This window comes from Pinus tabuliformis, chromosome 2_2 (assembly GCF_031772625.1).
Source record: "Pinus tabuliformis cultivar Carrire ecotype Pingquan chromosome 2_2, CPIR1, whole genome shotgun sequence".
Classification (NCBI taxonomy): Eukaryota; Viridiplantae; Streptophyta; class Pinopsida; order Pinales; family Pinaceae; genus Pinus; species Pinus tabuliformis.
Genome location: NC_142300.1, coordinates 899,703,077 through 899,775,165, shown reverse-complemented (window position 1 = coordinate 899,775,165; position 72,089 = coordinate 899,703,077).

The following is a 72,089-nucleotide window of genomic DNA, read 5'->3' as shown; positions in this document are numbered from 1 at the left end:
CAACTCCCCAATGAATTTCTCGTCTCCCATCCATCCTTCTTGGGTGAATTCTTCCGAAACACAAGATATTCTCGCTTCTTGTTGTTGTCAATCCTTGTCGTCTTGTAGGATACTACCTCCTCAAGCTATAAATTTGGATGAATAAAAGTCAATCTTGGTCCACACAATGGATTTTCTCTCTTAGGATCATGTATGTCTACCAAGCATGGTTTCTGAATTGAGATATGAATTTCATCAAGAAACTCACCCAATGTTTGTATGGAATAGGAAATATTGCAATAGTCCTCCCTGTAGTCTGACATCTGGTTTGTCATACTAATAAATGATGCAATTTTGTACATAGTCCTCCACACCACATCTCATATGCTCCCAGAAGTAACCTCTCTCCAATAATTCTAGTGTTCTATGTTGCCCTAGGTGGCTAACCCAAGGCTAGTCATGACGCTCCTTCAAGAGATCCTTTTGGAGTCCACTCGACCTGGGAACATATATACGATTACAAAATAATAAGAGACCATCACAAATGTAGAATCTCTTGGTATTCCCTTCCTTTACCTACTTCATAATGTTCTTCTCTATAGAGTCTATCTCCAACCATACACGAATATTCCTTTACAACTCTTCTATCATTTGAATCTGACCCTGTCCTAGCACAGGCAGGTTCTCTTATTCCTCAATCACAACCGACTTTTCCTTTATAATCAAGGCATCTTCTGTAACACTGAGATTCCATGGCGTATACTCAACGCTCATGTAAAAATATACTACAAATTCCTGACAATGTGCCTACTTCACTGGCAATCTGGGTTGAGATGTAAATCAACTTACTATAATGTCATCTTCCTTGACCATAAATGATCTCTCAATCAAATAATTCCTCCACACATGAAGATAGTGGATGACTGATGCTATCTCCTTCTCATGAGTGGGATATCTCTCGTCCCTATTTTGTAACTTCTCGTTGTCGTAGGCTATTGGGTGTCCATCTTACATCATGACACTAAGGAAAAATTTAAGTATGGAAATTTATTGTGCCAAGAGGTGCTCTACAACCTAGTATAAGGGGAGATGTGTAGGCGTAAATGTTTGTAAAACTTAACATTTAACATAAACATTTATATGTTGGCTCAATAAAAAAAAAAAAAGATAATGTAAAGTATAGGGGAGATGTGTACACGTAAATGTTTGTAAACATTTAAAGTTTACATAAGAAGTTAAAAGTAATTAAAATAATAAAATTCAATTTGTTATATTGTAATTTTGTTTTTATAAATAAAATTATGAACAATTTTTTAGATAAAAGAAAACCATAATATATATATCATTTAAAAATATATCACATATAAATAGTATCTATAAATATAGATTTATTTTACCATATAAATTAAAACAAGTGTTGCAGGGTAGCTTAGTCCCTATCATTAAAGTTAGAAATTAATTGGTCAATGCTAAATTAATAGTGGTCAACATGCAAATTGAATCCTATAGTATTTCTTTGGAAGGAGCTAATAAATTGAGATATGAAGTGGATAATTTAATTGATTGTTGAGGCACAAGGACTTGCACAAATTTTGGTGGGTGGTAACTATTGAAGAATCTAGGGCATCTAGGTTAGGATGAGATTCTTCTTATGCTGATAACTATTTGTGAGGTACTTTTTACTTTTTCTTACTAGCAAAGTATTCTCTTATTATTATTAGTGTGTGTTCTCTTACTTCATCAAACAGTTACCAAAAACAAAAGAGACAATAACACAAGATGTTGGATCTCAGTCAGGGGAAAACCTCCCTCTCTCCTAGAGAGGAAACCCCTTCTGCAAATTTCTCTTTTTGAAGCTTCAATTGACAAATTCCAAACCCTAGACCCTTCACAAGTAGATCCTCCATGAAAAAGACACAATCCCTCTTTCTCGTGTCCTTTAACTGATGCCTCCTTCTATATTGCACCCTGACCTCTTCCTTCACTCTTCTTTCGACAACTGATGGCACTTTATGTAGAAACCCTAGGTCTCCTTAGAGACCTTTATTTTGGTATATTCATTTCCTTATCAAACTCTCTTGGTAATCTTCCTTCTCCTTGATACTTAGACTAGAGAATGAGGCTTTTCTTGGGGTATATCTTCAAGTTAGAGGTTGATCCTCTTAACCTTATTGTAGCTCTAATTTCTTCGCACGAGTGGCTGATCTAGGGCTTGAAATAGACACTTTTACTTGCTCCCTTTCTTCACTTTAGGTGGGACCTACTTTTCTTGAAATGGAGGCTTATTAGGAGCCTCTTCTTAGCCCAATCAATATTTATGATGTTGTTGCACTTATGAATTTGATGTGACCATAGAAATACCCTTCTTCCTTCATGTTGTTACAGAATTTGGACCTAAAACAGCCATTCAAAAACTCGAATTCATATCTCTCCTTCTTCGCTAGCCTAGAAGAACCTTCTTTCTCATCTACGAATATCCTTCTTGAATCTCTTTCTCGATTATTTTAGAGATCAGTTGATGATCATTTTGTGAGGTTGAACTACCTAATATATAGGAGCTTTCCCTCCTATTTGATCTGACATGAATATGAGACTTGTATTTGATTTGGAGGATCACTTTTGACATATTTCTTTGACTCTAGTACATAGATTCACATAGTGTAACATGCCCACGTGGGTCTTCAACAATTACATTGACTCTTTGACTTTCCTAGAAGCACTTAATCATGTTCTTGACCTATCAAATGGGCAAGAAACCCATTCTTGATAATTACAAAAACAATAATTCTTTTATTTTACAAGTACAAAGATCAGCATTACATTTATGAATACCAAACCTAGTTAAACTTTCTTTGACACTCCCTCTTAACTAGGGAGGTATTCATACATCACTTTACAATGTGTTTGGACATTTTCAATCTGAAGAATTCACATAAGAGAAATTGGATTATAAATCCATCTATTATAGCATCATAGTAACCAGCATTGTTTCCACGTCAAGGCCTTGACTAACAACTCTATCTCTCATTAGATTAGACCACAATGTTTGTGAGACCAATGACTATAGACACCTTCATCATTGTCTCTCAAGGTACATACCCACCCGAGTGTTCACTGAGTATGACCTTCTAGGACTGTTCTTGTCTTGGGTTCTCACCCATCAAAGAATATTGATCCTCTTTCCTACTCTTATCTTGGATTCCCTACACATTGTTATGCAACCAACTCAGAAAATAGAGGAAAAGATAGATCAAGGACTTCAAAATCATCCTCTTCGAGGGGGAAACCTCCTTTACATTACACAAAAGAATAATTCTTGGATGATCAAAATGACAAGGCCTCCTTTCTATATATAGGAGTCTAAGGGGTCACAATATAATCAAAGTCGACATAACAATAAGATTCTAAGGGCACAACAATAAAAATAGTGGGCTTCTAAGGGGCACAATAATAATAATAATATGGGGACTATGATGAGCACAATAATACAATAAGGGGGTTCCACTTATAACAATAAGGGGCTACACTAGTAGTATAGGGACCTAACATGCCCATCTGCTTCAAAAAGATGTTTTCCTTAACGCTTGAGTAGTTTTGGATGCTTCTGTATAAAATTCTCATCCTCCCATGTGGAATTTTCAATAGGTAATCTCTTCCACTTGATGAGATATTCTAAAATTGATTGATTTTGTAGTTGTCAATGTTGGGTTGTGTTATATTCTTTCCACGACTAGCCCATGTAGTTAACCGATGGGTTAGAGGGGGGCGGAGCCCCACTTCATTGCACTGATTGCATAGTGGGGAGGTCATAGGGGATTTGAGGGGTGCAGGTAACCCCCCTCTATGGGGTCCACGGCATGGCCCCAAAAAATTTTGTTTTTTGGACCCTATATTAGGTTGGCTGGACCTACCTACGATTTTGTGCATATTTTTCGCACATGCTTTTGGACGCGATGGTTTTCAATCCACGGTTTTGGATGTGATGGTTTTTAGTCCATGGTATTGGATGCTTCAGCATGTATAAATATGTATTGTAACATTGAGAGGAAAATAATGAAAAATCAAGCTAGTAGTACTGGTTTTGGGATCTGTGTTTTAGAATTTGTATGCAGGTAATTTCTGTACAGGGTTAAAACCTACATTTGGTATCAGAGTTGTTTTTGGCTTCAAGGGGATGCCTTTATTGCTGAGGGGTTTCGCTCGAGCCTGTGGTAGACCCTGTTCAGTGGGAGATCTGCGAGATCGATTCTGGTGGTGAAAGAAGATGACGAGCAGTGGAAAGATAGAGATCGAGAAATTTAATGGTCAGAGTTTTGAGTTGTGGAAACTCAAGATGGAGGATCTGTTGGTGGATAAAGATCAGTGGATCATTGTAGATCCGGGTACTAAACCAATGGGAGTGTTTGATGAAGAGTGGAAGAAGTTGGATCGGAAGGCAAAGAGCATAATACGATTGTGTGTCTCAGATTCAGTATTGCTGAATGTATCAGGGGAAGCTACAGTGAAGGATTTGTTGGACAAGTTAGGGACTTTGTACCAATCTAAGTCTCTGGTGAATAAATTGTTCCTGTCGAAAAATATGTATAACCTGAGGATGAAAGATGGAGACTCGGTGACAAAGCATCTAAACGCATTTAATACTGTGGTAAGTCAGTTATTATCTATTGATATTAAAATTTCATATGAAGATAAGTGCATCAGTTTGTTGTGTTCTCTAGCAGATTCGTGGGATAGTCTGGTTATTGCAATAGGTAGCAATACAACTGCCTTGCAGTTTGATGAAATAGTCTCATCCTTGTTGATGGAGGAGATGAGATGGAAAAATATGAAGAGCTAGAATGGTGATGCCTTGTCTATACGAGGATGATCCCAGAACAAAAACAAAAATAATTCATCGAGTGGGAGATCTAAATCTCTAGGAAAACCTGTAAATGTGGTGTGCTGGAAATGCGGAAAGGAAGGTCACTACAAAAGGGACTGTAAATCTAAGGCTCCTAATAAAGGAAAGGGATCTGATGATGCTTCTTCTGTAGAGGTGAAAACCACCTCAGATGAAGGTGGGAATGTGTACTTGGTTTATTCAAGTACACATGTAGATCATGAGGCATGGTTGATTGACTCAGGTGCATCCTTTCACTTCACTCCCCATAGATAGTGGTTCTGTGAGTATGAGAAATATGATGGTGGTGATGTCCTCTTAGGGGATGACAGGAAGGCTAGAATAATTGGTAAAAGTAAAGTTGAAGTTGCAAGGTGGAAGGGTTAGAACACTTCTAGGTGTTCTGCATATTCCTGCATTGGCCAGAAATATGATTTCTGTAAGCAAGCTGGATGATGCAGATGTAAAAATAGTGTTCGAGAAAGATACCTACAAGATGGTTCAAGGAGCACTGGTATTGATGCGGGGAGTTCATATTGGAACTCTGTACAAGCTGCAAGGTAGCACTATTGTTGATGGGTGCAACAATTCTGTGGTTCCTGAAAGTGGAGCAAAAAATCTAGTGGTCGCTAGAGAGAAGATCATGTTGTGGCATCAAAGGCTTGGACATACTGGAGAGAAGGGCCTTCAAATACTTCATGGTAAAGGTATGGTAGAATGTATGAGTAATAGCTCTTTTGATTTTGAGTTCTGTGAAAATTATGTATAAGGGAAGTAGAATCGGGTGAGTTTCCCATTTGGTGGTAAGAGGGCGAAACAGATATTAGAACTTGTGCACAGTGATGTGTTTGGACCTGTGAAGGTCCCATCACTGGGTAAGTCTATGTACTATGTATCATTTATAGATGACTTATCCAGGAATACATGGATATATTTCCTTAAGAAGAAATCTGAAGTCTTTGACAGGTTTAAAAAATTTAAGGCTCAGGTGGAAAACCAGACAGAGAAGAAGATAAAGGTGTTGAGGACAAATAACGGTGGAGATTTTTGCAGTAAGGAATTTGAAGAATTCTGTAAGAAGTGTGGTATAGCACGGTAGAATACTACTCCATACACACCTGAGAAAAATGGAGTTGCAAAAAGAATGAACAAGACATTGATGGAAAGGGCAAGAAGCATGCTTAGTGCTCTTGGGTTAGGATAGGAATTCTGGGCAGAGGCGGTGGAGACAGCATGTTACCTAGTCAATAGATCACCTTCATCAGCGTTGGAGGATAAGAATCCACAAGAGGTATGGACTGGTAAGAAACCCTCTCTTTCACATCTGAGGGTATTTGGATGTGATGTATATGTACATGTTCCAAAGGAGAAACGAACCAAGTTGGATAGTAAATTTTAAAAGTGCATCTTTATTGGGTAAAAGGATGGTTTAAAGGGTTATAAGCTTTGGAACCTAGTAACAAGGAAGGTCGTGTATAACCGAGATGTGGTGTTTAGAGAGGTAAAAGATGTTATTAAACATGAAGTCCAACCAAAGGAACCTGAGAAGATAGAGTTTGAGCTTAAGGAGGAAGAATCAGACTCTACAACAGAGGATGAATTGGAAGATGAAGAGCCATAAACTCTGGGTGTGAGAAGATCAGTTCGAGAAAGAAGGCAACCAGAAAGGTATAGTCCATCTACTTTCTGTTCAAATTTTGCTTTATCTATTACTGACGATCATCCCATAACTATGAAGGAAGCAGTAGATTTAGAGGATGGAAAACTCTGGAAAGAGGCCATGGTTGATGAAATGGCATCTTTGCACAAAAATGAGGCTTGGGATCTAGTGGAGTTGCCGGCTGGAAGGAAACCCATTGGCAACAAATGGGTGTTCAAGAAGAAGACAAATGTAGAAGGAAAGGTGGATAAATACAAAACTCGGGTGGTAGCAAAAGGTTATTCCTAGGTGCCGGGAATTGATTTTGGTGATATTTTTTCTCCTGTTGCCAAGGTAACTTCTATTAGATTACTTTTATCTGTCGTTGCCTCTTTTGATTTTGAGGTAGAACAAATGGATGTGAAGACAACATTTCTTCACGGGGATCTGGAAGAGGAAATCTACATGAAGAAACATGAAGGCTTTGTGGTGAAGGGTAAGAGAGAACTGGTATGCAAGTTAAAGAAGTCTCTGTATCGGTTAAAATAATCACCAAGTACATGGTATCAGAAATTTGATACATTTATACGGGGACTAGGCTTCACCAGAAGCAAAGAAGATCACTACGTGTATTTTAAATTAATTGGTGACCATGTTATTTATCTGGTCTTGTATGTGGATGATATGTTGCTGGTTGGAAATGACAAAGAAATTATCCAGGATTTGAAGATCCAATTGTCATCCAAATTCAACATGAAAGATCTTGGTGTTGTAAACTATATTTTGGGCATGGAAATTAAAATAGATCAGGCAAAGAGGAAGCTCTGGGTAAACTAGAGGAAGTATGTCAAGACAATACTACAACGGTTTAATATGCAAGATAGTAAACCAGTGAAGGTTCCTCTTCCTGTAGGTGTGAAGTTATCTATTGAACAGTGTCCCAAGACACAACCAGGGAAGGAGCACTGGACAATAGTGAAGCGAGTTTTCAGGGATTTTCCTAGCACTAATGATTATGGTTTGTGCTACCAAGGAAGACGAGGATTGGACAGAGTATTCGATATTCGTGGCTTTGTTGATGCAGACTGGGCTAGAGATCTGGATCAGAGAAGATCTACAAGTGGGTATGTGTTTAACCTATTTGGAGGTGCAGTTAGTTGGATGAGTAAGAAACAATCTGTAGTGGCACTATCAAATACAGATGCAGAATACATGGTAGCCACTCATGCGAGCAAGGAAGCAGTTTGGTTGCAGAGATTGTGTTCAAGTATGGGGTTACTACAGGGAGTTTTAAGGATAGACTGTGACAGCCAAAGTGAAATTTTCTTGGCAAAGAACCCTACATATCATTCAAAGACAAAGCACATTGATGTTTAGTATCACTTTGTGAGGGATATGATAGAAGACAAAAAGGTGTTGCTGGTAAAGGTGGACACTTTAAAGAATACTGCAGATACATTGACAAAATATGTGAGCTCTGAGAAGTTCTCTTGGTGTAGAGAAACAATCGGCATTGCAGGGCTAGATAAATGACTAAGCTCTCTTGTGGGCCCCTGTGGAAAGAAAACAACAAGTGGGAGAATGTTGGGTTGTGTTATACTCTTTCCACGACTAGCCCACATAGTTAACCGGGGGCTTAGAGGGGGGGCAGAGCCCCCCCTTCGTTGCGTCGATTACATAGCAGGGGGGTCACAGGGGGTTTGAGGGGTGCATGTAACCCCCCTCTATGGGGTCCGAGGCAGCGACCCAAAAAATTTTGTTTTTTGGACCTTATATTAGGTTGGGTGGACCTACCTATGGTTTTGTGAATATTTTTCCTACATGGTTTTGGACGCGATAGTTTTCGGTCCATGGTTTTGGAAGCAATGGTTTTCAGTCCATGTTATTGGATGCTTCGACATGTATAAATATGTATTGTAACATTGAAAGGAAGATAATGAAAAATCAAGCTAGTAGTCCCGATTTTGGGATCCAGGGGAAATCTCTGTGTATATGTGTTTTATGTGTTATGCTCTCAGATTGTTTATTTTTTGTGTTTTAAAATTTGTATGTAGGTAATTTCTGTACAAGGTTAAAACCTACAGTCGATTTCTTGTTTCTGTGACTGTTTTGTAGTAATTTATAGGGTAAGTTCCTCAAACAGAACACCAAAGGACACCACTCACAAACAGATCACAGATCAATACACCAGTATTGTTGACATGGTTAAAACCCTCAAAGAGGGAAACAGTCCACGACCTGAGCCAAAGTGGCCACTTCATGCAATTTATTAATAAAAGAATGAAAATTTACATAAGCTTCTCTCATGAACAGTTACCCTACAAATGACCCTCCATGCTCTTTAAATAGAGATCATGGACCAATTGGGTGCTAAGCCATGGATCAAGTGTTGGTAATACCAAGGAGAGAATGAACCGTTGGATCACTACATATCATGACCATCGGATTGTAAGTTACAAGAGTACATAGTAAACAAATACACTTTACCTAACTCTACACTAGACCAAGTTATACTTAACTATTTCCTATGTGTGGGAACATCCTAACATCCCCCCTCAAGAACAACTTGGGATAGGATTGAAGGATGTACAAATATGACACAATAGGAGAAGGAAGGAGGCATTAGAGCCTATCCCCCCTTAGTGACAACTTCCTGAAATCCAACCATAAATCAAAGTTTAGTAAAGTTCGCCTCTGTGAGAGCCTTTGTAAAGATGTTTGCAACTTGATCATCTGTTGAAAAATATTGCACTTCAAGAACATGGTCATGAATGAGCTTTCTGATGAAGTGCATGTGCAGTTCAATGTGTTTGCTATGCTGATGTTGGATTGGATCTTTGCATAGTTGAATGGCACTTTAATTATCACACCAAAGTGTAGTCGGATGCTGCTGTTGAAAGCCAAATTTTGACAGGATCTGACGAAGCCACAGGGCTTCCTTACTAGCTTCTATGGCACCACGATACTTTTCTTCTACTGAAGAAAGGGAAATGGCACTTTGTTTCTTGCAAGCCCATGTAATAGGTCCTGAACCAAGAGCGAACACATAACCTGTAGTAGACTTCTGATCATCAGGGTTACTAGCCCAATCAGAATCAGTGAAACCAACCAATAGAGGAGATGCTTCTGCACTGTAATGAATCCAAAACTAGACTATACCTCGAACATAATGAAGTATTATTTTAGCTACTTTCCAATGACTTTCATGTGGGTTTTGCATAAACCAAGAAATAAGGCCAATAGCAAAGGAAAGGTTAAGACGAGTATGGGTCAGATACAAAAGTTTTCCTACAAGTTGACGGTATAAGGTAGCATCAACTTCAGGGGAAGTACAAGTGACTGAAATTTTGGCTCTAGACTGAAAGGGAGAAGGGGCTGGCTTACAGTCTTCCATGTGAAAATGGCGTAGAATATCATAGGTATACTTGGACTGGGAAAGGGAAATACCTTCCTTGGATTGCAAGACTTGAAGACCAAGAAAATAATGCAAGTGTCCTAAGTCTGTCATTTCAAACTTTTTAAGGCTGGAATTCACATGGTTTATAAGGTTGGGATCACTACCAGTGAGGATAAGATCATCAACATAAAGAACAAGAATGATAAGAGACTTGCCCACTTTCTTGGTGTAGACAGTATTGTCAGAATGACACCTAGAAAAGCCAGTTTCTAAAAGAAAGCTATCCATTTTGGCATACCAAGACCAAGGAGCTTGTCTAAGACCATAAAGGGATATTTTAAGCCGACATACAAGGCTGGAATTTGTTTGTATAAAGCCAATAGGTTGTTCCATATAGATTTCTTTATGCAAGTCCCCAGGCAAGAAGGAATATTTAACATCCATCTGATGGACTTCCCATTTGAAAGAGGCAGCAAGGGAAATAACAAGGCGAATATAGTTCATTTTAGTAACAAGGGAGAAGGTTTCAGTATAGCCAATGCCTTCAACTTGTGAAAAACCCTTAGGAACAAGACGAGCTTTATGTTTATCAACTTTCCCATCTGGTACATACTTGGTTCTATAAACCCATTTGCATCTAACAAGCTTTCATCCCTTTGGTAGAGGAGCAAGATACCATGTATCATTTGCCAATAATGAATGATATTCTTCATTCATAGCTGCATCCCAATATTTATGGCTTGAAGCTTCTGCAAAGGTGTAAAGATCATAATTCGCTGAAGCCTTAGCCAGTAAAGAAGAGGCTCTATTGAACTAAGAATGTGTACGTCGCTGATCTTTCGGATCACCGACAAGAGCGCCTGTTGCATCCCGAGTAGCACGAACCCATTTTGGAAGCTGAGGAGCTGAAGAATGATCGTGAGAAGGTGGGGGAGGATTTTCATCCTCACTTTCATCATCTGAAGAAGAAATATTTTCAAAAGTAGAAGAGATAGAGAGAGGTGGCACATCCGTCGAACTAGGCTCGTAGGCCGATATATTTTCAGCAAACTTTACATCTCTTCTAATGATAACATTTTTGGACTTAAGTGCAATAAGTCTATATCCTTTGACATCTTCAGAATATCCAAAAACAATACATTTTTCACTCTTAGGTTCTAAAGATTTATGTTTCTCATCTGGAATATGGGCCCATGATTCACTTCCAAAAACACGAAAGTGACTTACATCTGGTTCAATTGAGCTCCATGCTTCTTCTGGAGTGATATTCTTTAAAACCTTAGTAGGAGTGTGATTTATTATGTAATTTGCACAGTTAATTGCTTTTGCCCAAAAATTAAGACTAAGTCCTTTATATTGAAGCATACAATTAGCCATTTCCTTTAAGGTGCGATTCTTCCTTTCAGCTACACCATTTTGTTGTGGAGTATATGGAACAGTATGTTTCATTTGAATTCCATTCTCAGTGAAAAAGTTGATGAATTTGTTGTTAACCTATTCTCTGCCATTATCAAATCTTAGCTTAAGAATTTGATGTCCAGATTGTTTTTCAATAAAGGCCTTAAAGACCAAAAACATGTTAAATACTTCACTCTTGAGTTTTAATAAGTATACCCAAGTGCGTCTAGAGAAATCATCAATGAAAGTTAATAAATACTTGTAGCCAGAGAATGAAACAACTAGAAGTGGACCACATAAATCACTATGCACAAGCTGTAAAGGGGCTGAGGCATGCCAAGAGGCACATTTTTCAAAACTATCTCGATGATGTTTTCCGAGTACACATCTGGAACAAACACCATCTCTACAAGATACCATTGGAAGACCTATCACCATATTTTATTTACATAGATTCTGAAGGGAGAGATATTTTAAGCGACCAAATCCCTCATGCCAAAGTTTTCTCACTTCATCACTATGAGCAACAAATACTGAGGGAAGATTTGATGACCCAAAGTTGTTAAACTTATACAATCTTGTAGAATCATCAGCAATGCCAGTAGCTAAAATCTGTCTAGGATCTCTTAGGTCCTTAATTACAACATCGTGAGGTAAAAATTCAACGATTTTACCTTCACCAAAATGAGTTATCTGATATACAGATAGAAGGTTGCAGGATAAGGTTGGAACACATAATACATCATTAAATTGACCATTGTCTATATGAATAGTTCTAGTTCCGAGAACACTAAGAGATCTATCATCACTAACATAAATATTTTTGGTGTTACAATCATTTAAAGAAGAAAACATGGCTTTGTTTTTGGCCATGTGATAAGAAGCTCCAGAATCAATGAGACACTCATGAGAATTAGAAGAAGAAGATACATTTAGTGCATATCTAGACCGAGATGTTTGACAACCACATGCAGAAAGTGCTATTCCTGAAGATCAAGTTGAAGTTGAAGATTGCTCCAAATGGATGTTATGCTTCTTCATTGCTGCTTCGAAGGCTTCCATCTTCTTAAAGCATTTGGATTCTAAGTGGCCATCTCGATTACAAAAGTGGCAATGTCTATCAGTCTTCTTCCCTTTGTTTTTATTTGCCTTATCATTTTGTTGAAATGATTTTTTATTTTGAAGATGAAATTGCTTACGACCCTTGTTTGGTTTAGGACCATTCTTTTTAGGATACAACTTCTTAGGATTCTTTGAATTTGGTTGCTGCTGGGTGGCTAAGGCTTTCTTAGAAGAGTTTCCAAGATTAAGAAGACCAAGGTGTAAGATTTTTTCTTGTTCTCTTATTAAAGAATCACAAAAGGAATCAAAGGAAGTGGACTTGTAGTCTTGTCCTTGAGAAATGAAGGCTTCTCTTGTAGAATGGAAGGTGGAAACAAACACAGAGTAGGATGGTCCCAACTTAGTAAGAATGGAATAGATAAGGTTACCATCTTCTTTCTTAACCTTAACACCTTCCAAGAGAAGTCTAAGGGTCTTGAACTTGGACATAAAATCTTCAATGGAAGAAAAATTATTTGGGTCCAATGTAAGCAACTCATTTTCGAGTTGATGGGCTCTAGTTCATTTTTAATTCCAAAAACTTTAGTGATCTATTTCATTGCTTCATTAGGAGTATCAAGTTCTGCGATATGGAATCTAAGGTCTGGAGAAATAGACATCCATATCAACCCACGTGCTTGATCTTGCCTATTTTCCCATTTGGATGACTTATCTTCATCTTTCGGTTTGGTTTCTTGGCCTGAGGCTATTCTGTAAAGATCTTTACTTCTAAGTAAATCCACAATGTAGGACCACCATTGGAAGTAGTTAGTGCTATCAAGAATAACTTGGCATGGACTTTCCATTTTAATAGAAACTGAAGCTATAGATGCTGAAACTAAGTGTTCCAATGGAAAGACCTCGAAATATTAGGTTGGTTAAAAAAAATGGCTTCCAGATGAAGAAGTTATGGTTTTTTTAAGAAAAGTTGATGAAGGTGTCGACGAAGTGCGGGAATGTGCGGAAATGAATGATAATGTTATATTAAAAAAAATCTGTCCCCTTTCCAAACTTAATCTAATTAGCTCAACAAAAGGAAGACTTGAACTCAAGACCTCTACTCTCATAAAGTAGCTTTGGACCAAGTGAGCTAGATTAAAAGGTTAGTAATAATTGGAAAAGAGGAAGGGTTTTTTTTTTTTAGTCATTGAAGCTTTGGGCTGTGTGCTTACTTGAGAAAGCTCTTCTTTCCCTACAAAACATAAAACACAGAACCCAACATGGACATACAAAAAAAAAAAAAACCTTACGGCTTGAAGTTAGCTTTAGCCGGAAACTAAATATTTTCCTCAATGTTTCTGATTTTCCAAGATCACACTAAGGCACGGCGGAAAAGAGCATACGCATGAGAAAAATCCTTCCTTTATGTTTCTAATTTGCCCAGATCACACAGACTCATGGGGCAAAAGAGAATACGTAGAAATGAAAGGTATAGATTCGGTAATAAAAGAAACAAAGAGATAAATAAACCGAAATATACAGAGAGAAAATAACTACAAACTGCAAATAAACACTGTATACCTCCAGATCTTAAAAATGACATAGCTAGGGCTACCAGAAACCTTTTCGTATGAAACGAAAGGGGTTCCTCACTAGAATAGATGCTCCTAACACAATGTAGTAGTCCTCTCGGCCTGAAAGTAGTTAGAAACAATAGATCTAGGAAACGATAGTCGAATGTAGTTCTACCGGCTTCAGATTTGGATCACCAACCGATGTGGCCCTCAAATAGCTCTGATACCATGTAGGAATTTATAGGGTAAGTTCCTCAGACTGAACACCAAAGGACACCACTCACAAACAGATCATAGATCAATACACCAGTATTGTTGATGTGGTTAAAACCCTCAAAAAGGGAAATAGTCCACAGCCTGAGCCAACGCGACCACTTCAGGCAATTTATTAATAAAAGAATGAAAATTTACATAATCTTCTCTCATGAATGGTTACGCTACAAATGACCCTCCATGCTCTTTAAATAGAGGTCATGGACCAATCGAGTGTTAAGCCATGGATCGAGTGTCGGTAATACCGAAGAGAGAATGAACCAATGGATCACTACATATCGTGACTGTTAGATTGTAAGTTACAAAAGTACATAGTAAAGAAACACACTTTACCTAACTCTACACTAGACCAAGTTATACTTAACTATTTTCTATGTGTCGGAATATCCTAACATGTTTTAGGTTCCAATATGATTTTTCCTTCCTCGTCAAGTTCTAGCAATATTGTTTGAACTCGGAGCTTGTCTCCTATAACCTTGTTTAAGCATGACACATGGAAAACTAGGTGCACTCATGAAGATGCAGGAAGCCCCAATTTGTATGCCATAGTACTATTATTTTGTAACACCTTGTATCCCGCTTATTGTATTGTTGTTCCCATGGAGTATCGATGTTGGCAGCCAATGCTCTTTGTATTATTATTGTATTATTCTCCTAGGTATTGTAGTTGATCTTTCATCTTCAATACCTTCATGAAGTAGGGAGTTATTCCTTCTTCCTTGGATATCTTAATATTATATAATTCATTACACAATGATATCACTTCTCTAGCTATACTGAATGAGAATAGCTCCAACAATTTATCATAGATTTCTTTAGATGTTTCAAGCTTGGAAACATAATGAATGAGAGGGTCCTTGATGGATTCTACCATAATCCTTTGAGCCCTTGTTCCATCATTATTATACTTTGCTAGGGATTGAGTTTGATCCTTTGCAGGAACAGTGACGTTCCCTTTTATGTAGTCCATAATTTCATTTTCTTTTAGAAGTAGATCAGTCCTCTTTTTCCATGCAAGGAAATTAGCAATGCCAACCAATTTGTTGCTTTCTTTGCAAAAACAAATTTGATATGTTCAGAAGGGGACATAAAAATACTTACTTGAGAGATTTTTTGTGAAGATATCTTGTTGATTCCTCAAAGATTTGATGATTTGACTTCCTAGATCTGGATTTCTTTAAGATATTTCCTTCAAGGTGCCTTATGAAAGATTTTCTTACTTCTCACTGTGTAGATATGGAGATATTCAATGATGAGCCTAGATCTTGGGTGCCTTTCTTTGAAGTTGAAGGATCTTTGTTAAGTTATGGCATGTTCTATGCTTAGAGAAGTTTACTTCTTTTTCTTATCATTATCCATAGATTAGCAATCATATGTACATTAAGTAAAGTGCAGATAGAACATGAAATGATCGACAAGAAACAAGCCAAGACAAGAGACACGAGATGTGGTGGCTAGCTAGGGACAAACCCCAATATGGGGAAACCCTTTGATCAAATCTTCCTTTATCTTCAATAATTCAGCAGAGAGAAATAGTACATAAATTTGATTTACATCAGTAGCAGCAAACCCCAGATCAGCCCTAAACTAGGGCAGCAAACCCTAGATTGAACTTGTCAAGTCTCCACCAGTGAGTTGTTCACTGTGCACTAGTCCGAGACTTCGTCGTGCACCAGTCCAAGATTCGTCACACACCAGTCCAGTATTTCTCCGCGCACCAGTCCAAGATTTCGCCGCACACCAGTCCAAGATTTCGCCATGCACCAGTCCAAGATTTCACTGTGCACCAATCCAAGATTTCATCATGCACCAGTGCAAGATTTCACCGTGCACTAGTGCAAGATTTCACCATGCACCAGTCCAAGATTTCACCGCGCACCAGTCCAAGATTTCACTGTGCACCAGTCCAAGATTTTGCTGCGCACCAGTCCAAGATTTTTCCGTGCACCAGTAAAAGATTTCGTCGCGCACTAGTGCAAGATTTCGCCGCACACCAGTGCAAGATTTCGCCGCACACTAGTGCAAGATTTCGCCACACACCACTGCAAGATTTCACCACACACCAGTCCAATATTTTATTGCGCACCAGTCCAATATTTTTCTGCGCACCAGTGTAAGATTTCGCCGCACACAAGTGCAAGATTTCGCCGCACACCAGTGCAAGATTTCGCCGCACACCAATGCAAGATTTCGCTACGCACTAGTCCAAGATTTCGCCGTGCACCAGAGAGAGAGAGATTTGATGAGATGAGAGTGTGAAAATGAGGAAAATACCTCTTGTATTTATACACAAATGTTGATGATGAATAGATGCAACTGTTGGGTTTCTGAGCCTACATGAGTTACTGGTCAGCTTGATAATTATTACATAATAAAAATAAATTCATATCTCCATAAGTACTTATCGGAATTGGATGATCTTTAGACCAATCCTACACGAGAGGAATCTAATAAAAAAATTATCAACCATGAATAAGATGACCCACATGGAATTTGGCCCTAGTTACCAATTTTAACACTCCCTCTCAACTAGGGAGAACTCCATCTGCAATTCGTCTGTTGGTCGCTACTATTCATCCATCAAATGCACTACCCCGTATAGCTTGACCCCTGCTCTGCTCTACTCTATTCTGCCTACTCTGCTCTATTTTGTTCTGCCCTATTTTGATCTTCTCTACTCTACTTTGTTTTGCTCTGCTCTGCTTTTTCCAAATTATGAAGAGGAAGAAATGATCCAAGATGTATCATACGATCCTCCACTGACTCAAATTCAGTCTCAGAGTGTGTACCACTGGTCCCAGACCAGTATCATCCTTCACTGACTCAAAGTTAGTCTCAGAATGTGTACCACTAATCCCAGACCAGTCCTCAACCGACCCAAAGTCAGTGTCATAGTGGGTACAACTCCTACCACTAGTCCCAAACTAGTATCATTGATCCCAGATCAATGAAGGTCATCCTAGCATAGGGAGTACGATAGATACAACGATGCATCCATCGGTTCTACTATGGTCCCTATCCTCATTTCCCTGCTCATTGATCAGATGAGAGGTACTTCCCATGAGTCCCAGACTACATGGGTAGGATGCCTCGATAGGAGAACTAATCAATCCTATCCACAGGAGAGCGAATCATCCTGTCCCACAAGAGAGCGAATCATCTTGTCCCACAAGAGAGCGAATCATCTTGTCCACAAGAGAGCGAATCATCTTTTCCATAGGAGAGTGAATCATCCTGTCCCACAAGAGAGCAAATCATCTTGTTCCACAATCGCCATGGATAACACATCATCCAAGCCTCACAGGAGAACTAATCATCCTGCTACACAAATCATCATGGAGAACACATCATCCAGAGCTCACAGGAGAACTAATCATCCTGCTACATAATCGTCATGGAGAACACATCATCCAGACCTCACAGGAGAACTAATCATCCTGCTACATAATCGTCATGGAGAGCACAACATCCAGACCTCACAGGAGAACTAATCATCCTGCTACATAATCGTCATTGAGAACACATCATCCAGACCTCACAGGAGAACTAATCATCCTGCTACATAATCGTCATGGAGAGCACAACATCCAGACCTCACAGGAGAACTAATTGTCCTGCTACATAATCATCATGGAGAACACATCATCCAGACCTCACAGGAGGCCACGCTAGCAGCAATATACTCTGCTTTGACAGTGCTCAAAGCCACCGATTTCTGCTTCCTACTCATCCAGGATATTGAAGCAAATCCCAAGGATAAACAGCACCTGAGAGTGCTCTTATGGTCCACCACATTGCCTACCCATTCAGCATTAGTGTATTCAAGTAGTCTCACATCTTCGGCAGTGTATCTTAACCCATATGTAATTGTGCCATGAAGATATCTTAACAGATTCTTGACACCAATCTAATGTATGTGGTGAGGCTCAACCATATGTTAACTCAACGTGTTGACTGCGAAGCATATATTTGGATGGTATTTCACTAAGAAAATTAATGCTTCGACAAGTTAACGATACTTGGTGGCATTTCGTAAAGCAGGTCCAGTAGTGCTACCTCTTAACTTCTTAAATTCAAGCTCCATCGAGGTAGTAACAGGGTTGCAGCCCACCATACCGAATCTTTCCAATATCTTCACCACATATTTTCCTGAGATAGAAAAAATTCCCTTGATTTCTGCCAGCCTTCAAGTCCTAGGAAATAGTTCATCAATCCTAGGTCCTTCATTTCAAATTCAGAAGCCAACTTCCTCTTACATTTGTGAATGAGAGGGTCTACACCTGTCAAAAATAGGTCATCCACATACAACAGTAGTATGAGAGGCTTGTCATCTTCAACCTTAAAGTGAAGGTTAGGATCGGCTTCACTCCTAGTGAATCCCAGCTTCATCAAGTAGCTATTGATCCTCTCATACCATGCTTGGGGTGCTTACTTCAGCCCATAGAGAGCCTTCTTCAACCTACATACATGAGATTTTCGATCATAAATCTCAAACGCTTCGGGTTGCTCCACGTTGACCTCTTCTTTGATCGAACCATGCAAGAACATGGTCTTGTCATCCATTTGATGTAGGTTCCATGCTTGTGAATCCACAAGGGATATGATCGAGAAAATGGTGGTATATATGGCAACATGTGTAAATATCTCGTCATAGTCTATACCTTCCTTCTGGGAGAAGCCACGAGCGACAAAACAAGCCTTATACTTTTCCGTACTTCCATCTGTTATATGATTTATCTTGTAAAGCCATTTATAAGTGACAACTGTCTTGTCCTAGGGTCTGGGAACTACTTCCTAGACATCATTCTTCATAATAGACTCGTATTCTTTGGTCATAGCATCCTTCCATACTTGATGCTTGACGGCATCTGAGAATGATAAAGACTCATTTTGTATGATCGTGCTCATGATGGTCAGGTATCCCTGATACCTATTAGGTTTCTTACTTTCACGGAAGGTTCCTCGGGGTGCAGCGTGTCCTTCAGCATCATCGAGTAGCCCCCTAAGCCAAGAGGGCATCTTCCTAGAAGAGGAAGGCTCAAGTGGATCAATAGGATCCATGGGTTCATCCACATCAGCCATTGTTACATCATCTTTTTCTTTCAGTTCCCTGGTTTCAAATTCTTGAGAGCTCCTTAAAGTAGGAAGATTGTCCACCTTGCTGAGAGCCATATCTTCATCAAAGGTGACATCATGACTAATCACGACTTCCCTTTGACTGGCTACATAGATTCTATAGCCCTTAGTATTTTCACCATAGCCCATGAGGATTCCTTTCTTTCCAGATGCACCCAATTTATTTCTTTTCTCTTTCGGCAAATGAAAATATACAGGGCTTCCAAAAATTCTAAAATGAGATATGTCAGTTTTCTTACCGGTGAACATTTCTTCAGGAGACTTGGAACCCAATGCTTGATGAGGGCATCGGTTTTTTACATATACGACGGTGTTTCAACTTTGGCCCATAGAAGCTTTGGGAGTCTTTGATCATGGAGCATGGCACAAATGGCTTCCACAATCGTACGGTTCTTACTTTCTGCCACACCATTATGTTTAGGAGTATATGGTGTAGTAGTCTCCCTCTTAATGCCAGCCTCTTTACAAAAGTCATGAAACTTGTTAGATTCATATTCAGTCCCATTATCAGTCCTTAAGATCTTGATCTTCTTTTCGGATTTCACGATCAAGTCTTGAGATGTGTCACAAGACATGACACCTAGCAGACTTCCCCCAACCTGATATAATGAATCAACTTGAAACCCAAGAGTGAAGGCATATTTAATATTGTTTTTCCATGCACGTACCTTGCCATCAATAAAAGCCACCTTGTAGCCTTTTTCTTCCATTGTCGAGATGAACACCAGGTTCTTCTTGAGGTTAGGTACATATAATATATCCTGTAAGTGGATCGTATTACCTTGATTCAATTTAAGAGAGACATTGCCTATACCTTTCATGGGATATTTCATATTATCTCCAAGGACAATTTCCAGGTTAGTTTCTTTCTCTATCAGATTATGGAGAACTTCTTTGTAACCAGTGAAGTGCCTTGAGGCACCACTATCAATAATCCAAATTCCCAGCAAGTCCGAAGGAGCAAAGGTATATAGAGCAGCTGATAGATAATATTCATCCTGCTTATTTGCAACAGTGTTAGATTCATACCTGGAATTTCTAGCCTTCTTGAATGGTTGTCCTCTTCATTGATTTCTATCACTCCTTTTACCTCTGCTATTAGATTTTCCATTTCTTTGATTGCCATGAGATGGATTTAATCATCGTCCCGGTGTGAGTCCCTTCTATCAGGGAATTCCCTTGCATAGTGACCTGCTTTATCACAAATGTAACATTTTCCTTTTCTTCCACCCTTAGGTCCATTTGTTCCTAGCAACAACAGATGCATTTGATGGAGGCTCAGTAATTCCGCCTTTCACATGGTCCAACACTTCCTATTCTTCCAATGTTAGATCGAGAGACATCTTCTTCTCACAGAGCTTGTCTTTAGCAGGGAAGTGTGTTGAGGACCCCATGAATTCATTTTGGATAGCCTGCCAATCTTCTCTTCAGTGATTGTGTTATAGCTCTGATACCACTTGTTATAGATCTGATCCAAAAATATAAGATAATGCAAATATGCCCAGAAACAATAAGAGAGAAATAGATAGAAATGATTTACTTTATTGATATCGAACCCTTAAGGTAGGGCAATACCATACATTCACTCCTTAAGGAAGGAGAACACTCCACAAGCCATATGCATGTTCATACAATAATCCTTCACTCTCCATGTGGAGTCTCTAGCCTCTATATAGGCCTCATACATACAATACCATGGGTCATTACCATGGTTCCCTCATACCATCAAACTAATACCATGGGCCCATTACATTATTACTAACTACTTGTGGTCCCTTACATGAAATGGGTTAACCACCTTATTTATTACTATGGCCCATCCCACTATTACATTATTACCTTGGGTACCTCCCTTGGTACCCCATATTATCCCCCCTAGGTATATAACATTCCACCCCCCTTAGCATGTTTCGTCCCCGAAACATGGGAAGAACACAAATAATAAGATCTACTCAAAAGAGTAGTCCACTGGTACCATGCACGTGAATCTAGCCATCCAAGAGAAAGGTGAACCCTCGGTCTCGCTGGTGCCTCGCTCGCTTGAGATGGAAGTTGACTGTGGTAGCTCTTCTGTGTTGATGTGTAGTAGGTGGATCTTCGCTCCTCTCTATATGTCCTGCGGGGGTTGTTGTCTATGTGGCTAATTGGTTGCCATCTTGATGGTTGTCTTGCGGGGTGATGTGGGTGATGATATGTTGAAGTTTTAACCCACGATAGCTTTTTCTTTAATTCACCCTGCTGTGGTGCCTATTGTGGTGTTTTCTTTTCCAATATGACTTCAACCACTGAGCCCTCCTCTAATGTATCAACACCTGTAACCTTTTCTGCTTCAGCCTCTGTTTGTGTTTGATTGTCTATCATCACTGGCTCATCATCTAATATGTCAGACCCTGGAACATCTTCTCCTTCAGCCTCCTTGGACTCTACCTGTTTATTAATGGAAATATCCTGTAATGTAATTTTCTTCTTTTTATACCAGAGCTTCAAGAATTTCTTCTGCACATTAATATTGATAGTACCCGCAGATTCCATCCAAGGATATCCCAAAACAACATCCATATTATCCATCTCTGAAGTATAAAAATCACCATGCAACACATACTTATCCATAGAAATCTTCAAATCCTTATACAATTGAACATCCTCATCATCCACCTGTGTGTTTTCAATGTGTTTTTCTAGAACTTACAATTTTTTTACCAAATTAACATTGATAAAATTATGCTTGCAACTAGGATTTATAGAAACAATGATCTTCTCTTTCTGAATCAATCCATGAACCTGCAATAAGGATATACCAATAGGAAATAGCCCCACATGTTTCTCCTTATCTTGTTTTCTAGCATGAGACCATCTGTCTAAAAGTAATTTTTCAAATTCTTGATCGGGCAGATTGGAACACTTCTTTTGGTTAAGTAATCCCCACCACGTGGCTGCCTCATCTTCAAAATTACACATTACAAAAGTTCTCCAATGATGTGTCCATAATAACTTGTGTTTTTGTATGTATTCTTCAATAGTAGGACCATTTTCTTTTCCTGTAAATAATAGAACCTTGCTAGAAGCCATGAAGAGGGTTTTGAAAAAAAAATGGTGAAAATTTGAATTTGTCACAATTCCGTCAATATTGCTCATAATCCCTATTATGACCTATTTTCAGAAATGGAACAATCATTGTGCATCTGCCCATGTGATAGAAATCTTGATACAGGCACTAGAATTTCAGATCTGTGCTGCAACTCTCCCGCTGTCACCGAAATTTCTGCAAAAAAGAGTTGATTTTAAATCAGTGATATCTCCCTCATCCGGACTCCGATTCGACTGATTTTTTTTTTAAATTGAGTGTTTGTTCACACATAATCTAGATCTACAATTAGATTTTGCAGATCTTGAACCAAGATGTCCAGATCTATGCCGCAAATTCACTGCCCCGAAAAATTGTCTGCAACCCCAATGATTTTTAAATCAGCGATATCTCCTTCATCCGAACTCCGATTCAGCCGATTGCTTTTTTGAAATCGGGTATTTTTTCACATAGAATCCAGATCTGCAATTATATTTTTCAGATCTTGCACCAAAACGGACAGATCTGATCTGCAAACTCACCGCCCCCGAAATCCTGCAAAAAATTAAAAAAATAATTCTCCACTTTTGCCCAAGAAAGTGCTCTAATACCACTTGTTATAGCTCTGATACCACTTGTTATAGATCTGATCCAAAAATATAAGATAATGCAAATATACCTAGAAATAATATGAAATGATTCTTTATTTATCAAAACCCTTAAGGTACGGCAACACCATACATTCACTCCTTAAGGAAGGAGAACACTCCCCCCTAGGTATATAACAGATTGCTCTTGCTCTTTCTTGGGCTTTGTCTTCACCTCAATTCTAATACCATGTTAAGTTATGGTATGTTATATTCTTAGAGCAGTTTACTTCTTTTTCTTATTATTATCCACAGATTAGCAATCATATGTATGTTAAGTAAAGTGCAGATAGAACATTAAGCGATCGACAAAAAACAAGCCAAGACAAGAGACACAAGATGTGGCAGCTAGCCAGGGACAAACCCCAATATGGGGAAACCCTTTGATTAAATCTTCCTTTATCTTCAATAATTCAGCAGAGAGAAATAGTACATAAATCTAATTTACATCAGCAGCAACAAAACCCAGATCAGCCCTAAACTAGGGTAGCAAACCCTAGATCGAAAATGTCAAGTCTCCACTGGTGAGTTGTTCACTGTGCACTAGTCCGAGACTTCGTCGTGCACCAATCCAAGATTCGCCATGAACCAGTCCAAGATTTCGCCGCGCACCAGTGCAAGATTTCACCGTACACCAGTCCAAGATTTCGCCGTGCACCAGTCCAAGATTTTGCCGCGCACCAGTGCAAGATTTCATCGTGCAACAATGCAAGATTTCACCACGCACCAGTGCAAGATTTAACAAGGCACCAGTGCAAGATTTCGCCACGCACCAGTCCAAGATTTCGCTGCGCACCATTCCAAGATTTCGCTACACACTAGTCCAATATTTTTCTGCGCACCAGTGCAAGGTTTTGCCATGCACCAGTGAAAGATTTCGCCATGCACCAGTGCAAGATTTCGCCGCACTCTAGTGCAATATTTCACTGCGCACCAGTCTGAGATTTCACCGCGCACCAGTCCAAGATTTCACAGCGCACCCGTCCAAGATTTTTCCGTGCACTAGTGCAAGATTTCGCCATGCACCGATGCAAGATTTCGTCGCACACCAGTGCAAGATTTCACTGCTCACTAGTCCAAGATTTTTTCGTGCACCAGAGAGAGAGAGAGAGATGTGATAAGATGAAAATGTACAAATGAGGAAAAGACCTCTTGTATTTATACATAAATTTTGATGATGAATAAATGCGACTGTTGGGCTTCTGAGCCTACATGAGTTGCTCGCCAGCTTGATAATTATTCCATAATCAAAATAAATTCATATCTTCATAAATACTTATCAGAATCGGATGATCTTTAGATCAATCCTACACCTCTCGATGAGAGGAATTTAATAAAAATATTATCAACCATGAATAATATGACCCACATGGACTTTGTCCCTAGTTGCCAATTTTAACAATCTTTGATGGAGAATCTTCTTGGATGTACCTTCTTGTAGATGCCATTAGATGGAGGGATTTCTTCTTTTAGTAAGAATTTTGTTCCCAGGATGGTATTTCTTCTTGATGAGAGGAAATAGTAATCCTTATTGCCTTTGACGGATCTTGAACCCTTGCTTGTAGATCCGATGCTTCAATTTTTGTGTTCCCTTTCTTCTTAATCCTGATGCTTCAATATTCTATATGTTCTTGAGATTCTCTTCCTTGATATGTGACTTTAGCTTTGATACCATGTTGTAGAATCTAGCACATCTAGGTTAGGATGAGATTCTTCTGACGATGATAACCATTTGTGAGGTACTTTTTACTTTTTCTTATTAGCACAATCTTCTCTTATTATTATTAGTGTGTGTTCTCTTACTTAATCAAACAGTTACCAAAAACAAAAGAGACGAGAACACAAGATGTTGGTGCTCAGCCTGGGAAAAGCCTCTCTCTCTCCTAGATGGGAAAACCCTTCTACAAATTTCTCTTATTAAAGCTTCAATTGACAAATTCCAAACCCTAGACCCTTTACAAGTAGATCCTCCAAGCACAAGACATAGTTTTGCTTTATTTTGTGTTTTAACTGATGCCTCCTTCTGTATTGCACCCTGGCCTCTTCCTACGCTCTTCTTTCAGCAACTGATGACACTTTCTGCAAAAACCCTGGGTCTCCTTAGAGACCTATTTTTTGGTATCTTCCTTTCCTTCTCAACTTCGCTTGGTAGTCTTCCTTCTCCTTGATACTTCGACTAGAGAATGAGGCTTTTCTTGGGGTATATCTTCAAGTTAGAGGCTGATCCTCTTAACCTTACTACAACTCTGATTTCTTCACACATAATGTTGATCTAGGGCTTGAAATGGACCCTTTTACTTCCTCCCTTTATTTGATCTAGGTGGGACCTACCTCGCTTGAGATTGGGGCCTATTAGGAGCCTATTATTAGCCCAATCAAAATTTATTATGTTGTTGCACTTATGAATATAATGTGAACACAAAAAACACCCTTCTTCGTTCGCATGTGTGACAAAATTTGGACCCAAAATAATCCTTCAAACACTTAGATTCCTTTCTCTCCTTCTTCACTGGCCTAGAAGCACCTTCTTGCTCTTCTTCACATCTCCTTCCTAACTCTCTTTCTCGTTAATTTCAAAGATCACTTGATGGTCCTTTTGTGAGGTCAAATTGCCCTATATATAGGAGTTTGTCCCTCCTATTTGGGACGATTTCGGCTAGAGAGGCTCACTTGACTTTAAGTGTGCCAAAAATTTATTCTTTGAGCCGACATGAAGAGGAGACTTGTCTTTGCTTTGGAGGATCACCTTTGAAATATTTCTTTGACTCTAGTACATAGATTTACATAGTGCGACATGCCCACATGGGTCATCAACAATTACGTTGACTCTTTGACTTTCCTACAAGCATTCAAACATGTGCTTGACCTATCAAATGGGCAAAAAACCCATTATTAATAATTACAAAAATAATAATTCTTTTCTTTTACAAGTACACAGATCAAAATTACATTTATGAAGACCGAACCTAGTTACACTTTCTTCAACAATTACATCGAGTAAGTCTACACATTTATAGTTGTATTCCCAGGAAAGTGCCAAGGAAAACATAAATAATGGTGGGAAGTGACTCTTGATAAGTATATTTATTTACATATTATTTCTATCCATTTTTTATGAAAATACTTTCTTAAATTATGGTGGGAAGTAACTAATCGTAAATATCTTATTTACGTGAGTATGAGTTAATATTAGAGTTAAGATTAAGATGTAAGATTAGAGTTAAGATTTATATTTTTCTCTGGAATTAATTTTTTTAAGAAGGGTTTGGTTTTAATTCTTTGTTTAAAATTAGTTGTGTTAAGAGGTTTTTTATAATTTAGTGTATGGAGAGGTGTTTTATAATTGAGTGTATAGATATGTTCATGTTAAATCGTTACATTTAAAATTAAACTAGCATAGTTATATAAATTAAATGGCCTACTAAATATCAAAACACCTATCTAATAATACATCTCATGTTGTCAATATTTAAAAAAATCATAAAAATTAAGTAAACCAACCTCAATCCATCTTAACTCTAGATTTACCAAGCACCGAGAGATATGGAGTGGAAAGGGAGAGATGGAGAGAGATTTAGGAAGAGAGGAGAGAGAGAGAGAGAGAGAGAGAGAGAATGGGAAGAGAGAGAGAGAGGGAGACATAGAGATGGAGGGGGTGGGAGATAAAGGGAGGTGGTAGAAGAATGGAGAGAGATGAAGGAATAGATATAGGAATGGAGAGATAGGATAGAGGGAGGGGGAGAGATGTTTTGGATTGGGAGAGAGAGGGAGGGAATAAGAAATACATATAGAGAGAAATCTACAAAGAGAGGGAGTGACAAGGGAGAAATGTTGAGTGATTGAAGGAGAGACAAGAGTGAGAAGGAAGAGAGGGGGGGGAGGGAGAGGGAGAGGAAGATGGAGTGAGATAGAGAGACAAATAGAGATGGAGATAGAGTGTTTATGTTTGGGGGTGAGATAGAGAGATAATGAAGGAGAGATAGAAGGAGATTGAGATATAGTGAGAGGAGAGAGAGAGAGGGAAGAAGAGAGAGAAAAAGTGTGGGAGGGAGGGTCGGAGAGATAGATATGGATAAATATAGCATGTGTGTTTGGGGGATGAGATAGATATACAAAGGAGATATTGAAGGAGACATAGATATATATGGTAGGGAGAGAGAGGGAAAATGAGAGAGACAAATACAAGGAGGGAGAGGCTGAGAGAGAGAGAGAGAGAGAGAAATGGGGGGGAGAGGGAGGGGGATATAGAGAGAGATGGGAGAGACAAGGAGGGGGAGATACAAGGTTATTCACTAAAATAAGATGTATATTTTAATTACTATGGAATTATTGTTTTTAAGAAGGGTTTGGTTTTTATTCTTTGTTTAAAATTGTTTGTGTTAAGAAGTGTTTTCTAATTTAGTGTAGGGAGATGTTTATGTTATATTTTTATATTTAAAATTAAACTAGCATATTTATATAAAACATCATAGATCCATCTAAACCCCTAGATCTATCAAGCATGGAGAGAAATTAAATCTCTCTAGGTGCAAAACTTTCTTCAAGTTTTGCACTAAAATTTTCGTTGGAGTCTTCATGTAGGATGGACACCTAGTAACCTATGACAACAGGAAGTTATAGGATAGGGAGAGGAGATATCATGTTCATGAGAAGGAGACAACATCATTCATCCATTGTCATTAGGTGTGGAGGAATTATTTGATTTTGATATCTTCTTAAATTTTAGAAACCTTTGTGAATCTTACTAGTGCCTAACATGCAAAGTATAAAATGTTTGGTGATATTTTTGTAAAAATATTCAAATTTATAATGATTTGATATAGTCTTTGTGTTGAAATAGTGTTTTCATTGATGAAAACCAATGTCATTGTTATGAAACCAGCTCACAAAAAGATAGAAAAGATAGATCAACGCCTTATAATTCAGCCTCTTCGAGGGGGCAACCTCCTTTACATTACACAAATGAATAATTCTTGGATCATACAAATGAAAAGACCACCTTTCTATATATAGGAGTCTAAGGGGTCATAATATAATCAGAGCCAACATAACAATAATAATGTAAGGGCACAATAATAACAATAGTGGGCTTCTATGGGGCACAATAGTAACAATATGGGCACTACATGGGTACATCAATATAATAAGGGGGTTGTACTAATAACAATAAGGGGTTACACTAGTAGTATAGGGGCCTAACATGCCCCTCTCCTTCAAAAAGTGTTGTACTAAACCCTTGAGTAGTTCTTGATGCTTCTGTATAAAATTCTTGTCCTCCCATGTGGAATCTTCAACGGGTAAGTTCTTCCACTTGATGAGATACTCTAAAATTGATCGATTTCATAGCTATCAGGTTCTTGTTTCTGTGACTGCTCCAGGTTCCAATATGATTTTTCCTTCCTCTTCAAGTTTTGGAGATATTGTTTGAATAAGGATCTTCTACAACTTTTGAATGAGTGCCCATACTTCTTTGTCCTTCTTCCATTCATCCCTTGCTTCGTTTATCCAATCTGGATGGATAATAGAAATAGCACAAAACAATGCTTCCACATCCTCATCTTTCTTGAGAGTGCATCTACAACAAAATTTTTCTTCCCTTTTCTATAGATGATGTCAAAGTCATAACCCAACATATTTGTGACCCATTTTTTTGTTTTTCTAAAGATAATAGTTGTTCTAAAAAGTATTTAAGACTATCATGATCCATTTTTACCTTGAAGTGTCTTCCCATTCGGTAAGTTCGCCATTTCTTAAGTGCATATAGTATTTCCAACATTTCCTTCTCATAAATAGCTTGCTTGAGATGTAGCAATAAAAATACCCAATCACCTCCTTCAAAACATTTTTCACTACGATGTTGATCTACTTGTTGTTTCATTCGATTTTGCACCAAAGTGGTGTTATCCTTTAAAAGTTGGAGAACTTGTTGTGGATGCTCGATGTGATCTTTAATTGCTTGAACCTTTTTCTTCTTGATATGTCCTTCTATCATTAGAGTTTGAGGAGTGGTAATTTCTTCCAATCCTTCACAAGATATGGTCGGATTCATTTCTTGATGCTCAATGTGATCTTTCACACCTTGAACATTTTTCTTCTTGATATGCCCTTCTATCTTGATAGTTTGAGGAGTGGTAATTCCAACCAATGAATTACAAGATATGGTTGGATTCATTTCTTCTTTCTCGATGTGATATTTCACTTCTTGCACCTTTTTCTTCTTGATATGTCCTTTTGTCTTGAGAGTTTGAGCAGTGGTAATTCTTGCCAATGCTTTACAAGATACGGTCTGATTCATTTCTTCTTTCTCTAGGGTTGGGTCCTGGCATATATCCTCTTCTTTTGATGTTTCTTGATCCTTTTCTTCCTCCTCTTCATACTCTATGTAAAATAATTTCTTCTCAGCACACTTAGTGCATTTGCTATCACAATTGTAACAAAGCCCTTTTTCTCTTTTTTCTACCAATTGTTGTGGTGTAACCCTTGTAGGTTGTGGAAGGCTAGGAGGAACAACACTTACATCTTTATAGTTGTGAGGGGTAGACTTCCTTGTTGCCATAATTTTACTTTCCACTATGTAACAAATCCCTTTTACTCATTCCAATTGTTGTGGTGTTGCTCTAAAGAAGGTGTTGCTCTTTGTAACCTCATAATGTGTTATCATTTCCTCCGTGAAAATTGACCACGTAACAAGTTGTTTACAAGAACAAAGCCCTTTATACCATAAAAATTGATCCGGTTCTAAACATGAAGATGCAATACATACCTTTTGTAACAGTGGTACACGATGTAGATCAAAATATTGCTCCATCTCAAGTATCCAATTTACCGAAACCTTGCCATCAAACTTCCTCATCTTTATTTTACTCGATTTTAGGAGCTTGATCTTGAAACGACTGTAACTCTGTACTTTAGAATATTTAACTTTTGAAATTGCAACCTGCAGTAACCCTCTGTGTACTCTTTCTAATGCCTCTAGTCTGATCCAAATTGGATTCTCCAAGGAAGAGTTATGCCAAATCTCCCACAGTCACCTGATTATAGACTAGTTCAGTAGAGCAAACTTGTACGACGTGCCACGTGTCACTGTTTCGACCTTTGGCTCTGAAAAATATATACAGGAAACTAAAGTCCGTTCTCTTTCTGTACCTTCTTACGAAATTTCAATCTGATGGTCAGAGAGAAAGTTATGATGATCGTCCCCAGGTCACCTGTTTGGAATGTAATTCAGGAGTCTGCAAAAAGACCAACTTCCTTAGATCATATCTCTGCAAATATAGCTCGAAAAGCTCTGAAATTTAGACCCGATGTTCAGTGCGATTTTGAATCAAATGGGTTTTTTTTTTCACTTTTGAAACATCATAGAAAAAAAGTTATAGCGAAAATGCCACAATGACCTATTTGGAGCAGCGAAACCCTAGAATCCAAATCTCTGATACCAAATGTTATGAAACCAGCTCACAAAAAGATAGAAAAGATAGATCAACGCCTTAGAATTCAGCCTCTTCGAGGGGGAAACCTCCTTTACATTACACAAATGAACAATTCTTGGATCATACAAATGAAAAGACCTCCTTTCTATATATAGGAGTCTAAGGGGTCATAATATAATCAGAGCCGACATAACAATAATAATGTAAGGACAAAATAATAACAATAGTGGGCTTCTATGGGGCACAATAGTAACAATATGGGCACTACATGGGCACATCAATATAATAAGGGGGTTGTACTAATAACAATAAGGGGTTACACTAGTAGTATAGCACTTAGTAACTTACGACAACAGGAAGTTATAGGATAGGGAGAGGAGATATCATGTTCATGAGAAGGAGATAACATCATTCATCCATTGTCATCAGGTGTGGAGGAATTATTTGATTTTGATATCTTCTTAAATTTTAGAAACCTTTGTGAATCTTACTAGTGCCTAACATGCAAAGTATAAAATGTTTGGTGATATTTTTGTAAAAATATTCAAATTTCTAATGATTTGATATAGTCTTTGTGTTGACATAGTGTTTTCATTGATGAAAACCAATGTCATTCCATTGATGTAAAAAAAATTATAATGTCAAAAAGGGAGATTGTTGGACATAGCATGAAAGCCAATTTCATGTCATTGATGTCAAAGAAAGGAAATTGCTGGGCAGAGTATTGTCATGTCAAAAGAGGTATGATTCCTTGGAAAATCATTAAGCATCTATTGACATATCGATGATGACAAAGGAGTTATGATAGCTTTCAATTTATTGATTCTTTTTTAAATCTATGATAATCAAATGAGTATGTAGATGGTCTAGCTAGAAACTCCTCTCTAAGACCTTTCCAACGATATATTAAAATTGGTCAAACTCAGCCAAAATGAAAAAATAAACAATTTTGAAAGTGACATGGTGGAAAAGGGTCAGAACGACAAATTTTTAAAGTTCATGCATGTTTAGGGAAAATCTATGAATTCATGCAATATATGTGGTTGTTGGCATATAAACACTTGTGTTGTTTAATGAGGTTAAATGTCACACAATTATGGGTGGATATGAAGGTTGTTGAAATAATGAAAGGCATATGGAGTGAAAACTTGCAAGACATTTAAAAAAGGTCATGCCCTCTAACCTCGGTCATGTGGACTCGATCATATCATGGCAAATGGATTGATGTGGACCCTTTAGTGATAAGACATGTGGGTTGATCGCCCAGTAGATAGAGCCAATGGAATTTTGACATGTCAACAAGATGACACATGTGACACCAATAGCAAGTTGACAAGTGGCAACATGAGATGATGTGGATCTAGGATGGATGACATGATAGTATGATGTGGTAGTATGGTGGATGACATGATAGTTGATGTGGCAATACAATGGATAATGTGATAGCATGGTAGGATGCCACATATCATGCCCAATTAGTATTTTTGGGTGGCCAATTGAGGCAAATATTAGTGAGAAGTGGCACCAATTAGAGGGTGCTATGTGGCATGATAACATTATGTTGATGTCATCATCCAGTTGAACATAGACCCCCTAAGGACACTACAATAAAATAGGGAAATAATGCCTAAAATTGCACCAGAATTTAGTGTATTTTAGTTCACGAATTGGACACCTTTCCCAGTGCAAAAACAGGTGCTACCAGGTATGTTTGTACTAGTGCCATATTTTGTGCCATAAATTACACCAGAAACAACATCATAAATAATGCTGGAAATAGCGCCAAAGAAATAGAGCCATAAATAATGCCCAAAAAAGTGCTTGAAAGAGCACCCCGCACTTTTCCTGGAGTTGCACCGAAAGTTTTGTCAAAAATAACGTCATAATTAGTATGAAGAATAATGTCGTAAATAGAACCATTTAGCACCAGGACTTGCTTCGAATTTGGATCTTCTTTTGGCTTCTAGTTTAATAACCAATTTTTCTTCACATTTTTCTTCTAGTGTGTCTTCCAATTTTACTTCAAAATTTTCTTCTAATGTGGCTTCCAATTTTTCTTCTAGTTTTGCTTCTAGTTTGGCTTCCAATTTTTCTTCTAGTGTGGCTTTCAATTTTTCTTCTAGTGTGCCTTCCAATTTTTCTTCTAGTGTGGCTTCCATTTTTTCTTCTAGTTTTTCTTCTAGTGTGGCTTCTAATTGTGCGTCCAGTTTTTCTTCTAGTGTGGCTTCCAATTTGGCTTCCATTGTTGCTTCTTTTTTTGCTTCCATCATAAGAAATAATGCCAGGTTTAGCGCCAACATAATTTCCGATTTGGCTTCCAGTTTTGCTTCTAGTGTGGCTTCCAATTTTACTTCTATTGTTTCTTCTTTGTTTGCTTCCAAAAAATTATTATTTTTTTGAATACAGTTAAATTAATATGTTTTATTTCAATTTAATTAGTTAAATATATCATGTCTCTTAAATAATTTATATGATTATATATCATATGAATTCATTTAAAATATTTTATAGGATAACATTTATAAATAATTTTTAGGGAAACAAACATCCATTCAAATTAACAACATCATTATACTTATTAAATCTCCATCAAAATAGAATCTACAACATCCAATATATATAAAATAACAAGTGAATTTGACAACATTCATCATGAGCAGTGAATCAAAACCATCGTACATAATAAATATGCATCCAAATCATCAACCACTTTCAACATAAAAAAAAATGATGAGTCAATACTGACGAGATCATCATCATGTATGTATTTGGAGAATATTTCATTACATTTCAAAAATGTATTAAACTGACTCATTGCAAGGACCAAAATACAAAATCAACTCTACAAAGAATCCAATTGATCATGGATAAATTTGGAATTTTGGAGTTCTATCATATCAAGAGAGAGAATAATGATTTGATGGATGATCAACCCAGTAAAGGTATCAATTTGGTTCAAGGCGAGTTGATGGAGGAGGGTGGCATAACAACTATATTTCGCATACCATGATTTCTGATAACTCAAGGATCGTGAGATGCTTAAGGGTAATTAAGGAGGATATTTCGATTGAAAGGTTGCTTAAATTCAATAGTCATTTCATGGTACAAAATCTCATAAGTGATCGCTCTAGCTTATTGGTGATCGATCCAATAGAATGATGAGCCATTCATCCAACAAATGGTTAAACACAAGGATTAATGGTAAGAATGTGTCCAAGTGGAATGTCTTTAGCAAAGGATTTGATATGTTGTGGTTAAGGAAGAACATATCAGTTCGATGCGTGTTTATGGTACAGACCAAGAAGCAATGAATTTGAAATTGTTAATGTGAACATCACTAAACTCAAAGGGACTCCCCCTGCCATCATTTTGGAGTTAAGTCTCACTATAATTAGATGGCTTTGCAGAATTAGTTCCTAGTGTCTCTCCATACATTCTTTGTGAGCTGAAGAGATCATGAATTCCTCGCCAAGCAATGGCACTGGTGGCTCCCTAGATGATATAGATTAGGCGTTCAAGTAGGAAATCAAGGAGATGATCTCCAGAATAGGTGGGAAAATAAATTTTGAGGCTCAATCTCATTTCACTTTGGTAACAGGTCATTTGGAAGGTCTGAAAAAATATGTTGAAATTGTGTAAGCGACGGTGGAGGTAATTATATCCAAGATAGAAAATATTAATTACAAGGTGGGGAACTCTGAGTTCAACGTGGAGAATGTAGTTGCATTAGTGTTAAAATAAATATTTGACCTCGATGACAGTGGTAAAGAGGATATGACGATTGGTGAGGGAGGGACTCTCCCTCCGGTCTTTCCTAATCAATAGGAGTTGGAGCAAGAGCTGGGGTAGCAAGGAGCAGCGGAACCATTCTAGCAGGAGGAGGCAGACATGGATACTACGAAGGAACTCAGACAAAATAATGTGGAGGGAATCGGGTAGTTAATTTATAGTAATATTTAGGTAGATTATGTTTTGTAGGTATGTAGGTGTTAATGGGGTATTTTTGAGAAATTACAAGAAGAATGATGTAGTAAATATGGAAGAAACATTACTGTATACCCAAAGGTATTGGTTAGAGAAATTTTGGAGGACTCTAGAAATTTTGATGATTTTGAATGTAATGGCAATAGATAGATTCCAATTCGATTAATAGAAATATGCATGTTCCTTTTTAGAAAAATAACATCTTAAAGTGATGCATGTCCAACATTCGACATAAGTCAAAATGATACATCATGCACAAATGATATAAATAAAAATAAAGTATTATGTAAGACAAAATGATACAAGTCAATACGATGCATCATTTCCAAATGATATAAGTTGAAATGATACATGTCGAAAAGATACAACTCAATAATATGATACATGAGGTCATGAAATTGATACATATAATAGTAACCATGAAAATGAGCATCACCACAATATATAAAAATGATCCATGATGCAGTCCATATGATAATGAATGTCACTAGTTGCTACCAACAACTGCCTCATGATCATCATCACCATTTTGATCATCATCATCCTCATTGTCATATGTTTCTGTGTCATCATGAGTATCATCTGCTATCTCAACATCAAATCCAATGTGATCTGGATCTATGTGATGAAGATCATTCACATCTTTGGGAAGATACTTGTTCTACAAAAAAAAACATTTAGAATGAAAAGTTATTATTTATTTCATGCAATAGTTAATTTCTTTGTTATATATCTAATATTACAACATATGAAATGAAACAATAATCATATTACATCATATCAAAGTTAACATACGATAATAAAATTTCAAATAAGTTACATGTAAGATGTTGTAATAGTAGATGTTGTAACAACAAATTCCATAACAACATGTCAATGTTAAACCTGCTGAAAAATAGATAACACCCATTACTATTGAAATGTCGAAACTGTTGTAAAAGATGATGATATAACAACTTCTACTATTGAAACCACTGAAATAGTGACCATTAGAGCACATGTTATAACAACAGATGATGTAACAACACATGTAACAACATATGTTGTAAAAATTTATGGGGTAGAAAGCCATTTCATCTTACTTGTCAAAGCTTGAAAGTGGGAAACCAAGGAGGTGTTTCGGCCACCCAGCACTACACCAACACTTGTGTGATCAAGGAAACAAATTGAGAAGCACAAACATAGGTAACAATATATTGAGAAGCAGATATGTGTTGTTACAGTAGATGTTGTAACAAAAAATTCCATAACATATGTTATAACAAAAGATGTCATAACAGATGCCATAACAACGAATGTTGTAACAACAAGCCATTTCATCTTGACCTCAAAATCTTGAAAGTGGGAAGCTAACAAGGTGTTTCTTCCATCCAAAATTACACCATCAATTGGGGGATTAAGAAAAAAATTTGAGAAGCATAAAATAGGTAACAACAGATTGAGAAGTAGATGTTGTAACACCGGATGGTGTAGTAGACTTGTTTTAAGAACAGATGCCATAACAACATGTCAATGTTAAACAGGCTGAAAAATGTTGTAGAAGTTGATGCTGTAACACCCATTACTATTGAAAATGTTGAAACTTATGTGAAAGGTGATGTTATAACAACTGCTAGTATTGAAACTACTGAAATAGCAACCATTCATAGAGGATGTTGTAACAATGGATGTTGTAAGAATTGAGGGGGTAGAATTTCATTTCATTTTTCTTATAAAAGATTGAAAGTGGGAAACCAAAGATGTATTTCTTCCACCCAACACTACACCAACACATGGGGGATCAAGAAAACAAATTGAGAAGCACAAACGTAAGTAATAATGAATTGAGAAGTATATTTTGTAATTACAGATGTGTAACATCACTCAACTCCTCATACTATTAGAGGAATGGGGTAAAACATATTTATTTATTTTTTTCCTTCGAACTCTACTTGACTTCCCAACTCATCATAAGGGCCTCACAACTAGAGTTATTACTCTACATGCTTATATATATATATATATATATATATATATATATAAGGCCCTGCTGAATGCAACGACCTCCGCTCACCACATCAGCTCATCACCAACCTGTCAAGGGGGTCCACCCATGACGAATCAAAGAACTTTTGGGTTGGTGCATCAGTTAGCTCATCCTGGTGAATCCCATAGCTGTGCCACACAATCCTCTTGGTTAATCTTCCAGGTTTGTACCTCTAGTACACATCATCACTTCCTCATCCAATTGTGTTAAAGGAAAAATTAGGTTGCGCCAATGAAGAGTCTCCACGGCTAGGGTTTGGTGTGGTTAAGGTTTTTCCAAAATTTCATTATAAATTTAAGGCTTTCCCTCTTGTGTCACATCGAGCTTCCCTTCAATCTGCCCTGGATCGAGTAAGGGATCTTCACCTTGCCTTAAGAAATGCATCAGATGGGGATCTTTACAACCATCATAAGAGCAAGTCTCGACCTGACCATAATTTCCCTGAGATTGTTATTTTGACCATGGCTCTGTCTTAGAGGTCCTGCAGACCTCCAGATCAATTCTAGTAATCAGTGTCAAAATCGATGGCTTATTAAGGTTTTGTGTAGTGCTAACCCTCTTCAGCTTAAGACAACCCAACTCCAAGGAGTTCTTGTCCCTTCTACATGCCCCGTTCTCCGACAAGGAATTCCAGTTATGTAGTCATAAATGTTCCTACAACCCTTACCTACCACTGGATGCGTGTGAAATCCTAAAATATCTCCGCCTCCACTACCACATGCCAAAGGTTTCATGATTAAAATCAGGCCTATAATAAACTCCATGGTGATATCCAGATACTTTTAGGGCCAAGCTAACTACACCTTCATGCAAGCAGAAGATATCCAAGCTACTTATAATGCAAGGTTGACAAATCCTTCCTACATGGTTTTCGACTATTCCTACACTTAAAGGGAAGATAACCCTTCCAGTGTTGAATCAATGCCTTTTGCATAGGTCAAGGGCTTATACCTTAGTTAACGAACATCCATGTATATGTACAGAACCTACCAAGCGGGTGATTTCTTATGTACCTATTTTATGTTAATAAAAAGGGTCTTTGTGCCTAATGTTCCAAGCTTTTATTTCAAACCCTTATGGATCCTTCTAATGTCTGTGGCATTTCATGACATCTTTGCATTACTTACATATGCATTGTTAATCATTATGAATGAGAATTTACCCCAATACAAGATTCAGGTTCAATAACATGACTCAAGTTAGTTTATTGTATAAAACATTAGACATTCTATTGTAGAGTATATGTTGTGAACTGTTGTAATGGCAATTTAACACAACACTTGATTCCATTGCAGACACATACACTAGTTCAAATTATTTATCAACATTGTTCATTTCATAGGTGTGACATATGTACTTATGTATTCATTTATTTATCATAACTATAAAGTTATCTTTGCATAGAGAGGCATCCACATGCTCATCACATTAACAATGTTGTTATAGTCCAAATAGAATCCAAACTATTTCAACTAGAAATGCATCATAAGTTCATTAATATTTAAGCAACACAAACAAATAGCTATCTTTAAAGTTGCATGGAAATTGAGTCTGGGACAAGGACTCTCCACCCAACCATAGACAGTTGCAACCACACTTGTAGCTATCACCCTCAAGCCAGATTCCATATTCTGAGCGGGGTTCTTGCTTAACAGATTATAACACTAGCTATGAACAAAAACAGGTAATCTAGAGGGCCTCTTCTTCAATCCCACCAATTTATGTTTCCATCTTCTCAGAAAAGGGAGTCCAGAGGTTCTTGCCTCACCCCAAGTGCATACACATTGATTCAATCCCTTCCAGGGAGTCCAGGACCCACTGTAATAGTAATCTCGTAACCAAGGTCTTTAATCATGTCTTCTTTTGTTAATGTTGTAGTATTATCCTCTTCCAACGCTGTCTAAGGATCTATATCCTTCTATCTCAACCCACAGCCTCTAGGGGCCAAAGATATTACAGGACTCCACAAATTACATCCCAACCCACAACCTCTAGGGACCCAAGTTATTAGAGGGCTCTAGAGACTGTGTCAACCCACAACCCCCAGGGACCGAAGTTTTTACAGGGCTCCAAGCATCCTATCTCAACCCATAGCCTCTAGCGAACCCCAAACTATTACAAGTCTCCAGAGACTACCATCTCAACTCACAATATCTAGGGAAACTCAGAGAAAAACCCATTCTCTTCTCTCTAGTTTTGTGCTTCCCACTGATCGAACAATATTTCTTTGTTTTACTATTACTTGAATTGTGTCCCCTCTCTCCTTCAACATGAATTCAAACACCATGCCTTTCCTTATTTTATTTTCTCGCATTTATTGCTTTGTCCTTGATTTCATACACTGTGCAGTTCCCCTCTTGGTTTCTTGTCCATTTTCCTTGTGAAGGTTCCCAAGTGCATGAGCCTGTGTACCCTCCTTGTAGTTCATTCAATTTTAAGAACCAATTCATTAATTCATGCACCAACCAGGTATTAATGGTTGTCCCAAACATTTCATATTTTCTCCATAAGAAATCATCCTCCCCAACTTTGGAATCCATGTCCCTTTGACTCAGCCCCTTTTTCTTAATTTTACATATTTGTAAAAAAATATTTACAATGCATTTTACAATATAATAATGGGTGGGGTTGTCACAAGATGTTGTAATAGCATATGTTATAACTAAAATTTCCATAACAACTGCCAATGTTAAATATGCTAAAACTTCTCTAACAATCGATGTTGAAACACCCATTACTATTGAAAATGTTGAAACTATTGTAAAAGTTGATGCTATAACAACTGTTACTATTGAAACTACTAAAACAATGACCATTATAGTGGATGTTGTAACAGTAAATGCCATAACAAATGTCAATGCTGAAAATGCTGTAACAACTGATGTTGTAACACCCATTCAGATCATTTCAAGCTAGTAGTATCACCACTTTTCAGCATTTTGAAGAAATCTTTCTTAAAATATGGTGTTGTAGTTATTTTATCATCTTCTTTCAAAAAATAATATATATATATATATATATATATATATTATATATAGATAGATAGATAGATAGATAGATAGATATATATATATATATATATATATATATATATATATAGATAGATATATATATATATATATATATATATATATATATATATATATATAGATAGATAGATAGATAGATAGATAGATAGATAGATAGATAGATAGATAGATAGACACACACACACACACAAAGAAAAGGGAGATATAAGGACTCTTTGAGATAAGATTAGTAAAATTTTGAGCTATATATACACTACATTTCTACACTCAAGTGAATGGATGGTCAATGTTTCCTTTCAACGTTGAGTAGCTAGATGTAGTAAAGGTGTTGAAGATGAAATGTGTTGGAAACTAGAACAATACTAAGAGGGGGGGTGAATTACTATTGTAGCAATTTTTACCAGTTAAAATTTATTTTCTCTTTGTGTTAAAAAAAATAAGACAGTAAAGAGAACTTTCAACAATCAAACAATTATTTCAGTCAACAATGGAGCATTCAAGGAACAAATAAGTCCAAATATTGCTTCTCAATTTTATTAATATGAAAAGCTACAACTTGCAAACACAAATTTCTTGCTACAACTAGCAGGAAGCTCCAACCTCCTAATTTTTTAGCTGCAACTAAATGGAGTACCAACCCCAACTTTTCTCTAGCACCTACTGGAAGGAGAACCAACCCTTGATCAACAAGCTACAACTTGTTTTGGCACTCACTAATCCATTTTTCATCCATTTTCATACTAGGACCAATCATTGACTTCTCTACTTTGAAAAACAATTTATGCATCAACCACCACTCCAAAAACCACCTACAACAATCTTTGATTACTGTAAAACACCATATCAACACTTCGCTACACCATGAACTCTGTCTAAAAAACAATCAATGAATTTTTTTTGAATAGGACTACTTTTATACATTTTTCTTTTGTTATTTTTGGCTCTCAATTTTGTGCATGAAATATTATTTTTTTCATTTTTCATGCATATTTTGGTCTTCTAGACTTGTTCTCAAAGTCATCTCACCTTAAAAGCCTCTTTCTACAATTCAAACTGAGCTTATTCTCTAAATATATGCATTTTGGAATTTTCACAGAGTTTAGCATACCACCTGCTTACATTAAATGTGGTTATCTTTGGAATGGTTGCCAAATCCACTACCAAACTAACTGTTCTACCATTTTTACCTTTAGCTCCCTCTCCAGGCTCCTTTTCCTAGTTCTCCGCCATAGGACCGATCTCTATGACCATCAACTTAAGCCCTGGGTGCTAAGACTTTTTAAACTCTATCAGGGGCTTGTAGTTCTTTGTTTGGTCATACCAAAAAATGATGTTTATCTTATTGAGTCCTAAACGAACAATTTCTTTTGTTATTGACTCTTTTGTCATTGGTCCCACCTCTATGCAATGTGACCAGGTAGTAGCTAAAAGGCTAGTGCTTAGTTGTGCGTAGTTAGGCCTCTATGGCTCTTTATACTTTGTGCTCGTGGTCCTCCAACCATTGCACAAGATTATGTGTGGGCGCGTAGTCTGTATAACTATTATTCATGGCACATTTGTTGGTGTGCCTTTGTAAACATGTCGAGATCTTCCCACTAGGTTGATGTTTCTCGTGGAAATTTCTTCATGTTCCCCCTATTGAATGTCGTTGATGACTATTCAACCTCCGTGGCCCGGTCCTTTCAACCTGGTACTGCCGCCAAAACACACAAAATATAAACTTTTGAGCTAATGTTCCTACAAGTTGATTTGTCTTCGCGGGGTCCTTTCAACCCTTCTTTTATTGGTCTATGACCTGTCCACCATGTCATCATCCAACGTGTACTGGCTCCCCTATATCTCGATGCTTGCACTTAGTGCACATTTAATAAACCGTCAGGCTCGAACCAGCGGGATGAAGTCACCATGGCATCACTGTCACGATGTGTCGACCTTTGAGTGGTGACAAGTGTCACCCATAAAAGGGCCACTTGGGTACCCAAAAACCCTAAATATGTCTGCCACATGTCCATGATGATGTCAGCTTCTAACGTCATTTGGTCTAGTTGCATCTTGGAGGAGAGAGAGGTTTTCTAGACCTTAGTTTTCCTCCAAATTCCTTTACATTTCACTTTTTGCCTCACCGGCCTTTTCCTTTTTATTTCTTCATAAACACCTTCAGGCTAGATATTTACTATGTTTCCTTCTATTGTTCCTATCGGGATGAACTTCCAGGATTCACCATCTTCAAGTTGAGTTGGTAGAGTGGGCCTCCACTATTTATTTCCCATTCACTGTTCTTACTACGGTCGTGGCCTGGTGTTCTCCACTTGACGCTTAGTCGTGTGCCTTCCAAACAAATATTTAGGAATTCTTTTATGGGCTTCCATTTGCAGGTGGCCTCCACCTACTCAATGTATCCCAATGCTTTACAATTTTCCAGGGTGAACCCCCTGGGGTATTACCTTGGGGCCATCCTGTACAGTGGACCCCACTTCCTTCTTACCATTGAACAATGCTAATTTGTCGTTTCTTGGTTCTTTCTCTTCCTAGACCTTCCCTTTGTGCATCAAAGTATTAATTCTAGGGTGAACCTGCCAAGGTAAGCCCATTGAGCCATCCTGTCAGGTGGGCTCCATCTCTAGCCAATGAATATCATCTCTGCTACTGTTGTGACGTAAATCTAAGCCCAATCACTTAGACATGTGAGATAACACTATACTATCATATTATATGCTCCGATGTATTACCTCTGGGTGGGTGTCACCTATCTAGCCTGCTCCAATGGGGATACTTCTTGTTTTTATTATGGCTTACAAATGAGCTTGGAGCTCTCACTTAGAGGCTTCACTATGTCTTTCCACTATCTTTTAGCCATGTGCAAAACTTGGCTATGCGCCAAAACTTCACCACACTCCTTTTAACTCTACTAAGTTGACTTTTGGGGTCCCTATATTTGACTGACTCTATCTCACAAACTAGGAGACATTGTTGGGACTCCCATGTAGTATTTGAAAGTTACTTCCAAGCTATTTCCATGTATGGGGGTTTCACTTGCACCTGAGATGATCTGGTGCTCTAGAATCGGCTATAAATCATCTGCACCTTTTTGCTGCCATTTTGTCATAGTGCTCCATCATGCTGCCTTCTTTGACACCTGTGCCACCTCTTGAATATTAGGAAATAGTCTATTTCCATCACCCTATTAGCATCATTAACAACATATCTCAACAATCTCCCCCTTTGACATTGATGGAAACACTAAAATCAAACAACACATCTTTTGCAAACACCTTTTTCTCTTTTTAAGTCTTTCAAGTTTTGCTTTGCTCCCCCTGAGATGGGACTCCTCCTTGTCCTTCAGTTGTTGTGGTACTACTACTAGTTTTGTTTCCTTTCACACCCTTTTTGTTTGATCACCAGATCACTCCAAAACCTCTTATTATTTGATTTGATAATACTTGTTTGATTTTATCACTATCACTCCTCTTTTGACATCAATGTAAAAAAAACCATCATGCTCCCCCTATCACCATGCTTCTCCTGTATTCAATCCTTTCTTTAGCCTTTTGATCCTTGTGGACCTATAAGCTTCACCATTATATGCTAAAATATACTAGCTTCCTTGCTTTCTCTTGGAGGAGGAGCTAGTGAAGGGAGGCAAAAGACATGACTCCACTATTTTTCTAAAATATTCAAACTATTCTCTAGGGAGTGGATTTTTAAATATATGAACAACTTGTTCACTGGTGGTAACATACTCAAGCTTCACAATCTAGGTTGTAACTTACTCTTTCAAGAAATTATACTTGATGGGGATATGCTTGGTCTTAGAGTCAAATATTGGATTTTTCGACATGTTAATTGCACTTGTGTTGTCACAAATTATGGGGATTAACTAATCATAAAACACTTGTACATCTTGTAAAGTCAGCTTCATCCACAGAAGTTGAGTACACCATGATGTTGCTGCGATGTATTCCACTTTAGTTGTTGATAAGGAAATAAAAGCTTGCTTCTTGCTCAACCATGAGACGAGACAGTTTCCAAGGAAGAAAAATTCAAAGAAAAATTATGGCAATAAGGAGATCTACCACTCACAACTAGCAAGATGCAAGTATTGTCACTCCTAGCTTCTCGCAACCTACAAGGTTGACATTGTAACAACTGGGGGAAAAAAGAGAAAACATGATTTGCTATAGTTGTGATAGAAAATACACTAAAGGTCATAAGTGTGGTGATAATAACTTATTTTACATATATTGTGAAAAGGATGAAGAAAATAAATAAGAAACATCAAAAGAAGAAGATATACACCAGGAACCAACCCTACAGGTTGAAAAACAAAAAATGAATCTGACCATATATTGTAATGCATTGGTGGGAATTACCACTCCTCAAACTCTTAAGATAGAAGGTATATCAAGAAGAGAAAGGTAATAGTGTTGATTGTTTCAGGTAGTTCTCATAGTTTGATTCATTGCAATATAACCAAGGATTTGAATTTCTTTCTACATCCAATACCAAAGTGTCGTGATGGTTGAAAATGGAGGAACTATAAATTGCTCAGGGAAGTGCCATAATATCAATCTAACCATGGGGTAATATGTATTGAATAGACCAATGCTTTTCATTATAATGGGTGGTGTGGATTTTGTATTACGAGTCCAATGGTTACAATCTATGGGGACGATAGCTTTTAATTTTCAATAAAATTTCTTTACCTTTTTATCAAAAGGAAAGGAAATTGAATTAAGGGGTATTGTAGGGAAGCCTGGGAAGATAATTAGTTCAAATGGAATGACAAAGATTTTGAACAAGGAACAATGAGGGATAATTGCACAATTATGTTCATTAGATGTTCAAACATCTAAGTCATCCATTTCTTTAGATCTTGAAAGAGTCTTTGACAATTATTCCAAGCCATTTGAGACTCCCAAAGGTCTCCCACCTATTTTTGATCATGATCGTGATATTCACTTGATTCCAGGAAGTGGTCCTCCAAACGTTACACCTTATAAATATCCTTATTCCTAGAAGAGTGAAATTGAATATATGGTTGCAAAAATTCTAGAGGTGGGTATGATTCAACCTAGCCAAAGTTATTTCTCTTCTTCGGTAATATTAGTGCACAAGAAGGATGAATCATGGTGTATGTGTCTGAATTATAGAGAGATCAACAACCTCACTATTAAAGATAAGTTTTCCACTCCTGTCATTGATTAATTGTTGGATGAACTACATGGAGAAATTTACTTCATGAAGCTAGATCTTCATTTAGGATATCATCAAAATAGAATGAAGATAGAATACATTTTGAAAACAACAATTAGAACTCATGAAGGTTGTTATGGATTTTTGGTCATGCCTTTTGGCCTTACTAATGCACCTTCCACATTTCAAGTTTTGAGTAATTCCACTTTCAAACCCTTCCATAAAAAAATTGTGTTAGTAATTTTTGATGATATACTAATCTATAGAAAGTCTTGGAAACATCATGTTCAGCATGTTGACAGGGTGCTCAAACTATTAGAGGAGAAACAATTATATGCAAAATCCTCCAAATGTTTCTTTGGGTACAGGAAGTGGAATATTTGGGTCATATTGTATCTGATGAGGGTGTTAAGGCAGAGCCTAAAACAATTAAAGCCATCAAGGAATGGAAAATTCCCACAACCTTAAGGCATCTTTGAGGGTTTCTCAGGTTAACAGAGTATTATTGCAAGTTTGTTAAGAATTATGGGAAGATAGCAACACCTTTAACAAAATTACTGAAGAAAGATGCATTTTTTTGGACTCTAGAAGCAACTAAGGCCTTTGAACATCTTAAAGAGGCAATGTGTGAAGCTCTGATACATGACTTCAAAAAATCTTTATTGTGCAATGTGATGCCTCAAAAAATGGCATTGATTCTATTTTAATGCAGGAAGGAAGACTCGTTTCTTTTGAAAGTCGTCCAATCAAGGGAAATTATTTATAGAAACTTATTTATGAGAAGAAATTGTTGACAATACTACATGCACTAAAGAAATGGCACCCTTACCTAATGGGAAGAGACTTGAAGGTAAAAATAGCTCATGATGGTCTTAAATACTTCTTGGAACAAATATATCTTCAGAAGAGTAGCAAAAATGGGTCACAAAGATGTTGGGTTATGAATTTGAGATCATCTACAAAAAAGGGTAGCAAAATGTTGTTGCATATGCACTCTCAAGAAGTGATGAGGATGTGGAAGCATTGCTTTGTTCCATTTCTATTATCCAACTTGTTTGGATAACATAAGCAAGGGATGAATGGAAGAATGATGAAGAAGTATAGACACTCATTCAAAAGTTGTACCAAGATCCCAGTGCATCTGATTCATTTATTTGGAAAATTGATTCACTTTGGTACAAAGTTTGCTTATATCTATGTGAGAACTCCCAACTTAAACAAAAGGTTCTTTTGGAATTACACACCTCTCCTCTAGGAGGGCATTCAATATTTTTTAAAACTTACCATAGGGTCAAGAAGGAATTTTTTGGGGATGGAATTAAATATGATATTCAAACTTTTCTAGTGGAATGCTTGGTTTTCGAACAAAATAAAGTTGATACAATTAAGGCCTTAGGTCTTTTACAACCATCAGTCATTCCAATTTAGCATTGGAAAGAGGTCTCAATTGATTTTATCATAGGTTTACCCAATTCTGAAGCAAAGAGTGTCATCATGGTGGTAGTTGATAGACTTATCAAGTATGCACATTTTTGTGCAATGCCCCATCCTTTCAAAGCTAGTACAGTTGCTATTGCATTTGTGGAAAAAATTCAAAAGCCACATGGAAATCAAAAGATTATTGTAAGTGATAGAGATGCCATTTTCCTTGGAAATTTTTGGACAATTATTTTCTTGTCTTGGTACTCAATTAGCTCATAGCTCATCTTTTCATCCTCAATGTGATGGGAAAATTGAGATAGTGAGAAAATGCTTGGAAGGATATCTCCATTTCATTATATATTATAAAAAACACAATGGATCAAGTTGTTAGCCCTCAAATAATGGTGGTATAACACTTCCTTCCATACTGCAGTAAAAATGACCCCATTTATGGTGCTTTACAGATATCATACACCTTCCATCACATTATGTTTAAGAGACAATTATAAGGTTCAAGTAGTGGAATATAACATCAAGCATCAACAACAAGGTCTCCAACTCTTAAAGGATAACTTGAGTCTGACACAAAATCAAATGAACCAAAAGGTGGATCATTGTCGTAGAGAAATAATTTTTGATGTGGGAGATGTGGTATTTTTACGACTACAACCATACAAACAAATGTTCATCAACCAAACTAAGAAGGATAATATATCATCACCCAAGTACTATGGCCCTTACAAGGTGTTACAAAATGATGATACTGTGGCATACAAATTCGAGTTGCCTACACCTTGGTGAGTACACCTAGTTTTCCATGTTTCATGCTTAAAGAAAGTTATCAGGGACAAGCTCCCAGTTCAAACAATGTTGCTAGAACTTGATGAAGAAGTTAAAATAATATTGGAGCCTGAATAAATCATAAAAACAAGAATCCAGCAGTGTTAGCTTAGTGGGGCCTGACCCAGGCTCAGAGGTGATTGAGCTAAACAAATCCTAGTACTACTGGCCCTTTCGACAATAGTCCAAAGAGTGTGGACTGAGGTCTCACCTGAAGTAGTATGGGAGGGTGCTAGAACCAGGTTTCTGCACCCTGGAGATGTTTGATGATTTTCAGTGGTCCACGGTTCAACCCAGTGCACACATCGCTATGTGCACTTACCTGTACCTCGCAGCCTGAGATGTTGTCGTCGTGCAGCCCTACTCGGGGCCCGAGCAGTGTTATACCCAAGTCCTTGCTCGTAGCCTGATATTATGTGATGACCTGAGCTTATTTGTACTCTTTTAGTTATACTTAACAATATTCACAATTCATATGGGTGCGTGCAGTAAATAAACAGTATAATTGCAAGTAATATCAAACATGTAATGACACAGAACAAATGCACATAATTGGTAACAAAGCTTCTCTTTATTATTTTCTTCCTTTTGTTATAGACTCAACTCTACCCTGCGCACTCAGCTACAGGGGTCTGCGCACTCAGATGCAGACTCTACTAGGCCTTTGTGCACTCAGCTGCAAAGCCTTTTTCTACTACTATGACCCAAGACAGTTTTACTCTTGCTCTATGCTTCGCTATCTATCAAATTCCATTCATTCCTTGACTACTTAACTACTTTACAACTTAGAGCCTCGCTCTATTTATACAATCCTATGGTCCCCGAATGATGGGTAGGTTGACTTTACATTCAAAACTTAGGGCAGACAACCCTATGGCTCTAACATACAATTCGCGCTTTGCGCCTACAATTCGTGGAGTCTTTACAACAATATTAATCAAAACTTGGGCTTTGAGCCACAAAACATGTTGTGGGGGGATTCCATGCCCAACAAGCCCCCAACACAAACATCGTGACTCGCCCTCGAGTCACTCTATCGGCACGGAGTCCCTCCAACTGATCCCGAATGGTCTTGATATTTGCAGCACACTGAGCTGCTGCATGCTGAACTTGTTGCATTCTCTCTTATGAGGCCTCTGTTTCCGGCATGCTGCACTACATCTGTGCATGCATCCCCTGAATCTGCATGAGCTTTCCTTCAATATCTACTGTGATTGTGAAGGCTTTGTCGATCCATGGCTGGACACGTGCTTTGAGAACTGCTTCTTTATGGTGCATCGCGTCCACCTGCTCCTTTAATGCCTTGGCTTGCTACATCCTCGCAAGCCGCTGAGTGAGGACTACTATCTCCGCAATCCCCCTGATGTTTGAGTTCGTGTGCCTCTATCTCCATCCGCTGGATATTGAGATCCTCCTGCAAAGTCATGAGAACCTCCAGTGCCTCTTCCAACATATTTGTACAATCGCGCACTGCACCTCCAATATCTTCTAACCCTGCTGTAATAGCGTTGGCGCATTGTTCTCTGATCTCTAGGGGAGTGGAAGGTTGCACCTTCAACTGCAGCTCGCAATCTAAAGGTTCAGCTCCAGCTGAACCTTTGTTGTCTCTTCTCTCGCGTCGCAGACTCCACTTGCCAAACTGTGGATCCGCACTTCTACCAGTAGATCTGCTGCGATAGCCAGCTCTGGGACGCGTTGGCAAGCATCATCTACCATCTGCACCAACCATTGATTCTACGACACCAACTCGTTGCCCTACAAGCTGAGCTACTCCATATTGATCTTTTGTTCACTAAGAACTTGGATCGCACGGTTCTCCCTAGCACGCAGCTCTACTATTATTCCATCCTGTAACAAATATAGTATTTCTTGGGGAAGGGAAGCTAGATTAAGGCCAAGGCCTTTCATCATGCTGACCGACAACCGATCCATCGCATCTGATGATGCTAATGCTCCCTCTGGCAACACTATTGTGTTGGCCATCCTCGTGCGCAACATCCGCTCTGCTGCTGAAGTGCCTTCTATGATGTGCGTGGAAAAGGTACTTTCCTCAGGGGGCCACACCCGTAACTCCTGCAGTTGCGCCCTGAGGGGCCCAACCACAGTCTGGTGCTTCACTTGTGACATTGCGAACCATTCCGCCGATGTCATGGAGATCACCTTTGGTTAAGGTGAGTGGGTCAATGGCTAGCTTCGAGGCCTTGACCTTCTTCCTTGGGCCCGATCTCTCTGTGATGCACGACCGTTTGAGTTGTGTGGATGCAGTCCCTGGGTCCACACTCCCTTCTGCTATTTCAGTGTCCTTCGCCTCTTGCTCTGAGGACGTTTCTTGGCCCTCCTCTTCCTGTACTGTTGCTGCCTCTGTTGTCTACGTTGTTGCTATTGTTTCTGCGACCTTCTTTTACTCCGCAGATTTTTGTGCCACTTCACGCACTGCCCTTACCTCAACTACCACTTTTTCATTCCTCCTTCTCTTTGCTAATTGGGTGACGCACAGCTTAGCATCGTCCCTTTTCTTCTGTGCTGTCACCTTCTCAAGTTCTGCCAAATCCGGGGCATGCCATTCGAGAGGCCATGTCTCTAATACAGTGAAGATTGCGTCGTCTGTGGTTACAAATAGTAGCCTTGTCCATTACTGCGCTGGATCCTTTCGCGCCCTGATGTAAATGTTGTGCATGTCCTCCTTGAAGTCTGCAAAACTCTGCAGACTATTATGCACCGTAGGTGACAGCCGTGGCCTCTTATTGATCCACATTCGGATGCTCGCCTCCATGAGCACCCAGAAAATCTTTGTATTGCAAATCCGTTTCGCATCCTTGGTGGCCTAGAGAAAAGTGTACTTCGCGGCCTCTGGTAAGTCTTGGTCAATGTTCAGGAACTAACTATCCTCCGACAGTTCTCCCGCTACCAGAAATATGGACAAGAGCAACCACGCATAGTGGAAGTTCTTAACATGCTCCTGGGCTTCGCGACAATTTAGCAAAAATTCCTCAAAGAGGAATCTGGCCCAGTTGAACTAGACCCCCTCCGTGCATTGCTTGGCCAATGTGACCACCAGTGTTGGTACCTCATCGACACAAAATTTTCCCATCACTTTACTGGCCAAGAGTTGGGTGGCTACGCGCATCCCTTTGTCCTTGATGTTGGAGATGGTATAGCCCCTCTTCTTTTTCTCCAGCTTATACTTTGCCTTCATGGCTTCTGCGAGAGCCAAATCGCTACTTTTTCTGGCTATAGTCATGGGGTCCTTTCCCTTACAGGGGCGCCGAGAAATATGGTGGATGAGGTCTGCCATGAAGGGAATAGGCTCCTCCAACCATAGGTACCCATCATGCACTAGGTAGAGTAGCTTCCTAATGATGAAAATGGTGATGGGTGCATGGTGAAAATGTGGTATCCATAACAAGTGCAACAACCTGATCTTTTACATGTCGCGCAGCCATTTTCGTGGATCTAATGTTATCACCGCCCCCTCAGTATTCTGCTTCATTAGACTCATTGTCTCTAGGTGCGGGAACTTCTCGCTGTCCGTGATGTCCCTGTCTTCAAATTTCATGGTGCGGATGGGGCCTAGGTGTGAGCCCTCAAATACAATGCCATCGGGGAGGAGCAGGGTCTGGAGTGAACTCTTCGTTGTATCTAGATCTTTCGGTACTTTGGTTTTCCCTTTCCGTGGAGGGACATACGTAGGAAGTTTTGCTACAGAGCACAATGGTTGGATATCCTCCTCCACGTCTTCTTCTTCTTCTACGGTGGCGATCAGGGCCTGCAAGTCTTGCTCTTCCTCATTTGTTTCAATAGTGACTGCCTTCCCCTTTTATTCCATTGATAATTTGTTGTGCCGTGGATTCCTTGGGGACATGCATACTAGACCCACTACCTGTTTATCCTTCTTCAGCCGCAGTGTCTGCAGTGATTTTGGGATTTATGTCACCACCCTAGCGCAATTGGGAACCTGGAGGCCTGTGCGGCCTCGCTGGTAGTTCCTTCTTCAATTCCCAACCCATCCTTAGTGGTTGTCATCATATCTACATTGTATTATGTCTTTCGTGAACTCAGGGGCTCTATTATCGCTCAGCTCTCAACACTTTGTGTTCTGCTCAACCGCTCAAATCTCAAATGACCAAGTGTTGTCCGGTAGCTAGCCCTTTGAGTTTTATAGCACCTTTTGAGTTCAAATTCGACTATTCCCCCCAATTTTGGGCCATCAATGCTTTCTTGGAGGTAGATTTTCCCAAATTTTCCTGGCAACAGAACCATTTTTTTGCTTAGTGGGGCCTGACCCAGGTTCAGAGGTGATTGAGCTAAACAAATCCCAATACTACTGGCCCTTTCGACAACAGTCCACAGAGCGCGAACTGAGGTCTCACCCGAAGTAGTATGGGAGGGTGCTAGAACCAGGTTTGTGCACCCTGGAGATGTCTGATGATTTTTAGTGGTCCGTAGTTCGACCCAGCGTGCACGTTGATACACGCGCTTACCCGTGCCTCGCAGCCTAAGATGTTGCTGTCGCGCAGCACTACTTGGGGCCTGAACAGTGTTATTACCCAAGTCCTTAGTCACAGCCTGATATTATGTGATTACCAAAGCTTATTTGTACTCTTTTAAGTTATACTTAACAATATTCACAGTTCATATAAGTGCGTGAAGTAAATAAACAGTATAATTGCAAGTAATATCAAACATGTAATGACATAGAACAAATACACAGAATTGGTAACAAAGCTTCTCTTTATTATTTTCTTCCTTCTGTTACAAAATCAACTCTACCCTGCACACTCAGCTGCAGGGTTCTGCGCACTCAGTTGCAGACTCTACTAGGCCTCTGTGCACTCCGCCGCAGACCCTTATTCTACTACTACGGCCCAAGGCACATTTAATCTTGCTCTATTCTTCGTTATCTATCAGACTCCATTCATTTCTTGATTGCTTAACTACTTTACAACTTAGAGCCTCACTCTATTTATACAATCCCATGGTCCCCAGACCATGGGTAGGCCGACTTTCCATTCAAAACTTAGGGCAGACAGCCCTATGACTCTAACATACAATTCATGCTCCATGCCCGTAATTTGTAGAGTCTTTACAACAATATTACTCAAAACTTGGGCTTTGAGCCCCAAAACATGCTGTGGGGGGATTCCATGCCCAACAAACAGCTATGAAACAGATCAATTTTAAAGTATCTCATTACGTGGAAGAACTTACTATTGAAGACTCCACATGGGAGGATGAATATTTTATTCAGAATCATCCAAAACTACCCAAGCGTTGAGGACAACACCTTTTTGAAGGAGAGGGGCATGTTAGGTACCTATAATAATAGTGTAGCCCCCATATTGTTATTGATGTGCCCCACATAAGCCCACTATTGTTATTTTTGTGCCTTTACATTATTATTGTTATGTAGGCCCTAATTATATTTTGACCCCTTAGACTCCTATATTTACCAAGGAGACCTTTTCATTTGAATAATCTAAGAATTGTTCATTTATGTGATGTAAAATGATGTTCCCCCTCAAAGAGGCTTATTTTCAAGTTGTTGAGATATCTTTTCTTCTATTTTTGTGATTTGGTTACATAACAAAAATTGTCGATGACATAACAAATTCGTTGCAAAAAATCAGTTGTCGTCAATCTATCAACGTTAATTGTTCCATCATTCGTTGAACTCTTATGCTTAGTGATGTTGGTAGAATGACTCCAACTTTTTTCAATATTCTGAGGACCCATTTCGTCGAAATATGTGTGATTTTGGCGACTGACTAACCTTCGTTATAATCCATCATGAGACACCACAAGACTCCTATATCCATTGATCTTCTGATGAAATGTCTCGTTGAAACATGTATGATTTTGGGAATAGATTGACCACCCCTGTCGTCGATCGTGAAACACTAGAAGAATGCCCCTTTTTCGGTTTACCAACGGTTGATAACATCAAAATTATGACAAATTTGGAAAACTCCGATAATACAACTATACAAGGTTTCATTTTTAGTAAAACCTCCTTTTTTCCTTATAATGACAAAAATTCGTGGCAATAGAAACAAAAGACCATTGAAAATTAGCTCAATTTTTATTAGTGACTAATAAGGAAAACATTAATACAATAATAGAAATGTAATAACTCAATATTCCAATATTAACAAGACATAGATATATTTGCATGCAACTTGTCCATGAACACACTTAATAGTCGTAGACACACACATTTGTTGATACCCTTAAGATTGTTGGTATGAAGATAAAGACTTTCAAGCTTCATTAAAATGACATCTACCTCAAGTATGTTTCTTGTTAACATGTTTGAATAAAAAATTAAAAGGATCAACTTGCCTAATTTTGTATTTCCTTTAAGGATACTATCAATTAGCATGTTTGAAGTAAGAAATTGTAAAAAGGAGACGAGCAGTTTCTTAGAGATAGAGGAATTTTAGCCCAACATGTTTTCGAATATAGATAAATGATTCTAAGTTCTATAGAAAGTCAAATTGAACTAGAAATATTCCACTTTACTTTTTTATAGAAAAATCAATACTTGATGACTAAGTGTAATTTCCTAGAGTTTGAAGGACGTGACCAACAAGATTGTTAAAATAAATGTCTAATACTTAGAGAGAGGTGCATTTTCTCAAAGAAGTTCAATACTTCAATTCATAAGACTAATGAATAAGGAGAGATATTCTAACTTGACTAGATGACGCAATTATTTTAGTCTAGTCTTTGTTGAATTTTTTTGAAAGAATGATTGGTTATTATAAATACCACCCTGAAGGTTATTATAACCAACACTTAAAAATCATAATGATTGAAAAGATGCATAATGTTTAGGAAGCTGACCTATAAATTTATTTTCCCTTAAATATAGTGCTAGAAGTTTGGTGCAATTGGTGAAAGATGATGAAAGATTTCCAGAAAAACTATTGGAATGAGCAAAGAAAACCTGCAAGAAAATTGGAAAGACTATGTTTAGGGGTCCGCCAAATTTGTTCTCATACATCTTGACACGACTTAACCATCTACAGTTCTGTAAAGATGTGGGAATCTTTCCATTCAACAAGTTTTTGGATAAATCTAACATTGATATATAGACACATTTTCCAATATTCTCAGGGATTTTTCCACTAAGCTTTTTGTCGAACAATAACAAATCCGACATCATTATGCAATTCCCTAGAGATGCGAGAATCGTTCCAGTCAAGTTGTTGGATGAAAGATGTAGGTTCAATAAGTTTTGCAATGACCTCAATTCTACTTTAATTCTTCCACTTGAGTTGTTGGATGATAAATCCAAACTCTTTGATTTCTACAGCGAACCCAATTCTCCTAGAATTATTCCATTCAAGTTGTTGGATGACAAATCCAACCTCTATAAGTTCTACAGTGAGCCCAATTCTCATGGAATTCTTCCACTCAAGTTGTTGGATAAAAAATGTAGCGTCCCTAAATTTTGCAAGGAGCCCAATTCTTCTGGAATTCTTTCACTCAAATTGTTGGATGACAAATGCAAACTCTCTAATTTCTGCAGCAGACCCAATTCTCTTGGAATTCTTCCACTCAAGTTGTTGGATGAAAAATCCAACCTCTCTAAGTTTTGCAACGAGCCCAATTCTCTTGGAATTATTCCACTCAAGTTGTTCGAATGTAGATCCAGTTGTTGTAAGTTCTGCAGTGAGCCCAATTCCACTACAATTATTCCAATCAAGTGGTTGCCACCTAGAGATAGGTCCTCTAGGTTCTGCAGCAAGCTGAATTCCACCGGAATTATTCTGCTCAAGGAGTTGGAATAAAAGGAAAGATACAATAGTTGTGTACAACTGCGCAGAGCTGGAGGGATGTGACCAATCAACTTGTTCTCGTAAATGACCAATTCTTGTAGGGATGTGAAATTGTTCATAGAAGTTGTGATACTTCCAGTGAGAGAACTCTAGGATAAATCGAGATATTTCAACTTGACTAGACGACCCAATTCCGTTGGTATGGTCCCCGTCAAATCATTTTCTGAAATATCCAAAGTTCGCAGTAAGGAGAGGCTACCAAGAGATGGAGATAGAGTATCGTTGAGACGAATGTTGTTGATATTAAGCATTTCCAGCGCTTTGACCTGCCCAAACTTGGGTGGAATTATTCCACTGAAAAGATTATATGAAAGATCCAATGTATGCAATAAGAAAAGGTTTCCTAGAGTTGGCGAAAGAGTACCCTCGAAGTATTGCCAAGGAAGTAATAGGGAAATAACTCTATTAGTGTTGTTCTGGCAAGGAACACCATTCCACGAGCATACCTTCATTGAATTACCAGTTGTTCAGATGGAAAACCATCCTCCTGGATCCGATGTGATGGCCTTCTTAAATGACAAAAGAAAGAACAAGAAGAGAAGAAGACGCAGGAAGAAGAAGAGAGGTAAAGCGCAATAACATAAGAAACGATGCAGAAACAAACTGAAGAGAAAGAATAAAATTGACCACCAGTAGAGGAGGAGAGCGGAAAGATTCATGACAAGGAGCTTGCTCAGTAGATTTAAGAGTTGATAGATATTATAGATATGGAAGAGGGACTAGAGCCATAAAATCAAGATGTCAACGTGAAGCCAAGTACACAATAGGTCACCGTTCAATCTCTGCCACCGCCAACAACAGAGTTAGCTCCAAGTGAGGAAGAGGAAGTTTCTCCTCTTGATGACAATTTGGTTATGGACACGTACAATCTATCGTACAATGAACTTCGGAAGAATATTGTACATGCTTATAAGAAGCATTTTCAGGATGATGTCGTATCACTTGAATTCATTAGAGAAAAGGTGATAGTCGTAGACACCAAGAAGAATCTCGATGAAATTGTCATAGCCAAATTGGCCTTTGCGGGTGTAGCTAAGTCAATCCTGAGTATTTGGTGGTCGAGAATAAGCAATTGGAAAAAAAATTGTGGGTTTTTAGGCAAGAGGTAGAACAGTTTCATGTTGCAGCTCAGAATGTAGCTTCTGCTTAGTTCCATGTGGAGGAAATGAAGGCAGCGATACTTGCTAAAGTATCAACACTTGGAGAGACCATGTGGAACCTCTATGAGGAGCTTATTACTATGCATATGATAGTTGTCCACATTCATGGATTGCAGTAGAAATGTAAAGAATTTTTCAAAACTATTAGGAATATAAAAGTTTCCATCATTGTCGTTCATGAATAGTCAATGTGATACAAAGGGGCATTTCTTGACTTGGGAAAGAAAACAAAGAAACAAGCAGAGATGGAGAAATCAAGAGTATCAATGTTGATCCAGAACAAAAAACATCTTGCTTTTATAGACATTTTTGTGCCTTACAGCATGAAGCATGAAATGTCAATAATTAAAGGGATCCAAAGTCCCTAAACATGTTGTTCTTACCCCTAGAGGAACAAGGTCAGCAAACCACAGCACTTCAGGTCAGTTCTCCACCTGAAAACACTCAAAAACAGGCAATTTCAGGGTCATGTCAACTGCTCCATTGAGTATCTGCGCTGAATTTCAACTGCTCCACTTTGTACCTGCGCTGAATGTCAACTGTAAGGAAGGCTACCTACGCTGGGCGAGATTGGCCAAGTGGCACAGTCATTCTGCAAGGTGTCAGGTGCCCAGGAAGCTTCTAAAATGACACTTAGTTCAGCAAATTCGCCCTATGATGAGTAAGAGGTCCTTAAACTCCAAGTGGAATCAAGGATCTCCAAGTGGACTCAAGAACTGAAGTATAACTGAAGAGGGAGAGGACACAAGTCAGCTTCATGTCAGTCTCAAGCTGACTCATCCTTTCCCCAAATATCCTATATATAGAGCTCTCTCATGAGGTCTAAGGGGGCTGGAATTTTGTGCAAAGCAAGGAAGTGCTGTTGGTTTGAGTTTAGAGCTATTGGGTGATTGCTTTGAAGGAGGTGAAGAGGAGATTTCTTGCTGCTGGGAGGTGTTGCTGGATTGGGCCTCTATGGTTGTAACACTCTCAGAACTTTACTTCTTCCATTAATAAAGCATTTGAGGTTCTTCTATATACATGTGTTTCAATGATGTATTGTTGTACTTGTGTATTTGATTTATTCTAATCCTTGAATCAGTTATGAATGTATGCTTCTTGTAGTTTCCCTCTCTTTCCTTTTTGCAGATCTTTGTGTAGCTGGGCCAGTGAAAGAGCAAGGAGCTGGGAGCAAGCAGCAAAGAGAGAAGACTGGATCAACACTAGCGAAAGACATCGGTTGGTGGATCTCTTTCTCCTCTCTTTACTTTCATAAAGAAGAAATCTTAGATATCTTTGCTTTCTGTTGTTGCTGAGGTACTATCACCCTTAGAGTAGGGATAGGGTCATTCCGTGTCGGATACTTTTCCCCACAACAAATTGGTGACTCCGCTGGGGAGCGTATCTTGTTGGTTGTTTGTGTTTCTTGCTATTCATTTCATAAACAAAGGGAGTACCGAATCGAACTGCATTTGGATCTTTCAGATGCAAAGTAGAGGGCAGCTACTCTAGCTCAGTTTCTGGGCATGTTTATGATTTGAAGAGCTGATCCACAAGGACTTTGAAGCTCTTAGTGATAGCTTTTCATCCTCCTAATTATCCCTTAGTGTGTACTTGACTGATAGCTTCTGATTTGGCCAAAAACTGTGAATTTTTGAGCAAACTGTGAAAACGCAAGTCTCGTTCTTCAGTGCTGGCTGTACAAAGGCAGTCTGCATTTCAGCACAGGTAGCCCCTTCAGGAACTACTCTGAATGTCAATCTGACAGTCCAGAGCCTGCGCTGAACCAGTGTGGCAGTGTCCTACTGGGGTTTCCCACTGTGTCTTGCCATGTTTTCACTTGTGTTTTTGCTGCCTGTTGCTTGTCATTGTACCTATCTGAAACCAACTGCCTTTGCCACTATTCCGCCTCGGTTGTATAAAGAAACTGTGATTGTTCTTTGTGTATTTCTTATTTCATTTACAGTTTCCCATAACGAAAAGTGAACTAGTCTTGCTCTGGCCTCTTAGATCCAGAACTGTGATAAGTGTCGTAGTGATCTTAAGAGTTAGTTTGATTGTTGTTCATAGCTGATTGAGTTGGTTGCTTTCGTCATATGGTTTGAATTTATAAATTTCTAGTGTCCAAACAAGTACCTGAAAGGTGTCTTTTGATTTTAGACAAGCTTGTTTGTTTTCACTTGAAATTGAATTCGAAATTATACAACAGCTTTCTTTTTGTAATACATCAACATTAAGAAAGAGAAAAGAAATACCTGCATTTTGCATTTGCATTTTTGATAAGTTTGCATGATTGATCTAGGAGAAAGTGCATTAGTGTGTGCTTTGTGATCTGTGTGAAAAGATGATGTCTTTCTTTTCCCTCAGTAGTTAGGATTTTCAAAGTTAAAAGATTGTAAAGCTTGCTTATCATCTTAACTGCATTTAGGAATTTGTACCAATACATCTCGTGGTGATCCTGAAAGACAAACTGCTAAACAAGATCAACTTAAAATATATTGAATGAACCTAACAACGCTTTGTAACATAACGCTCATAGTAGAGGGCTAGGTAGAGACGTGTTCCGGCGTCATTAAACGTAGTGACTGTCGATCTCTACGAAGGTGGGTGATTCCTCCTGAGGGACGATAGCACTAATACGGACTTGTGCTCCCGCGTACCGTCGCGTATATTGGGAGACCCCTATAGGCATTTATCCTTTATCCTTAGGAAGCCGTGTCGACCGCCCTACTGATCGCGATGCAGTGAACACAGCATTCACGAAGATCGACCACCCGTACCGTAAAACGTATTCTGTGGTTTCGCGAAAGGTTTGGCACACCCTCTGCCTAGATCTCCAGAGCAGTTTCTTTTGGCCTTTTTCAAACTCTATAACTGAAAAAGTCCAACCGAGCATTTGTCACTTCGGGCTCGTTAAAACATCGAAGGATACTAGAGTCATCTTTAGCTTTTTCTCGACTCTTAAAAACTGAAAAAGCAAGTTGTGTCTAAAAGCGTCTAATAAAATTCATTCAATACAGAAACATAATTCCCCTTTTGTATTTTAGTTGATCGAGTAATCCGCAACAGTGGAGGAAAGTCAATTGAAGCCCCGTCGTTCACGGAGGCTTGCGAGTCAACCGTCTTTCTCTCCGGAATCGAAATTAGTACGGACGAAGCGAACTCGCTTGACCGGGTCAAAATCTCCCATTAAAGTTAGAACAACAGTTCCAACAACATCTGAGATTCCGGTCACTCCTAGTATTTCTGGAATCCCTGCCTCTATTGAAGAAGTTCAACAGCCACAGAAGGACAGTAGCACTGATCCTAGTCTGATAACAAGTACTTGCATAACTGAATCAGTTCCATCTGTAACCGGTCCACAGAGTCTTGTTGCTCAAACAATTGTCGCTGTCGAAACAACCCCTTCTTCGGCACCAGAAATCTTTTACGGACCTGACGGTCTTCCTCTTCCTCCTGGTCTGATTGCAATAGAGGAAATAGTAGAGGACCCACAAGCAAATACTCCAACTCATTTTGGAGTAGGTGTCACTCTTTTTCCTTTTGCATCAGAAGTTTGTCCATCACCAGTGGAGGTTCCTGTAGAATCGCTGGGCAGTTTATTGGATAGACTTAAAATGTCTGAGCAACCGTCGACATCTAGGACTATGTCAAATGACACAGCGACGGCAGAAGCTCCTGCTGTCACTCCAACGATGTTTTCCGGCATACCAGCTATTCCAACTAGCTCTCAACAGCTAGAAGGAGTCCACCCAGCGACTATTACAACAGCTTGGTCTGTTCCGGTTTGTTCTTCCGGTATAATACCCGGTAATTCTTATGTTGAAACTAGACAAATTGATCCCTATGGAGGTCAATTTGGGCCATCCAGTATTCAAAGGCAATCTATATCCTTGAGCTCTGGATTGTTACCGTATGGGGGGCAATATGCCCTTTCACTACCCCCTCTGGGAGGATACCCATACGGCAGTTTTCAACAGCATTCAGGTTTGACTGAAGTTACGACGAGTGGTTGGGTACCTATGTTACCCCAACAGCCGAGAGTTGTATATTCTATGCAACAATGTGTACCTATGTCTAGCATCTCGACGACGCCAGCTATTGTAACCGTGTCGCAAGTTCAATCGATGCCTGTTGTATGTCAACCCCAAGTTGTAATGCAACAACCCCTTGACCCTGCAACACAACCACAATCGCCAACTTCCGGGACGACACAAGTACAAACGGGTACATTAACCCCGCATCTCGGTCCGTCGGTTAGTATAGCACAGCAAAACATGGATTCACAACCATGGATGGTGCAGTACCAACAACCTCAGTTTTAGGAGGTGTACCAAGGATCTGAGCAATAGATCTTTGCGAATAGTGGACAACCCTATATTTAGAACGGGTTAAATCAACCACTTTACAGTGGCCAAGTCCACCAGCCATATCAGTCATATCAGCATCAATTGCATTATGCTGGTATGCAAAGGCCTACTGCTCAAGCAATCCCATCGTATCCTGGGTACGCCTCGCCAAACCTGAATCAGCAGTTGCCATTCGTGGCAACTCTAGAATTACCAGATTTACATCGATTGACGAATGATCCAATCGCCTATGCCCATTGGTGGCCAGCAATTCCTCACAAGCTTCCTTCGGACATTCCTAAATTCAATGGAAATCCTGGCGAAGACCCATCGAATCATGTGATGACTTTTCATCTGTGGTGTTCATCGAATACCTTGAACGATGATTCGATAAGGCTTCGCCTTTTCCAGAGGACATTGACTGGTCCGGCGGCTAAATGGTATATTGAATTACCTAGAGCCTCTTTCGACAATTTCAGTTCCCTAGCCACGACTTTCTTAACACACTTTCAGTTACCTATAAGGTATGAAACTGGAATAGAGATCTTAACCAATTTCAAGCAGACAATGGCCACACATATATCAGATCATATACATGAGTGGCGTCGTCGTCGCAGAATGGTAAAAACTTATGTTCCAGATCAGCTATTAGCTGAGTGGTTTATAAAGTCGCTTCTTCCTTCTATAACGGAAGATGTGGCCAAGGGAGGGGTCGTAACAGAGGAGCAGGTTATTGCTCGTGCCCAGTATTTAGACTTAGTATATACTCAGTCTGGCACGCTCTATGATAAGATACCTGACGCTCCCAGACCGGAATTTTCAATCCCTCCTCCTCCTGGATCAAATAGTGACTCTCATGCCGGTGACGGTGTGATTGGCACTGCAAACGCAAAGTCGACAAGGGATTCGAATAAGAAAGCCCGTAAGACTTCGAATCAAAAAGAAAATCAAGAGATTCTTGCTTCAGAAATAAACGCCATATCTGCAGATGAAGGCAAAAATTCCAATCAACCAGGAAGCAAGAAGAAGCAAAACGAAGGGAAGAAGAAGAAACAGGGTGAGTCATCCCCTCAAAAAACTTCTTCAAGCCCTCCTAAGAAAGGGAAACCAAAGAGTCCATGTCATATATGCGATGAGGATCATTGGACAACAGATTGTCCATACAAAGCTGTGCTTAAAAGATTCTTTAAGAGTTCAAAAACCTCAGCTGTGTTGACTGATCCGTTTCCCAATCAAGGTCAAAATCTGGTTGATAGTGGAAATGCTTCCCCGTCGCACTTGCTAATGTTATCGATCTCTAAGCAAAATGATGCTTTGATTTCGACAAGGAGTAAAGATTACGGGAATCCACAGGTGTCGAACGACAAAGGTAAAAATCAACCTAGTAGTTCGACAACAACTTCGGCAGAAGTTGTACCCCCCATCACGCATGAGTTAACAATAAAACCGCCAAAGGGAGTAGTACACAAGTCAACATTTAATCCTTGCGCCAGGGCGGCGCAGCATTATAACATAGTGGAAGATTTGGCCCAATCGCCATCCGCTATGTCGACTCTTGAGGTACTGCAAAATTGCCCATCCCAAAGGCAGGCGTTGTTATCAGCAATTGGTGGAGTGGATCCTAAGGATTCCAATCTTGTATCCTTTGATCACAGAGGATATGATCCTCAGTTACCAGCCCAACTAGCTTTCCTTATTCAGGTAAAAGCACTCAACAAAACTGTTCACAGAACAATTATTGATGAGGGGGCATCGACATGTATCATGTCGATGAGTTGCTGGAAAACTCTCGGATCTCCAACCTTGTCGCGATCTTCGACGACATTGAAAGCATTCGACGGTAGGACGTACACGCCGTACGGAATCCTAAACAACTTGAAGGTTGAACTAGGAGGAAAAACAGTGGAAATTGATGTTGAAGTCATTGATGGCAATCTTGACTATAACATCCTACTGGGTAGACCATGGATATATGCCATGGCAGCTGTAGTGTCGACTTATTTTAGGAAGATCGCATTCCCGTTTGAAGGAGGGATTACGATCGTCGACCAACAGAACTTCCTCCCTAATGGTTCACAAGTTACAGGAAGCATTCCCATGATCCATGGGAGCGACCATTCAATTCAAGATATCGGAGTAGGCCTATTGAAAGACCCCATAATGATGGGAGCTTTCGCGTTGCCACCTCCTATCCATGTAGGGAACATCCCGTTTGTAGCAACATGCAACATGGTATCTTCCTCGAAGGTCGCAGAAGACAAAGTCGTCATGGATCATCCAATGGTTTTTCCACCAAGCCCTATAGAAATATTGTAGCAATCAATTTTTCAGGCATGGGAGGCGAACCCAAGTCAACGCTCGTCAAGCGTTTGGGTAGATAGGTCTGGAGAATATGGTACCCCATTAGATCCCTGGTCAAAAGTTCATGGGACTGACGAAGGAATCTTACAATCAATGATGATTGAGGGGGCAGCATGGAATGATCACCACCATCGTTCCCTTCTTCTGGAGTGTGAAGAAGATACTCAACACGACCTATACCACCCTTCAGTGTTTGAATTCCTAACAAATACTGTAAATACGGTGGATTCAGAGCGAAACCTATCCAATATTGAGGAGACTATAGCCATAAATATCTCGACAAAACCGGATATTGTAGAGAATATTCATGTCGACAAAAGTTGTTCACCTTCAGAACTGGAAATATATGGTGCTCTCTTTCGTGAGTTTAGAGATGTCTTTGCATGGTCATATGATGAAATGCCAGGCATTGACTCGAGCATAGTTGAACATGAAATTAAAATGTATCCTGATGTCAAACCAGTAAGACAACGGCTTCGACAGGTACACCCTAAGAAAGCCTCTGCCATTAAGGCAGAAGTTGAGAAACTTCTCCATGTTGGATTCATCTACCCGGTTCCTCTAACCGATTGGGTATCGAATATTATCCCTGTTATGAAAAAACAAGGGACGATAAGAGTGTGTGTCGACTATAGGGATGTAAACCAAGCTTGTCCAAAGGACAACTACCCTACACCCTTCATCGACCAGATAATTGATGAATGCGCCGGATGTGAAATCTTTTCCTTTATGGATGGATTTTCCGGGTATAATCAAATAAATATCCGCCCACAGGACCAGTCTAAGACTGCATTTATTTGTCTGTGGGGCACATTCGCTTATCGAAAATTACCCTTTGGTTTAAAGAACGCAGGGGCGACGTCTCAGAGGGCAATGAATTATGCCTTCCATGACATCAAGAACATTGTTCAACCATATCTCGATGACCTTCCGGCTCATTCGCGAAAGCGGACTGATCATCCGCACCATTTGAGAGCGATATTTCTACGTTGCCGACACTACAAGATAAGACTCAATCCACACAAATGTGTGTTTTGCGTCGGTTCTGGTCATTTACTTGGCTTTGTAGTCTCTAAGGATGGGATTCGTCTCGACCGCTGTAAGGTTCAGGCAATCATTAATTTGCCTCCACCTTCTAATGTGCTTCAGATTCAGAAACTCCAAGGGAAAGCAAACTTTCTGAGGAGGTTCATTCCAAATTACGCAGAACTTGCTAAAGGTTACACTCGTCTTTTGAAAAAGGATGTACCTTTTGTCTGGGACCAGGTCACGCAAGCTTCCTTTGAAGCTCTGAAAGATTCTCTAGTAAGAGCATCATTAATGTACGCCCCGGACTATCAAAGAGATTTTAACTTGTATCTAGCTGCGGCAGATACGACCATTGCGATGGTTTTAGTGCAAGAAGTCGATGGAATTGAACACCCTATCTATTATTTAAGTAAAAACTTAAATGATACAGAAAGTAAATATTCCTATATTGAAAAACTAGCGCTTGCTGCTGTTCAAGCGATTCAAAGGTTTCGACATTATGTCCTCTTTAGGAAAACTACCATTCTATCAGATTGCAACCCCATGACGTATATACTGTCGCGACAGTTGCTGGGGGGCAAATATTCAAAATGGATAGTGATCCTGCAAGAGTTTGATCTGGATTTTGTAAAATCCAAATCGAAGAAAGCTCTAGTTTTCGCGGAATTATTGTGCGATCTCCCATCGTCATCCAACGATGAAACATCAGAAGAGTCAATCGTGGATGAAAATTTGTTTCTGATATCTGCAAGCGATGAGTGGTATGGAGATGTCATAGTTTATCTCCAAACCCAAAAATTTAGGCCTAATACCTCACACTCGGAACAAAAACGTATACGATACCAATCTAAAGACTACATGATCATCGGTGATACACTTTACCGTCGTGGCGTCGATACAGTTCTGAGGAGGTGCCTTACCCATGAGGAGGCCGAGAAAGCCCTAAATTATTGCCATTCAGGCGCGTGCGGTGGGCATCAATCTGGATATGCAACAGCACAAATAATCTTACGAGCAGGATACTTCTGGCCAACCATGTTCAAAGATTGCATAATCGCAGTCAGAAGTTGCCATGCGTGTCAGATCTTTGATAGCAAAACCAGAAGACCACCCGCACCTTTACAGCCTATAGTTGTTGTTGGGCCTTTCGCCAAGTGGGGCATCGATTTCATGCAATGTAACCCCACCTCGACCGGGGAGCATGGGTATATTACAGTCGTTGTTGACTATTTTACCAAATGGGCCGAGGTGATGCCTACATTGGACAACACTGGTGAAACAACTGCCCTTTTCTTTTCTCCTTGTCGAGATCAAAGCATCATTTTGCTTAGAAACCGACAACATAAGCACTTGCGACGGGGAAGCATTTCAATCATGTAGTCGCCAGGTTCGGCGTACCACAAGCTATAGTTACAGATCATGGGTCGCATTTTCACAATCACATGATGGTTGAATTAGCTGCCAAGCTAGGGCTATCTCACGACAGCTCTACCCCGTATTATCCACAAGCCAACAGACAAGTTGAGGCAATCAACAAAGTCCTGAAGCGTATGTTGCAGAGGATGATCGGGGTTCACAAAAGAAGATGGCACCTAATCCTGTACTCAGCCTTGTGGGCTTACCGAACATCGGTAAAAAACGCCACTGGGTTCACACCGTTTCAATTGGTGTATGGCCTGGAGGCAGTCTTACCGATCCAGTGCGAAATTTCGTCTCTTAAACTCGCAATTGACCTCCTCCCCGGAACCTCAGAAGAAGAGGCCCATTTCTTGGAGTTAATCCAGTTGGATGAAACCCGTCGTGACGCCGCTTTGGCGAACGAAGCCCATAAGAAACGAGTCAAGGCGCAGTTCGACAAGAATGTCAAACCTCGTGTCTTCTCTGAGGGTGACTTGGTTTTACTTTACGACCAAGAATCCGACAAGTTAGGAGCAGGGAAATTTAAGTCCTTATGGATGGGTCCCTATATTGTTAAAAGGGTGTTAGCAAAAGGAGCCTACGAGTTAATGGATTATGACGGAATACCACTGGCGCAACCCCGCAATGGGTTGTACCTCAAGCGTTACTATGCCTAAGTAGTAACCTGAGTGCTTTTGTTGTATTTTGTTTTTGCTAAAGGGTTTGTTTCGGTTAAGTAATCCACCTTTTTCGTTTGTTGCAGATGTCGAATTTTTCTGAGACATATGTGGGATATGCCGACGGAGCGAGTCATAGTTCGCGGAATTTATCCTCCGCAGCCTGGGCCATTTTTTATCCAAGCGGCGAGTTAGTGAGTTTCAGAGGTGTGTGTATTGGACAATCGACGAATAACATCGCTGAGTATAGCGCGTTGATTGAACTCCTCTCTGATACCATCGCCCATGGTATACGCCGACTAATCGTCAGGCTAGACTCACAGCTTGTAATACTACAACTCAATGGTATATATTCGGTCCGCAATCCAGCTATTTATCGAATGTTTCTAAGGGTTAAGATTTTGGAAAGAGAGTTTGATTCAATTCAATACCAGCATATTTCCAGAAACTTAAACACATTAACAGATTCATTAGCAAACTATGTATTAGATAGACATTTACGACATGTATAAAAAGAAATGCATCGGTGCTATGCAAGTGGATCACAAAATCAACCAGAATAAACCTCGAAAATCAAAATATATAAAGTTGTTTATAGTTTGTACATAATGTTCTGTAACCAAGAAAAAATGGGTCATATGACCTAAAACTCAAAAAGATGCTAGGGGGCACCCTAGCCTAGTGGTGCTCATGATAGTACGTCACGGCCTATGCAATCATGCGCAAGAGACGAGTCCATCGTCTAGGTACGCCAATAGTATGACGCTGCAACTGTAAAGGTAACTCGTCAATCTGTACATCCGGAAGACCACGAGTAAGGCTCTCGACCTGCTCCTGCACAGCTGTAAGGGTCTCAGTATCGTCAAGGTCGCGAATAACAACTCTCCTAGCAGGCTCTGCTGCTGGGGCAGCAACAGGCGATCGCGGACGAGCTGCTGGACGAACAGGACCAACATCTGCATGCACCCAAGAGTTTGATTAAAAGTCTTGATAGAATAAAGCACAGCGACATTATGAATAAAAACAGTAAACAGTGATATGGTCAGAGATTTTACCAATAGCACCCCATTGCTCGCCGTCCGGTAGCACCAAATCCGGATCACCTCGGAAATCCATACCCACGTATGGATACTCAGAAAACGCCATCTCCTGGCGCTCGAACCACCTAAAGAAGGCCTCAGTAAAAGTAATCTGAGGTTGACCAGCATGCCTAGACATGTGGTCAACCCACCTCTGCATGCGTGGCTCGGTCGGAGAAGGCAAGTCAAGTATGATGTACTGAGGCTGCATCAATGGGATTTTCTCCAAGGCAAAGGCAGTTCTTCAGCTTCTCGTCCTTTACCTTGGTCAATTGACTTTTCATCTGAACAAGTACTGCATCACACCAGTTGAATACTTTCGGTTGGAGACACTCCAAGGCGTGCCGCATATAAGATCTGTTGGCAACATGTAAAGCTGCGCTACCGGCCATCCTGCCAATGGTGAACAGAATGGACCTGAGAGACCTGTCAATAATATCACGGATAATAATCTTGCCGTCTCTGCTCGACTGAGAACCTTCCCTGCAATACGGACGGACATAATCTCTGGTGGAATCAGTCCCTCGAGCCGTACCTGACAAGGAAATGGGGGCACCCCGTCTTGACAACCCAGTCAAGAAGTACATGTCCTCTATGGTCAAGGGGATGGACTTCCCCCTAATCTGGAATACTTGGTTAACAGGATCCCAAGCATCAAGCATATACTGCAGTAAAGAAATCTGTGCTCTCATACTAGAGATACGGAAAAACTTCAGCAGGCCACAGTTCTGCAGCGCGTTCACCGTGACCGGGTCATGGAGGGCAATCATGTCCTCCTCTTCATGTTCTCATTCTCGCCATGTAAGGGACATTTTGTTCAAGGTTCCCTGCAAGCAAACAAAAGAAGGAGTAAGTTCCTGATTTTGGTGAAAAACTGGCGAAAAAATCATCAAAAAATGACTTGCAGGATCAGTTTTTTAAGCCCAGCGCAGGCAGAGAGTCTCCTACCTGCGTTGACGGTCAGGCTGCCTTAAGGCAGCTTGACCTTCAGCACAGGTTTCGAAAGGAGAACCTGCGCTGATGCTAGGGCGTTTTTACAAAACCCCTGAGGCCTAGAATCACTGAAAAACAGGCCTGAAACAGGAAAATGAAACCGTGAAAAGAAAGAGCTAGGGATTAGCTCCTACCTGGTCCAAACGGCGCCGAAAATCATCCGCAGAATCTCCCAGAATTAGCTGGTGAAAATCAAGGAAGAAGAGGCACCTCTAGAGCTCCAACAAACCAAATGCAAATGAAATGGTAAATGAGAGGTAAAAACACCTTTTTATGACTTTTTACATAGTTCAAAGTGAAATATTAGGGTTATAATCTCATTTTCATGAAAATATTGTCCATTTCTAACAAAGTTTGTTGCAGCAATTGAAAGTGCAGTACTATATTTGAAAAGAGAAAAGCTAATAATGGTAAAAAATCAAAATTTGACCATGTATCCGAGCAGTTTTACTGCGGAATTTATGCTCGTTAAAAAATAGAAAATCATGAGCAAGAGTTTCCTCCAGAGTTCAAGCTCATTAAAAAATGAACCTATCTCGGTAAATAACCTCTGTGATCGTAAATTTATCAGCCATAAAAGCCTTGGTCGTGTTTGCCCACCACCTCCACCGTCACTTGGCCGATCGTTCACCCCCATATGATTGTTTACCCATTTTGAGGAACAACTGCGAGGAGTGATTTCACCTAGCCATCCTTGTGACATTGCCGTGATTGGAAAATTCCAACCTGTACCTGGAATCTGTTGCTATCCCTGTTTATCACTCATTCCTCAAAAGACGAGTCTTCTTTGAGCTCTTTTCTGACTCGTAAAATATGAAAAGTTTGCCGAGTTTTGGCCTTCCAGCTCATTAAAGGGACCGGAAAAGCTATCCCTCCTTTAGATTTTAATCTTTTTGGACCTGAGGGATTATTGCACAAAAAGATCGAGCGCTTGTCTTGTTCGGCTCGTTAAAAGTACCGAACACCCATCCCTTCTGTATTGTTTTATACTTTTTCGGACTTAAGGGATTAGATGACGAAAAAGGAATTTTGGAGTTAACTTTCTGTAGCTTTTCAGACTCTCTAAAGATGAAAAGGACCGAGTTTTCCTTGTCGTTAGACTCGTTAAAATGATTAAATAGCGACAAACTTGTCTTTAGACGAGAACGAGTTTCCCTATCGCTAGGCTCGTTAAAACATAGCGATAGGCTTGCCCGAAGGGCAGGTTATAGAACAAGCATATGTTATCCTCCTCAATCTTGACAAAAATAAAGAGGTACTGGTCAGAAATGACTGGGGAAAAATTGGGAGAACCTCGAAGCTTTAATGGTAGCAAGTCGCTCTTGAACATGACACTTTTCCTCCGTACCATATCGGGTTGGGTTGATTCATTCACCGGTCTCATCACCATGGTCCTCGCCAAACCATCCAAATTTGGGGTAATGCTACCGATCCATCGCATCAGTGTCGTTATATGTTCAAGAGAGGTCATTCAGAAAGTGTCAACCGTGTCCCATCCACTACCATACATTATCCTTCATCCGTCCATGATCGCCACCCTGAATCATATGTCACAGTTTGTTTTCACCTCCACTAAAATCATTAGCTCCGTTCCATGTCATTGATGTGGGATTCATTAAGGCCCTCCTTTGACGGATCGCTTCTTGTCGACTTCAGCTCATTATCCAAGAAGTTGATCTAGGAACAACCCCTTCAGTACTTTGAAGCTTGCATGCCTCAATGGCAAGTTTCTCACTTCCGACGACAGGTATACATCAATGACCTTCGACCAGAAGATTTTGCGTGGCGTTCGACGCTAAGTCCTTTATTCATGCCACATGGATTGTACTGCAGTACCTTGAGGGTCATTATCATTATCGGTGATTCCTCTCGCGCTTGTTAACGGTTTTCATTATTGACCGGTAATCAAGTGATGTCTTTCCATGCTCGACTTCAGCGCAGTTCTCACATGGATCGACTTGTACTTAGAGTGAAGATCGAACGAGTTTGAAGACCCCGGATCTAGTTTCATCCATCCGGGCTGCGATATATATTCAGGAAATATAAAAACATTTGTCATGTACATCATTGCAGCAGATGATCATCCTATTCAAAGGATGATAATTTCAGCAGAGAATTATCAGTCTACCATCAGACGATCGTCTGTCATATGTACCAAAATGTATTTATAAAGCTGAGCATGGGAATGCCCGCCTCAGCTAGATCATGAAAACAGAAAGAAAAATAATGTATTGTATTGTATTTTATTACAGGACACCTCTCAGCGATTGAATGAACTTCGGATCCTCTGGATAAAGCTTTCACCCGATAAACGACCTCATACTTTAGGGGGCAACTGTTATAGACATTTTTGTGCCTTACAGCATGAAGCATGAAATGTCAATAATTAAAGGGATCCAAAGTCCCTAAACATGTTGTTCTTACCCCTAGAGGAACAAGGTCAGCAAACCACAGCACTTCAGATCAGTTCTCCACCTGAAAACACTCAAAAACAGGCAATTTCAGGGTCATGTCAACTGCTCCATTGAGCATCTGCGCTGAATGTCAACTGCTCCACTCTGTACCTGCGCTGAATGTCAACTGTAAGGAAGGCTACCTGCGCTGGGCGAGATTGGCCAACTGGCACAGTCATTCTGCAAGGTGTCAGGTGCCCAGGAAGCTTCTAAAATGACACTTGGTTCAACAAATTTGCCCTATGATGAGTAAGAGGTCCTTAAACTCCAAGTGGAAGCAAGGATCTCCAAGTGGACTCAAGAACTGAAGTATAACTGAAGAGGGAGATGACACAAGTCAACTTCATGTCAGTCTCAAGCTGACTCATCCTTTCCCCAAATATCCTATATATAGAGCTCTCTCATGAGGTCTAAGGGGGCTGGAATTTTGTGCAAAGCAAGGAAGTGTTGTTGGTTTGAGTTTAGAGCTATTGGTTGATTGCTTTGAAGGAGGTGAAGAGGAGATTTCTTGCTACTGGGAGGCGTTGTTGGATTGGGCCTCTATGGTTGTAACACTCTCAGAACTTTACTTCTTCCATTAATAAAGCATTTGAGGTTCTTCTATATACATGTGTTTCAATGATGTATTGTTGTACTTGTGTATTTGATTTATTCTAATCCTTGAATCAGTTATGAATGTATGCTTCTTGTAGTTTCCCTCTCTTGCCTTTTTGCAGATCTTTGTGTAGCTGGGCCAGTGAAAGAGCAAGGAGCTGGGAGCAAGCAGCAAAGAGAGAAGACTGGATCAACACTAGCGAAAGACATCGGTTGGTGGATCTCTTTCTCCTCTCTTTACTTTCATAAAGAAGAAATCTTAGATAGCTTTGCTTTCTGTTGTTGCTGAGGTACTATCACCCTTAGAGTAGGGATAGGGTCATTCCGTGTCGAATACTTTTCCCCACAACACTTGCCTAGTTCATTGGTAGCATTCAGGCCTCGTATTTATGGTTATACAACAGTCTGGATTTCTTGGTGAACTTAGACAGGATCCCATAAGTTGGCTCACTCACTAAAGCCAAACCCAGGAACCAGGTCAGGCAGGATATTGAAGAATACTTGGAGCAGCTTAGACATATTTCCACCAAGAAATATTTGGAGGTGAATAGACAAAACATGCAGAACTACATTGGTGGCCTTGTCCAAGTGAGAACAATGTTGCTCCTGCTCTAGAAGGAAGTTCAAAATAGTTCCAAATCATTGTACCTATATTCCATGGAGGCTAAATTCTGCTTCTAGCCAAACATCATCGCACAGTTTCGGGATGTCATGGCACAATACCATGCTTGGCACAGATACATGACCGAAAAACATCAAGTGGAAAGTTTTGAGCTAGAATTTCTCCAAACTCAACCATGATAATAGTTTTTCTTGTTAGGTTGTCTACTTGGCTCTACCCTATTTTGTCTTATATGGGTATGAGTGTATTGTAATATTCTTTTGTAAATAATTTGTAAGTGAAATTCCAAGTGTCAATTGCGGAATATGAAGAGTCATGATGTAATGTAATTGAATAGTCATTTGTAAAGAAGTTGAATAGTCATGAAGGAAGTTGAAGAGTCACCCCTTTTGTTATAAATACATCCATCCTCATAAGTTATGTAAAGGGCTTTTGGGGAGCCAAGCTCTTGGCTAGGCTTAGGCTTAGAATTAGGAGCTTGGGAGTTTTGTGAGAGCCTTGGCTTCTCTGTAGCATAGAGGGAGTATATTTCTTTGGTGGAGTAGGTGATCTTGACTTCACGTTCCACTATTGAGGCAAGTGGTCCATCAATGGTATATGTGT